Raw genomic sequence first — 72,089 nt, forward strand, 5'->3', positions numbered from 1 at the left:
GAAACATGTATATGCTATCATAATTTCTGCCTTTAAAATGTGTGAAGGGTTTTTTTAGTTTATAATTTTGGGGTGGCCACTCAACACATTTTTTTAAAATCAAAGAATACATTGATAGCCTTGAATAGGAACATATATGTATTATATAATGCATTTACAATTCTGTGCTTGCTACAGCTATTGTATTTGATCAACATTGTTTAAAATGTTTCTCTAAAAATGGAAGCATATGGCCTAATATCAGAATCAATAAAAAACATTAAGAAAATGCATTCCTACTGTGCTATACTTTTAGAAGTGGTCTTTAATGACTCAGGTCATCTTTGCATACAGTACTGCCTATGATTGTTCACATCAACTGGCCACTGACACATTTTACTTTGAGTAGAGGCCCTGGCTAAGATATGTATGCACTTCATTTAGGAGAGAATATCTCAACTGTTCTTGGCTAATATGACCGCCGCTAACAACTTGGGAACTATGACTAATTATCTATCCGGGACGAAATACCTGAAAATGACCACACCCTATTTAAAATGACCGCTAGTTGAAACATGGCTCTAACTTTAGTTACAGATTTTCTGAGATGCTCAAAATGTTCAGAATACTCATGTTTGAATACTCAATAGACCATATGCACACGGCGGTCATCTTTCCACAAGTTAATGGCAGGGTGGAAACTAGCCACAATCTGCCATTGACCGTTCATACATACCGACATAGTCCAATCTAATTTTATTAAATTATGTCAAACTCACCAATATTGCAGCTGTACGGAAAGCTTTAATTATCCTCTTTCTATCTGCAAAGTGTTTGTTTCATAAAAATCCACGTTAGAGATGTTATGAGCTACTTTATGTCAAGAAATTCCTTGCAGGTGAATTGGAGTTTGCAATGTTGTTGAGTTTGACATAATTTAATACAATTAGATAGGACTTTGTCTGTTTAGATGTATGGGCGATCAATAGCAAATTGTGGCTAGTTTCCATCCTGCCATTAACTTGTGGAAAGATGACTGCCATGTGCATATGGTCTATTGAGTATTCAAATTATGAGTATTCTGGAAATGTTGAGCATCTCAGAAAATCTGTAGCTCCAACGGTTTAGAAGTTAGAGCCATGTTTCAACTAGCGGTCATTTTAAATAGGGTGTGGTCATTTTCAGGTATTTCGTCCCGGATAGAGAATTAGTCATAGTTCCCAAGTTGTTAGCGGCGGTCATATTAGCCAAGAACAGTTGAGATATTCTCTCCTAAATGAAGTGCATACATATCTTGGCCAGATCCTAGACTATTTGCAAATTGTAGTCTGCTCCACCAATTAATACATGCTTCTGGTACTCTACACTTTTCCTATTCATTAATTGCCCCCTTTCAGCTAGAAACAGCCTTGCCATATAGGCTACCCTTTTAGTACCTTTCTGCTTCCTCCTGGTAGTGCATTTCGCTCCATTACCAATTTCCTATTGTCAAGAGCCGGTTTTCTCCAATGCTGTTGCTTGTGTGTCTGCCAAAGCCTCACCTATCCTGACTGTACATTAGTCTACTCTAGAGGGAAGAAGGGGGTATCATGTACCCCCAGGTATATTAAACATTAAATGCCATTGACAATGAATGGACAATTTTGAGTGTTTGTGTAAACACAAACATTGCGTAAGCGTAACACAAACATTGATGACTTCTGATAGGCCGGAATGAGATAATGTATGATGATGTACGATCATAAGCGCGCCTCTCACTTCATGTGACCAGGGCCGAATCAGTCACACAGTAATTGGACAAACAGAATATTATTCATCGTCATTACTTTGTAAGACATACAACAACCTTTAACTGGCAAAAGTCATGTTTGTAATAGAGACTCCACCTCTTCCGCTCCCACGTCTGACAGCTGTCAGTCAGGGCCTATCATTTATTAATCACCTATTGTATTGTACTGTACAGTACAATTCCCTAGCCAAATGGTTCTCAAAATGGGATCCAACGAACCTTGGGGTTCCTGGAAAAGCTTAAACTATATCTGTATTTCCCTGGCCATATATATCGTCATGCTGCACTGATGTTCAGGTGACGTATTGGTCTTACGTCACTGCTGCATATGTATGTGTTGTAGGTATATATGGTGACAGTTGGTGTAGCTTTTGCAAGTGAGCATACATGTAGGAAACACATAGATGTTGCAGTAAAACAAATCAACATATTTAGTGTACTGCAGATAGTAGAGAAGAGTACGGTGATTTTAGGCCTTACTCAGATTTTAAGTGGTGGTGTTAGACCATATTTAGTAGGTGTGGTAGAATCATTGAAGACTTGTAACTCTCGAGAGATAGGGTGATAGTGGAAAAGAACGTGTGTTTTAAGAGATTTGAATTATAGCCAACAGTCTAAAAAAAAGAATGTCCTCCTTGACGCCCCGCATGATGTATTTTGATGAGACATGGAACAAACTACAGCCGACAATCACAGCAATTCTGAAGCTTGACTGTGTGGACAGAGCTACATGGAATGAGTGTTTCTCTGCTATTTATGCCTTGTGTGTTGCAAAACCGGAAAACCTGGCTGAAAGGTTATACACAGAGACCATGGGTTTTCTGGAGAATCATGTCAAGCAGTTGTGCGAGGAGACAAAGGAGTCTAATGAGAAGGTTTTACTGATGTACCACAAATACTGGGAACAGTACAGCAAGGGCGCCCACTACATGAATTGCTTATACAGCTATCTCAACAATGCTCTTTTCACCAGCAAAGAAGAGATAAAAGAGGGAGACATCCAGAGCAGCATGGATAATACCAAGCAACTGTTGGAGATTAGAGAGCTGGCGATGGACATTTGGAGAGAGTTGATGATCAGGCCCCTTCTGGACAAGCTGATCCCCATGCTGTTTGACGAAAAAGAAAATGACCAGGACGTAATCCAGGGGGTTATCGACTCTTTTCTTCACGTTGGGAAGCACAAGAAGGCCCCACTGACGTTTTACCAGGAGATCCTTGAGCGTTTTGAGTATTACAAACGGGAAGCCTCCAGTCTACAGCAGGAGTCCAACTGTTCACGGTATATGGAAAAGGTCTTAGCACAGTTGAAAGAGGAGGAGCGGGTGGCCTTCAAGAACAGCCAAACGGTCGCCTACAAGGAGCCCCAGGACGGCACCCAGATGGACGAGACGGAGCTACAGAAGAACATGAAGTACCTGCTGGACATCAACATGCTCAACCAAGACTCGCAAAAGGAGGAAACAGACGCCAAGTCCACCTTTTCGTTAAATATGGGCTTCACCGGTGAAATGACGAATCTGAAGATCACAACGTCAATGCAGAAAGACATACCACAGGAGTTGGAGCAGATGAGGAGTACCGTAGATGAGGACCGCAAAATGTATTTGCAAGCTGCTATATTGACCATCATGAAGGACCGCAAGGTGCTGAGACACAACACCCTCATCCAAGAGGTTATCAACCAGTCCAAATCCAGATTCAAACCCAGCATCAGCATGATCAAGAAGTGCATCGAGATGCTCATCGGCCAAGAGTACATCGAACGCAGCAAGAGCTCGGCAGATGAGTACAGCTACGTGGCGCCGAAACAGGAAGGGCCAAGAGCGTCCACAGATGTCCACCCACCCACCACCCATTGATCAACTGGCTGGTCGGATGGCCCCCACAGGTTAAAAAAGACAAAAAAAAGAACAGACTCATCCATCCATTTCATTTTGACAGACGTCCTGTCTCCCCCAAAAGGAATAAACGTACATAAACAGAAGGGGGATGACAGGTCACTCACTATGAAGAATATAGAAGAGCTGAGTGAGCAGGCAAGATCATGACACAGTGGAAGAAGAGACTAGAGGGTAAAATGGCGCACAACATACAAGATACATGGTAGTGGCGTTTAGTTTTTATGTTTTATTTCACATTGTCGGCATAAGGTGAGCCGTATAGAAGAGGGGTGCGTGCGTTAGCGATCAGACTATCATCTACAATGACATTGACAGTACCTTTTTTGGTACATCATGTACATCCAGATGTACATTTTTATGCAATAGGTTTTATTTCGTTTGGACTTTTTGTTTTAAATTTTAGTTTAGTTGTTCAAGTTGGTTTTCTGATTTAATAAGAATTGTATTTTTTTAAAAGGCCTAATTTTAGTTTAGTCATTGAGTTTAAATCTAAGAGAACCCATTTATGTTATTGTCATCTATTTTGTTATTTACCTTTCTCCTCAAAACTACTTGCAGCTTCCTAGGTACCCATAGTTTTAATTATCTCCACCAGGCCTCCCTAGGCAATTATGTTGGTTTGTCAGAAGCTACCTGTACATAAGTATATACATTGTATTTTTGTTTTATATTCCATTTACTGTATAATGGAATCACACGTGATGTTGTAGATGCATATAGTGTATACTACTCTCTCTCGCCCTCCACCTTAGTCTATATCGTGACAAAATGGATTACTTGAATGTACCCTTGATCAGGGTTATGTATACATTGTGTGATATAAAATGTTGTTTATTATTTTGTTGTCGGCGTGTTGGCACAGGAATTATAATGTATTGTAAAGTGTGTCTGAATATTCTCATAAGGGAAGGGGCTGTGAAAGGCAGCCAGACATGGAAATAAGGAAATAAATTCATTCATTCATTCATTCATACAGCCTGACAAATTATGTCATATTATCAAACATTCATGTCAAACCCCACATCATCATCTTAACATGAATAAGTTGCATGTTTTCCCCACAAGTAGGCCTTTATTAGCAATACAATTAGAATGTATACTGCATACATAAACCACCATATCAAAATGCAATATGGAAAAAAATAAACCAGAATTATACAACAATAAGATAACTATCCCTCAACAATGTGAGCAAACCAATTAAACAGAAATAGTGGTGAGTAGTTAGCAAAAACTAAATCTGTCAGTCTTGTACAAGGCCAATAATGGGTATAGCATTTCAATATGAGGAGCGCTCTTATCATCATACATCATCTCATTCTGGCCAATTACAATTTGTGTCCTTACTTTTCCGTCCTCACTTTTGTCTTCAAGGAGAGGCTAACTTCCTAATGGGGGGTAACTTCCTAATGCGCACAATAGAGTTGGTACTGGGTTGGTCCAGAGGGTTTGTGACACGCAGCTTCTATCTTATATCTATCCATCCTGGTGTTGGTTCACTATGTTGTCGCCAAGAACGAGCTCAATATTTACAAAAACATACCACCGTCACTCTATTCTGAGTGATGTAGGCTGGAATTTAAAGCCCACAAGAATGGCGCCGCTAGCTTTTCAGATGCCGCCCCCCTCTTGGTGACGTATACGTTTTTACCCTATAAGTCATAGTCTGGATTGGCACCAGGATCGCGTGGAGAAGGCCTAGTGCGCTCTTTGTACACACCATAGGCTATCATTAGCAGCAGTAGCTCCTTACCAACTCCTGACACCTACATCAAAGAGACGTACAACATTTAATATCCAATCCCTCAATGGCATTAAGTATGCGCCATAAGCCAGCAGTAGCAGCAGCACTACTCTTCCTACAGTAGCAGCAATAGTACTATAGTATTCCCAGCTTGCATTGTTCCAGACTTTCATGTTCGATCTGACCGATATGTCCATATAGGCATACATGGAGATCTGGTTCTCCAGAACCGCATCTCGAACCGACACTTCACGCCACCATATATGGCCGTCTTCATATACAGTATGAAGACGACACTGACCATCAAAACCTGGAGACATACACGGAGAAGACTGGATCAGATCTGCATACTGTATATGGAGCTGGCCAGCAACATCTGACCTCAAACCTTTAGATCGCCATATATGGAGCTGACCTGTTCTGACATTCCATATGTTGACCCTTCCCCTGTCCTTCCTCTTCGATGTCTCCCTTTTGTCTGATACCTGTCCATTCAATCTCTAGATGGGCCCGTCCCAAAGTTAATAGTGCAGTTGCACTATTAAGTGCAATTCCTGGTTAAGTTGGGTTAGGGTTAGGGTTACAGTCCGTCCCTAACTATTAAAGGAGCTCAATCTCATATGGAGCTACTGAGGGGTTGGACCTGGCTAACGCGCTGATATTGTGTTTGGACTAATACCGTACCTTTCACAATATTGAGTTTTATTGGCCCTTTAAAGAGTGACATCCCATCAAACTTATGCTGTTTTCCTCCCAGTGTGGAAGAAGGTTTGGATGGATGTTTACTGTGATCTCACGCTCTTGAAATATATACCTTGGTTTATGTTGTGTCAACTTGTGTGTAAACAATAATAGCAATTCTCAAAGCATTTGTCTCCCAAACGCCACCTCCAGTTGCAGATGGAGCGCTTCCTACAGTATATGATCACGGCTTCTTGATCGCGCAGCTGTAGCCCCTCAAACCTAAATTATGCCCAGCCGTGCAATGGTGTTGAGCGCAGAGAACGGCCGAGAATAGCAGATCTCCAAGCTCACAGCGGCCGCATCCACAACGCAATGTGAGCTTGTGTATATATATCAGCTGTTCTCTGTGCACAGAACTGTTGGCCATATTCAGACCGCAGACATCTTGCCAGCAAGGTGCTATACCTAGGTGATACTTCCCATAGACAGCCCATTCATCCAAACAGAAAAGTCCTTTCTAATTATATTAAGTGCAGCAGGAGGTTGCTTTACTGATAACGAGCGCTTCCATACTAAAACCAGTAAGACGCGCAAACGCGGGAAGCGAACGCAGCTCGTACATATTTGGGTTTTGGACGTATAGCTGCTTTGGGGACTCCTTATATGGTTATGGCTGAGTCATGTTGACGTAATCACTCAGCTCCATATATGGGCACAAAAGCGGGACAGACACACACACAGACACACAGACAGACAGACATGATCTGCTAGGTCTCATAGTAAGTGCTCACTGCATTCGCAATCACTGCGTTCGCAATCACTGCGTTCGCAATAATACTAGAAAAGAATCATCTGCAAGGAATTTCTTGACAGGAAGTAGCTCTTAATATGTCTACGCCTACGGTGTATTTTTATTAAACAAAAACTTTACAGATTGAAAGAGGATAATTCAAGCTTTCCCTACAGCTGCAATGTTGGTGATTTCTGTTTGGATGGGCTGTCTATGGGAAGTGTCACCTATCACCTTGGTGGCAAGATGGCTGGGGTCTGAATATGGCCAATTGCCAGGGTATTATCTGTCTCACTAGGGTGCATACGTCTGCGTCTCACCAGCCAACACACAAGCCTTCGACAAGCCTGACCTAGAAAAAGTGCCCCTCGGGGCACAGGTCTCCACCAGGCCAGGTCAGGTTATTGTGGCCTCCTGGTGGCACTATAATAGGCCAATGGGAAAAGGGTGCCATTTCTTCTTATGCCTTTGATGGCAATTGGATGATTTGAGGCATAATTGTTCCAAAAATGTGTTTTGCCAAAATCCACCTGTTGGTGGCGCTATAACAGGCCAATGTGAAAAGGGTAGGATTTATTCCTCAGCCTAGTAGGAAAGTGCGTGAAAGATTTCATATTAATATATAAAAATCATTAATGTATCACAAATGCATCTTAATTTAAACTAACTGTTGAAAGAGAAGTACATGGTCAAAAGAACAATCTTTAACAGATGTATTCTTTTCAGAATTCAACAAACCACGTGCAACCCAGATTCGGCTCAAACAAGGATTTATATTAATTTCGCTCTGATGCCACTAAAACGGCATTCCACATTTTAGTGGCATCGGAGCGAAATTACATTAAGACGGACATTAAGAAATGTGAATCCCTAGAATCCTTCAAAACCGCTCTCAAACAGCACCCGGGTGGCTGCAATTCTAAACTGGCCCCTAAAAAAAGTCAGTCTTTTCCACACTGCACATGTGTTTTCCTTTTATTTTCTTAAAGCTGTACTGTATATATATGATTTTCTGTGTATAGCCTATTTGTACATCATTAATTAGTGCTTTCTCTGGTTCTATCCTCAAGTAACAGTTGTTGTATTGACCTGTACACCCGTATACATACTGTTCAATCAATCAATCCAAATTCCAATGGCATTTTCTATTTTGAAATCAAAACTTGTTGGCCAAAAATAACCTTTCCATTAGAAGAGTTGGCTGCTGCCCCGTGATACTGCAGGTTTAGTAGGCCTATATATCCATTTTACACAGAGTGAATGCATGGTTATGTAGGATGAATCACTATCTTATTAGTCTATTATGAATGTATTTATTTATCTATCAATAATTTTTCATTGTCAACTAATGGGAACAGTTTGAAATCCCCATTTATTTAGCATCATAGCCATGCACTTGCATATTGCATTATCTATAAACAGAATTGAACGTGATATCTTGACTTGGACATGTGATTATTAAAGTTGTTGGTTTCATATTTCTACCAAAACTTGAGAAAGTGGTTAAAAATAGGCTGTGCTATTAAAATGTTTTATTTTTTAGTGCCAGCGTAGGTTAAAAACCCTTTTATAGCTCTATGGTTAAAAACCTATATCCTATACAAAATATGTTTTGCAGGCAGTCTGCTCCTGGTTAATCTGATTCTGAGTTAAATTTCACAAACAAATGTTTTATGTCCAACAGACTTTCACTACCCCTGCGTAACGTTATGATCGCACAGCCCTTTTCTTTCCATAGCTGTCTATGGCCCCAGAGTTTTTTTTTCTTTTCCTTTTTTCTCTTTTTCCCCTGGCTGTCATGCAGACAGACTAATATAACTGGCCGGCGCTGCAATTTCGGAATCTGTCCTACAGTCCTTATATATGGCGGACGAAAATTTTCCACAAGAGGAACCGCAGCAACATACACACACACACACACACACACACACACACACACACACGCACAGGATTGTGTGTTGCGGGCTACAACGCAGACTGTACAAGGCAGAACAGCGCGGACCACTGGATTTTTTTTGTTTTTTTTTCGCGTCATGACGATTGAAATTGGAAAATGTCGCTCTGTTTGAGGCAATAAAGCATCTGCGTCTAAACATTTTTTTGGGGGGAAATTGTGAAACAAGTCAATTAGTGAATCTAGTGGAGTGAGTCGTCAGTTTTGTGTTGTGAATTTTGTGCAGTCACCTCTGCTCGAGGAAAAGAGAAGGTTTTTTAGTGCCTGACTCGCATATGAGCTTCATCGTTGCCACCGGAGGTACGTCAAACAAAACCACTATTATTGTTTCTGATTCTAGAAACAAAATGTTTAATTTTGCAGGCTCGCAATTGAAGCTTTCTGCATTGTTAATCATATATGAATGACGGGGCACTTACATGTATGAAATGCTGCTACTATAATATGTCATATAGTGCTGCTTTTTGAAGCCATCCTAAAACAGAACCAATAATCTGTTGATTTTGTTTTCTCTTTTTTTCCCCTCTTATTTTTAACAGTGATTTCCAAATAAAGTTTTTCAGCTAACTATACCCCGGTTATGCACCATAGTGTACTTTTATAAAGCACTTATGAGATGCTTTTGTTCATTCTGAAAGAGCGTGGGAACAAAACATGAAGGACAAGAAGGGGAGGAACAATCTGAAACACAAAAACCTCCTGCAGCCATGTTTTGTGAATTTTCCTGCGAATTTGACCAAATAAGCTTGTGCTCGTTCACAATCACGTCATACCTACATGCGCTGTTTTAATACTTTTGGCGACATGTGATATGCATATATATAACTCGCAGTAGAATGATTTCCAGGACAAAACGCAAAGCTCGTTCATTTACATTTTGACTTCTATTTTCCAAAAGGTTCGGGTTTTTAATTCCTTTATTTGTGGAATTGGCGCCACCTGTAGGTGGACAATTTGGGAAATAATTACGAAATTGTAAATTGGACTACTTTTGAAATTTGTTTTGTTTTATTGGAGACTTATCTGTTTGCACATGTGACATGTTGTCAACAATATGTAAAACTTAAATGTTTACATATTGCATGAAAGACTTGTTGCCAAGATGAAATTTACACTATTTATTTACTCAAAAATAATAATTAAGACAAGTGTATGTTTATTCTGTTCTTTCTGATGCTTCTATACCGTCTCCAGGGAAATGGGAATGTACAACTTGCATTTGTGTTGCTTATTGTTGGTGTGATACAGGCTGTGGTGTCTAGTAATTAAGCTGCAACAATCCACTCTGATTCCTGTAAAGCTATACTACTTTTGTGTGTGTGTGTGTGTGTGTGTGTGTGTGTGTGTGTGTGTGTGTGTGTGTGTGTCCATGGAAATAGGATTGTGATGCTGATGCGCAATTGTTAAACAATTAAACCCCAGCATGCCTATTCTGGGGATAACTTTAGCAGGAAATTGTGACGCGTTGTGAGCTTGTCGAGCAGCTATTTTCAGCGATGGTATTTAATGCAGGGCAAAAACGGACACTATAGTATAGAGCCCTGTGGAACTCCGCTAAACAACACTTGGGTTTTAAGGGGTTAAGCATAGGGGAGCAATGTGCACCAACTCTGTAAATGTGTAAGAGGGACAGCACAACTTAACACATAATAGTGAACTGAATGGTGGTGAAAGAATTCAGAGGAGGACTCAGGGAGACCGTGTCAGCACATTTTTAGGCAGGAAAAAACCTAAAAAACAATCAACCAATCTACTGTTTACACTAATCATGTGGATGCAAAAACAATTTCCCATCTTGCTTTTATTGTAAGGGAATCTGTGAAAGCCACTTTCCTGTGTGTAATTTTAGCATCGACCTTCAGCACTGTATAAATTTAAATAGTTGATGGAACATTTTAAGCTTTGCCTGATGAATCTGAGAATTAATTCCACTTCTATAGGCTTAGGTATCTAATCAAAAAAAGTACTAGGGACCGTTAATGATATTCTGAATTATACAGAAGCAACTTGTATGATTTAGGAGCGTTAGCATGAGTAAAGAGAAGGGATTTGTTTGAAATCAGAGCTCTCATATATGATAGTTTGATTTTTAATCATATACACCATTGTCTGATGTGCAACATATCAATTATGAAATAAAAAAGCTCTTCCTCTCAGGTAGAAGGTAGTAGACAAATGAGACGGAATGCATTTTCTGTATTTGTCGCTCAAATGATCAACTTATCATATTGGTAGTTTTTATTGTAAGATGTAGGCCTATATAAAGTCACTACCTAAATGCCATGTCAACTATCTGAATATGATTACAAATTTGCTATGCGAACGTCGCTGTGTCTTAAGGAAAACACAACCCCTGTGGGCGTAATAAATGTATTTGAACACCTTATGGCCCTGTAGTTTTAGTATTCTCAGAGGCATGTTGCAAATGTCTCAAAATGGCATCACTCAAATTAGACTCAAGGGAATGGCTTTTCAGGGTTTGGGGCTGCTGCATAAAAAAATTCTGTACATTCTGCACATATTTTTTTTTGCCTGCCTCTCCCTTTTTAAGAACGAACCTTATTGGTCTCATGAATAATGCATAAAGACTTTCAATTGCTGCAGTGGTTATGTACGCAGAACATTTTTGGTTGTTGATTATTTTCTGAAGGTATAGATGGAGCAATGGCTGTGCTGCATCTCTGAAAATACAAATTTTCAGCAAAGCAAATCTCATTTTCTGTGAGTGGAAATGGGAGGGGTGAAACTCCTATGGGTTTAATGAATCCATAAATCACAATGCTAGCAGGTTTGCTCTGGCTGCCTCAGTCTGCAGTGTAATTTTGATTTTCATCAAAAATTTAATCTGCCAGCCTACAAGGGGTTTAGCAGCAGACTGGATGCCGGCTTGAATTTCTAATTTTAGGGCCTGATCTTTCAGGATTTATTTTTGTATAATTCAAGGCTGCTTTTCAATATCTCTAGTTATTAAATTTTAATTCATGGCATTACCATATAGATTGAAAAAGGTTTTTATGGGGTTTTTGGAGTGCACAAGGATGGAATTCTATTCTCCTATATGACACACTTTCCTTTTTTCCCAGAGCAATCTTAGCGGGGGTGGGTGGAATTCTGTCATTTCTCTGCATTATTGCTTTTTGAAATTGTTTGTCGTGAGCCATCTTTGGTGACATTTATTAGTAGGCTAAAGAAAGGGTATTTGTTTAAGGGAAAAGGGGTAGCATAATAGCGAAGTATTTAGGCTAAAACAGGTTTTGGTCATCCTTTGCCACTGACCTTTTATTGCAAAGATATACAATGGAGCAGTACTTTTCTTTTCTTTTTTTTGACATTTCAGCAGATTATTTTCAATTTCCCTGCAACATCAAGTTTATGATGAGCCTTGTTTTTTTTTTTTTTTAACACTTAAACCCTATAAAGTTCCTTGACTGGAGTTCCCCAGGGATCTACTTAGTCCACTCCTTTTCCGCTCTACACCAAATCCCTTTGCTGATCTTTGCTGATAGCTGATCTACAAGCTCACTCCAGAATGTGGAAGGGTGCTGAGGTTCATGCATTTTAGATTGGCCTATTATTTTACATTGTTAGGTTAGCCTCGGAAAACCAGACGTTTCTACTGGGGGACGATGCAAGTTGGTTATGGCCGATCAAATAATTAGTAAGAAGACAAACAAAACTAAGTGTTGTGCCTTTCGTACAGGTCTGTCTGTGGCTCCTTTATGCCCATATATGGAGTTCTGTGTGTGGCTAGGCCAAATATAGTGTAGGGGTTCAGGCCATAGGCTTCACAAATCCCCTGCGGGCCAGTCTATGATGACTTATTTATAACATCAAATGTGATCCACGGATCCGACCAACTTCCCACTTGGCGCATCACTCCCTAGGGGTCCTTGGCAGCATACACCGCAGGGTTTGAAGTCAATCTGTCGGGTGGTTCTCTAGATGAGGAAGTTGTGACTCTTACTCACTGACTCCAATGACTTGTGAATGTGTAGATAGATGGACGCAGAACACACTGATGTGGATGTTGAAGCAAGTAGGAACACCAGGATTATCCTAGTAGTGTGCAGTGGTTGATTTGGTTCATTGTTGTGTAGGGACAGACACCGTAGTGCCCTGCCTGAAATTAGGCCAATTATTTTAAGTACCTACCAGTCACTACAGTGCAGGAATACTGAGTAAGTGTAAAAAAATCACACCCGTGTGAAGTGAGGGGCGCTTTACCAACCCTTATCTTACATCATCACGATAAAACATAACATCATATGCCGATTTGCTCTGTGACAGACAAAACAAACTAAAAAATAGAGAAATGGAAGTGCTGCAGGAATCAGTTAGTGGCTCTTAGATGGGTGCTCTTTGGTGATACAGGTAGGACCATAGACAAAAAAGGTATTTTTCCTTGAAGTTGTATTGCTTAATTAATAATTCCCAAAGGTGTAAATTGCTAAAAAGTGAAGATGTATATAATTTATTGATGAGCAAGGAAAATAAAAACAGGACCTATATGCATTTCGACCGATAAAGGTCTTTGTCAGGGTCTATCTAACATCTTGGCTAGATAGTCACCCTTAAATACAGCCAGGTGGTGGAGTTGATCCAATCATGCCATTTTGTTGTATTACATCATTATTATTTCATTGGCACATAAATTATTTCATTTTATAAGTGTATATAAGAGAGAGTATCAGAGACGCATTTCCCTGCATGTGTAGACTCTCAGACAACTCCAGCAACAAGGCAAATAATAGGCTTTGTGCAGTAGTCTCGCTAGCACATTGTGGTTAATATCCATGTGCTGACATTTAACAAAACAGCTGCCCCCAATAATGACCAGAACAGTCTATTGTAAATGTGCTTGCCTCCTGTAAAACCGGTTTCATAAATGGACATTATCCACACAGTCACGAACCCATTCACATTCCCTAAAGTTAAACTGTTAATCATATATATATATATACTGTGACACAACGTGTCGCAGCACGCCGTGTTCTGAGCTAAAGTACTATAGATCAGCTATTTTTTTTAAACTTTTTATTCATATTTTGTTGTTGAAATGTTACATTTTTGGAAATCTTCTAAAAGTGTTTAGCTATAATGATGATATGTCTAAAGTGGGGACGCCAGGAACGTGGTTAAGCTTTCTGGTGTGGTACTGCACTTGTGATAGATCTCTTTAAAGCTCAGGTGAAAATGAAATGTATGGAATACAATGACTATAATAGTCTTGTTTAATAATGATGGATGATCTGCAGCAGCAGTCAAACCAAACAGTAGTATAGTATGTCATCAAAAACAATGATAAACGACATACTATGTATTTTTTTTAATGGTTTTCATTAGGGATTAAAATGATCGATTAATTCATTAATTGATTAATTCAATTCATAACCTTATCGATCAATTAACCGGCTAGTTGATATGTGGTGTTTTTAGTTATCTGAGAATCTTAATTTCCCTCAATATGTTTTAACATAAAAATCTACATTTTGCTGATACAGAAAGAATACAAAAGGCATATTGTATTCCTTAATCAAATAGGCCTACTTATTTGACGCCAGGCAATGGCATCTTTTTATGAGGATGGATCGTTGGATCCTCTATCATTATTAAACAAGACTTAAGACTTACAGAGTGCAGATTTTATATTCCTTTCTACGTATTATGTGAATCTGCAGCCAGTATATTATATTCCTGAACTCTTCCAGACTGTCCTTGAGTTGAGCGAGCCTTTAATTCCCTTGAAGTGAGTGGAATACAATGACCCCATTTCATGGTTGATGTGGCGTGGAGCTCTGGGTTAATTCTATTGGCTTTTTGTTTTGGCTCATCAACTTGCGCTTTTAAATGTAGTTTAATGACCTCTGAGATATTATACGTTATATGGAGAGTGCACAGAGAATACGGTCCGCCCACTCACTTCAAGGAAGCTTGCTCACCCAGCGCAAACTTGAGACCGCAGAGACACTTTACTGTGAAGGACGACTTCACTCATTTTGATTGTGGGGGTCCCTGGAACATATTCTTTTCAGAAGGGGTCTGCGGTCCTTGACATGAAATAGTTACTGCTCTAAATTATTAGAAAGGGGAGAAGAAAAGGGTTGCATGACAAAGAGATCCATCATGTGCCTGGGTGTATTAGTAATATAAATAAATATAATTTACTACTAGCCATTTAAGATAGAAAGAGCAGTTACTGGAATGTGCTGCTAGTAGTAGTAGTAGTAGAAAGTACTCATTGTGCAGAATGTCTCGTTTCAAGTTGTTTCAGATGTATAAAAAATAGCAGATCTACAAGCCAACATGTATACTACTCTACAAAGTAACTAGTAACTAAAGTGTTCAAATAAGTACACATGTTGGACCTGGAATGTAGTGGAGTAGAATTTGTAAGTATTGGAAATACTCAAGTAAAGTACATACCTCAAAAGTGCAGTACTTCAGTAAATCTTCGTAAATCGTTTCTCCACAGCTTTGTCGAGCTCTGCTCTAATGCAGTGCTTCTCAACCTGTGGGTCGGGACCCCCGGGGGGGTCCCCACAAACAAATTATTTGTTTTTGGAGGGTCCCCAGATGACAGTAAAGTGACAATTTAAGGACTTAAGACATTTTACTGTATCACTGCATTTTAAAGACCATTACTGCATCAAAAGTAATACAACAAACTATACTATTAAAAACATGTCAGACATTTGCCAAATTGTCAAATAATATAAGAGGCAAAAAATCTACAAGGTTAGATCTGCTATTTTCACTATGTGACTGGCTGTGAGCCAATATAGTGATATACTGTATCTACGGTACACTCATATATCCTATAATGCAGTGGTTTTCAACCTTTTTCATATCAAGGCCCATTATTTATTTGGCATTTCAGCCACGTACATTTGATGAGATTTAGCCTCTCAGACCCAAAACTTTTAATATTTGCTGTCGTTGGATAAGATTTTGTTCACATTTCCATGCTTTATTGATGTTCGTACCATTTGGTGAGACAACAGGCAATCGTTGATCAAAATAACAATTATTCTACATTCTCTAATTGTGTAGACTTTTTGTAAATTAAGTAATGCAGATGTTTAACAATAATTTAACTTGAGAGCATAAAATGAAACCAAATCTCCATTTAGCTGGGGACCACCTGGATCCCCCTCAAGGACCACTGGTGGTCCCCGGACCACTGGTTGACAACCACTGCTCTAATGTGATTGACGAGAGACTCAATATAAAACCTTTTGGCCATCGATTGATCTGCAAGCGTTTCAGTCCCGTAGGAATCTCAAGGATCAATACATCTTTCTCATAATTGTTATTGTTCTCTCCTGAATGGGGGAGATGGCAGTGTGTAGTTTTCTATGGGTTGTATACAGGGTTTTTTTGTTTGTATTTTTCAGTGTTCATTTGGTTTGACATTTTACTGTTATGCTGACAAAGAGGCTATATATACACAGTATATGAGAGAGGTTGTGCACAGCACTGAACACATTCCAGGATGCTGTAGACACGGAGTGCTTCTTGGCAGATTTGAGACGTAGCTACGCTATTGTGAATGACATTGGCCTGCATGCACCAAAATGTGTCATTTTGACATTGGATGAAATAGACGTGTGCTCTTACCTGTCATTCTGCTCTCATGTAGGCTAGCTCAGTAGATGCATGTCTATTCTATAGTAGCCAATTCATGACTTACGAACATTGACAAAAAACAATGAATTCACTCATATTTATCGTGTAGTGCACAGTACACACGATTTGCCAGTGTTCACAAGTGGTTCTCAAACCTTTTCATGTGAAGGACCCCCAAATTAATATGTATTTGGCCGTGGGCCCCCCATCTTCAAATATTTTATGGCAGGGACCCCCGTTGCCACATACAAGATTTGTTTGTTGGCCCGGGCGGCGGCTGGCGTAGCTCTCTGGGCACATATTGCTTTGTGTCACCCCCCATCTCTCTCTCTCTCTCTCTCCATTTCCTGAGCCTATTATTAATCTATCAATATATATATATCTCCCAAAACATTTTTTTATTATAATGATACATTTATACACAATTGAAACATTTCACATCCATTCAGCACTACAGTCCTTGGCATGAACGCACACATGTGCCCCTGCAGGGCCACCACACACACACACACACACACACACACACACACACACACAGAGAGGTTCACACAGAGTTTGTTCCATTATTAAAGGCTTAAATCTCAAATTGGCTTTGAAATAGACTGCAAACTTGAATAGGCCCTGCATTTCAAAAGGCATTCATAGGGCTTTGTACATTACACATTGTCCAGTGCCTAAAAAAACTGATATCAATTAATGTTTGTTGAAAAATCTGCATTTAAATAATTGACAACTCTTAAGTATTTAATTTGAAAACTTTGTAAAATGATTGCTACACTAAATGAATAAATGTCAGCAGACACCCTTTCTAATTAGTGTTTCTAATCATTGCCTTTTGTTCCAGTGAATGGAAATCTTGATCAATGATATTCTAGACAATGTGTGTTTGCAATTTTATAGCAACAATTTGCAGAAAGGCTATCCTGCTTTCAGTATAACAATATCCCCAGTGTCATCCATGCTCTCTCGACTCCCACATAGAAACGGTTTGTTGCGATGAGTTGACCTGTCACAATCCTATATATTAAATTGCCTAGAGGGTTGACCAATGATGGTTGGAAGTCACAAACGTAACATGCAGACTTGCAAGGCGCACCGTTGCTCCGATCCGCAACAAACTTGGCACACGCATATGGCAGCCATGCCCATATCCAATAGTCACACACAAAATTAACCTTTCAAAAAAGCCCTTAGTTTTATCGTCAGAATTGTTTTCCATTCATGTACCGGTATATGAATTAATCTGACAGCCGGGGGTAGGGTTAACACAGGGCAGAGGGAACATAAACATGCTCCCACAAACACTGTAGCAATGTTCCAAACTAGTGAAAGATATCGTCTCTGTCGGGTTAGTGGTGCCCCATTAGATTTTTTTGCCAGGGACCCCCCAGAAGAGAAGAGTGTGTTAAAAAAATGTCTTAATTCTTTTTTTGCCCTTTAAAAAAATAAATAGTAGCTGTACATGCTCTGGCACACGTTTTTCAATACCATAGTATGTAATATTTCATGGTTTTCGATGACATACTACAGTATGTCGTTTTTCATGGTTTTCGATGGGGGAAAAAAAGATGAAAACCATGAAAGAAAAAAAAACATACATTATGGATAATATGATAGTGGATGGAAGGTGACGTTGAAAAGACTACCTATGCTCAACATACAGTAATTGTTGTACATAGACGATCTACAGGCTCACTAGGTATCCAGATGACATTTATCATCTATTTTCTTAATCTTCCCCTATAATGACATAGCCAATTATCATTACCAGATTGAAACAGCATGAAGGAGGTGTGATTCGTTCTGTCAAAGCAAGCAGGGTGGTGTGCTGGGCACAGTGGCACCTCCGACTAGAAAAGGTGCTTTTGGACGTGTGCCCAATGCAGTTATCCACAGCAAGGCAATTCCATTTTATGGTTGATTGGATGTTGCATTCATGACATATGGTGTTTTGCTGAGCTCAGTTCCTGTCCTGCCAACACACTTGAACAAACTAAGTGATATTGTTGCCTCATTCCATTAATCCATTGTTAAGCAACTGAATTTCCCACAGACAGACAGACGGAGCTGTCTGCCCGGCCCAAAGACCTTATTAACTGTTGGGTTGAAAAGGTGAAAGGTTAAGGTCTGTCTGTTAGCAGAATAACTTGGGACGATCACCTGTTTGTTTTTTCACGTGGAAATGATCAGTAGACTGCCCTGAAGAGATGTTTAACTTTTTGGTGGAATGGCATAATCTATGGTGGAAATGCCATATCTTGAGTTTCTTGACAGTTGCATAGTGTTGCAGGAGGTATGCACTCTATTTTCGTTGTGTTATCCCTTTAGCCTAAATGTCTTGGTGTACCTCTGTGCTGTTGACGTTTCTGACTAAAGCATTGGTGTGTATGTATTTGCCTGAAGAGATGATTTGTGTTAGAAAGTTTTGCTTAACACATTCTGTACAAAACACGTCTGGAAACGTCATAAGGATCAGAACCGAGTGGTACCTTAGACGTCTGTGGACGTCCTAGCGACGTCCAAACGACGTGGGGCGAGATAATAATATTCAGAATTATTCCTTCTTTTTTTTTTGGCATTTCGCTTTTCGCTTGCCGTATGCTAACGCTCTGTGCAAATATTAGCTTGTCATTGACTCCCATGTTAGCGCGGCGGAAAGAATGACTCGTATCTCCTCATCCAGGGCGCTCTCCGTGGTGATGAATGGATCGATATGCTGGCGCTGCATTTCTGCTCCTCATCCGTCTCTCCCGCAAAATATGAACGCTTTTTGGAGTTTATATAAATATAGTAAGATGATCGGGGATTATGAGCTCACTTTGTCAAGTCAATTTTTTTAAGAAAGTGTTTCCGGTTCATGGCTTTCAGAGTAAAAGCGATCACTACTCTGGCGACTACTCTGGCACCCCGGAGCGTCTATTTTGATGCACTTCCTGTACTAGATGTGTTAACAGGCCCTTCTTAAACTACCGGTAATTTAACTATTCATGATTGCATGATACTTACCCCTGCAAAACTTTTTAACTCAACAGTTTTTAGCAATGAACAACCCCTATACGTAACTCTACATTTCAATCCGTAACCAATTTTATAGTATATATAGCAACATAATTATTTTGTCATTTCTTATATATTTGGAGTTTTTCAGAAAACTTGGGTCGGGATTGGGTCAGGCGTTTTTAGAATGGCCAGATCTACATGGGTTAATAAGCAGAAGGCTAGGTGAGGCTAGAGTGTTTGCTAGCCACTTCTTAGGCAGACACCATCAAAATCATTGGAAAAACAGTCCTAAAACATCAGTCCAGACTTAAGCGTAATGAGAAAAAAGGGGTATTTTGTATTTATAGCCAAATAATATAAGAGCTTATTTATTGGCGACCAGCTAGTGACCACCTAGTGTAAAAGAAAGTATGTTTGGAAGTTGCACTTGCCAGGTACAGTACAGCCTAGGTACAGAAAACAAGACAAGCTAGCTTCTGAATGACATATTTTAATTTGTATGCATATTGGTCAGCCACCTGCAGTGAGCTTCATGTAAAAACAATCATGTCTTAGGTAAAATTATAATAATCTAAAATGGTACTTTATGAATAGTGTAAAAATGAGCTAATTATTGTGCCTGTTTGCTGAGGTGTGTTCATCAGTTCATTTCCAAGAAAAGGTCTGTTTGGTCCAATGAAAAGGCTCATTGTTGCTCTTTGGTGTTGCTATTATTAGGAGAGTAATTTCCCCTCTTTCCACTAAAATAAGTAATCCTGGCATTACTGTTTTTCTTGGTTGCATTCTGACCACATTCTGTTGACAAAGCCTGGCTACTTTATAGTCCTGTACTGCATAGAAAGTTGGCTAATTTGGATATTTCTGAAATTAGAGCACTTGGGTGCCAAGACACTCTATTTTATTGTCTTCGAAGGTCAAATATAAACAATGAAGCCACTGTACACCAGAGCTTATTTTTGTATCATCTTCATCTATTGTTTTCCTCTTTCCTCACACTCTAGCCCTGTTGTAGAAGTTGTTAGCAATGCTAGTACAAGTCCACTGCTTCTCAACCTATTTTCAAGAACCCCCAGTTTAATATGCATTAGTACAGACTACAGAGACCCCCATTTGATAAAATGTTCTATCTATGAGACTACCAACCTATACACTGTAAAATCATCAGTGTTAATTAACACTGAGAGACTATCTACAACTCATTGGAACCTCTTGGAATTACAGAACTGTAACAATCCATTTTTGGTTCTTAATGATCAAATCAGTGTAGCCGGGGAACCCTGCAGGCCCTCAATTAGCCCTGGGGGTCCATGGACCGCCCGTTGAGGACCAGTGCTATAGAGCGTCGCAGTGCTGCCCCCTTTCAGAACGATGAGTGGCCCAGGAAATAATTCCCCATTCATTTTCCCCATAGGCTTTTCAAAAAGTACGGTATTTATTTAAGACGTTTACGCCGTGGACAAAGCCAACTCGATTTGTGACAAATCATCACAATAAACACAATGTTTTGGCCCGATCAAATAATTAGTAAGAAGAAAAACAAAACAAAAAGTGTTGTACCCTGCCTTTATTTTCTTCTTTTTAATTACGGTATTTGATCGGCACAAAACATTGTGTTTATTGTCATGATTTGTCACAACTCAACGTCTCATGCACGCGCAAATAAAATTGCGTGGCCCGGGGTGGGGCTGCCCCCCTCGCCCCCCACCCCTAGAAACAACTATGCCTGTTTAGTACAGTCAAACCAAGCTTATACAAATCGGGTCCCAACCAACCAATACTGGGGTGCAGTCCAGAGTATGAAAAAAATCTTTTTCACCTCCAAAGATCCAATTTTCACATTCAGTTCATTCAACTGAATGTGTGAATGTGTCACTGCGACCCCAGCTAACGGCTAGTGAGCCAGTCAGCGCAACATTGTCATCATGACATGCCGGCCCATAATACACAGGCACAGAGTATTCAATTTGCGGTTGCAGTGTCTTTTTTTCCTTCTCTTTATCCTATCATTTCATTGTGCCACGGAGGACCCCTGCTCTATAGCTATCTATTTTAGTTTTAGTTTTTTATAGAATAGAAAGAGCGGTTGTCTCACTTTTCTGTCCTTTATTTTATGTGTGTGTTCTTCGTTTTGGAACAGATGGGGGTGGTCCGTGGCCAAATATATCAATTTAATGGTCCTCCTTGAGAACCACTGCTTTCGTCTCATTGACTGTCTCCTTCTACCCCCCCCCCCCTGTCTCCCTTGCAGTAGCACTGGCCCAGAGGAGGCTACTGAGGTATGAGTGCTCCAGAGGCAGCCAGTCCTGGGAAGGAGCTGGTGGATACAGAGGACAGAGATGGCCCCTCCTCGCCCGTCCCAGCCGTGGCCACCGCCTCGTCCATCGCTGCCACCGACGACGACGCCAGTCCGACCACCAGGCCCGTCACACTGGCCAGTCAGCCTGTCACACTGGCCAGTCAGCCTGTCCCACTGGCCAGTCAGCCTGTCACACTGGCCAGTCAGCCTGTCACACTGGCCAGTCCGACGCCCAGGCCCGTCACAATGGCCAGTCCGACGCCCAAGCCCGTCGGACTGGCCAGTGTGACGTCATACTGGCCCGTCATACTGGCCAGTCAGACGCCCAAGCCCGTCACACTGATGCCTGTCACGCTGAAGAAAGAGCCCGAGACTCCCGTGACTCCCGTAGCAGCCTTGGTTCCCGTGGCCAGCAACGGGAAAGTCGGGGATGCCAACCCTGCTGAGATCTGTGTGGTCATAGGAGGAAATGACCGCGGACCCCAGACCCAGGGTATGTTTGCCCTGCTTGGTTCTGCTCCCCCAACGAAGAACACAGATTCATGCATAGGTGTGTGACTGTGTGTGTGTGTGTGTGTGTGTGTGTGTGTGTGTGTGTGTGTGTGTGTGTGTGTGTGCGTGTGTGCGTGGGTGCGTGCATGCGTGCGTGTGAATACAGTCATTTGTCAGTCTTGTCCAAACACGACTGAGTTTTTGGAGGAGCACATTTTCTCTCCTTGGTTAACTCACACCTCAGTTTTTTTTCCTTTTCTTGCATTACGTCCTTATTTAGAACCAACTATCCTGTAACATTCCATGGTGACCTTCAAACTCTTCTGGCCACATGTGAACACTGGAAATGGATTCACACCCCAATGATAAAAGCTAAACCCAGGTCTCTTCACGAGGTGGTATTAGATTAGGTTTCTTTTTAAGTCTAGTTCATTTTTAGTTCATTGGAGGGTTCGTTTGTGCAGTATTTATATTGTACACACTTTCACAGGTGTGTGTGTGTGTGTGTGTGTGTGTGTGTGTGAGATATTTGTTGATAAGTGTTGCTGCAGAAGATTAATTGGCTGCAATTGCTATCAAATTAGTTTAAAGCATACACATTTTAAACGGCCGTCTATTTAAAATAGTCTAGTATGCTCTATCTACCTACACTATAAGATTTAGACCATGATCACATCCAATAAGGGCATATGTTTTATGTCATGATTTTAATAATAGCTTTATTTAGACCCGGACCGTCAGCCTCAATGGCTGCCTGCCAGTACATGGTGGACCAGTGCTGGCCTTGTCCATCCTAAGGCAAATCTGTCCATTTCAAAGTGTACTCAGTGATGTAGCTTTTTTATTAAAACAGTAATTATTTTTTATCTTAAGTGGAAAAGTTAGCTAAATCAACCTAAAAGATAATTTATCATTTGACATGGAGACGGTGCAATTGCAGATAAGCCTGATTTAGTTGTGTGCCGGGGTCGCACACTGAAACTAGCCCATCTGCAAGTGCACAATGTCGCAGCGAGACACATTGTGAGCTGGTGGTAGATTCGGCTCAATTCAGTGGCGCGGCAAGATGCACATCCAAGTATAACTCGGGCTTTTTACACATTTATCATAATACTTTCTGCAATGTGCTTTTGCCTTCTCACCCAGGTTCCTATGTGTGCGGGGTATGTGGGAAGAAATACAAGTACTACAACTGTTTTCAGACACATGTCAGGGCACACCGAGGTAAGACACTCTTCTCAGTGTATGGTGGTATCATGGGCTGTTTTTTAACAATCCTGTTCTAGTGGAATATAAAGTATGTGTCTAAAATTATATGCCACCTTTACATGACTCATGTATTTTGGACATAATTTGATTGATTTGTGCGGTGGTAAAACGCCTGTCCACCATGTTGGTGGGTGGGAAACTAGATGGGGAGGGTGGTCACTGTCGCTGCCCTCATGTCTCTCATGCCTGTTCAAACTAAAGGACATAGGAAATAAGATTACAAAGCATCAATCAAACTGCATGCGTTCCCCTCCTGCAATGTAACGGCACCTAAAAGGGCTGTCATCAGAAATGGATGTCGCATGACATGACACTTCAGAGGAACGTCGCACTTCTCTAAAGCCAAATTCCAATACCTCAAATCTCGGGCCACTTGCTCACTCACACTCGGCCACTCCAGCATGGCGCTGTTACGGTGAAATTGGTGACCTGACCAACATGGAGGTCTTCAAATACGTGGCCTAACTTCCACTAGGTTGAATGGGAGGGACTAATATACAAGGAAAGAGTGCAAGTGTAGGAAATGAGGATGTAATTTAAGGACCTGATTTGCAGCCCTACACCTTCCCTAACAAACCAACCAGTAAGGTTGCCAAATAGCTATACATAATAATTTTGGTTAGTTTTTCCCCATGGTTTTAATGTTTAAACTGAATCATCGTAATGTGAGAGTTGGGTTTGTTTGCTGTTAACACAAACCGTAGCATTCATCTTATCACATTGTTCTGTGTCTCCTCCTCCTCACTGCAGAGTCAGAAATCATGGTTGGAGATGGAGCACCCCCAACACCTAACAGTGAGTTTTCTTTTTTTTTATTCTTTTTTTTACTTTATTCAGTATTTACAATTTTCAATACTTTAATTCTACGCTAATACATGTTAGATGAAAATATAGTGCTTTTTACTCTACTACTTCAGCCCTACTGTGTATAGAATTCGACCAGATGTACAAGTGTTGTAGAGTCCGCTGTTTTCAAAGGATTTAAAAATATATATATATTTGTGAAATGGGACATTCTGCACAATGAGTATTTACTTTTGAGTAATACCTCTTTCACTGCCAGAGTAATTACATAAATAATCCACCCACTGCCAGATTTTTTTTGGTTTCTGTTTCTTCTTACATTTCCAGTAGTCACAGAATATTTATATCCAGTACAATTCTTTTGGGTGAAATTAATGCTCTACTACTCCGTCCGTGCAATTGTGGCATGCCAAAGTAGCGAAAGTAGCCCTTCTACGAGTTTTGAGCTTGAAGACATGCCATTTAGAGAAATACTCCCTCCACCTGCTCCATGACAAGCTTGTCAGTGTCATGATGCTTTGTTTTTCTTTTTTCTTCAGTCAGTCGGTCGTCATTTGTGCCGACTGGCTGCCAATGTTGTGGGCATAATTATATACAATACCTCCCTGACGTCATACCGTTTGCTTTATATAGCAGCAGTGGATGTTGAGAACTCTTTTATGTTGAGATAATCTACCTCCCTTTCTCAACCCTCTACAAACCTCTAGCAAGCCAGAGTGGCTGAACTCTGTCTGCAGATAAGGTGGTAGTTACTATGGGAAAAATGTTAATGTGAAGTCAAATTAGCTTCATAACCCCAATTTATTTTCTAGGGATTGATACAGTAGAACGTCTGTGGCAATGGTGGCATGTCTCAATCTTATCTTATACATTCTATTATTGTATGCCATCTTATGCCGTTAATATGACATAGTGCCCTCTATTTGATCTATTCTATCTAATCGTGCTATATGCGTCTCTCTTCTTGCACCCAGTTGGAAACAGCTGAAAACCATATTTAACTGCGCTCACGAACGCGTTTTGAAAGAGTGAAATCTATTATAAGAGCAAAGTACTTTAACACTAATAGATAGATCGTCTCAGACAGAGACACTCTTTTTAGAGCTTGCAGATCTGCTACTTTTGATACTTTTGTGTGACGCTGTAGTGTGATCAAGTAGTGTTAATTTATGAAAAAACACAAATAGTTATAATTTGGAGATACAAGTTTTGTGCCCGACAGTAACGATGTTAACTTTTAGCTTCTCTGACCTCATTTCTATATACCTACCCAGCAGTGTTGCCATGTTCGCTTCTTAAAATTGGCTTTGGGCTTGTTTTTCTGTGGTTTGTTATGTTTCAGAAATCTTCCAAATATCCCACGTAGATTGCCTATTTTCAAATAATCGACAATGAATAGTTGTAACAACTTTATGTTGTGTTGCAATATATACTTCAACGTTCAATATTAAGACAACAAATATTTATATAATATTATATAATACGAGTAAGACGCGCGAACGCGGGAAGCGAACGCAGATCGTAAATTGCAATAACAATTAGAATAAATTACGAATTAGTGAGAACTGTGTAGTACTGTGAAATTAGTGAAAACAGTCCCTTTTGTGCCCATATATGGAGCTGAGTGGACCTGGCCCCTTTTGTGCCCATATATGGAGCTGAGTGATTGCTGATGCAACACACTCCATATTTGGATAGCGGGACAGACACACGGACAGACAGACAGACAGACAGACAGACATGATCTGCTAGGTCTCATAGTAAGTGCTCACTGCGTTCGCAATAATATTTTAGTGCAACTCATGGAATTGATGGGTGGGCTCGTGAACACTTTCAGGAGAAACGGTTGATAACCACTGTGTGGTCAAATATTGGTAAAACGGAAACAAACTGTCTCTGTGTGTCAAACTGTAGATAACTTCCGCTACTCCTGTGACATCTGTGGCAAGAAGTACAAGTACTACAGCTGTTTCCAGGAACACCGAGATCTGCATGCAGTTGATGGTAATTAGTCTTTTTTTTGCTACCGAACGTCTCGTTTACCACCTTATATGGTTGCCAATGCATCATACCTTGTGACACGTGACATCATGGATACCCTTAACGCCTATACTGTATGGTCACGCCTCATGATACGTCACGCTACCATATATGGCCATCTCCATATATGAAGATCACGACACTGACCTCATCTAACCCTGGATAACCACCATACATGGAGAGGAATGGATCATCACCTAGATCTGCATATATGGAGCCGGCCAGCAACTCTCTCTGACCTCATCAAACTTTTGTGTACTGGCAAACAATTATGTACTGGTATATGGCCAGTACATAATTCATTCCATATGTTGTCATGCCCAGCAGCCTGCCGTCTGCTGTCACCCAGGCGGATGCATGCGACCTCGCCCATTAGGGTGTCTTACTGGTAATCTAGTAGCAAAGTCCTGACGTCACTCCCACTACCCGTGGGTCGTAGCAGTGTTTTCTTTCTATTGGAATGCCCATAGGCAGATCTAGATTAAGATCTAGACTTCTGTGCTTTATTGATGCCCAGATTTGTTACATTTTAGCTACTTTTTAAGGTGAGGTTGCTTTATTGGTCATTTGATTGCACTTAACCACTTTAACCCAAAAATGGCACAAATAACATGCCACTACGAGTTTGTATCTTAGCTATTTTTTTTAAGTAGGGCTTAAGTGTTTTAAAATAGTAAATGGTTAACTTTATGGTATATCTGCATAAATATGGTTTAGTTTTGAATTAAATTATGGTCTTTCTCATTCTCTCCTCAGACCCATATGAACACCAACAGGTTATTTTACCTGTGGATGACCTTAAAGAAGAAGCACCAGTTGAACCCTATAAGAAAATTGGACCAAGTAAGTCACCTCTGTTTTGTTATCTCCGCCAGGACAGAATGGCAGGAGGCAGAGGCAGATGTGAGTCTGTTTGTACTGTACGTCCGTCTGTATGTCATTCTGTCTTAGATCATCTCAGGCCCCGCTGTACCAATCGATGTGAAAACGGCCAGACACAAATACAGGACTAGAATGGGTCCAAGGGCAGATCAGTTAAGAGTCAGATATACGAACACGTGAGGAGATCTCACTCATATCTACAAACCCCATTCTGTACCTCGTCCTCCCCACATAACTAGGCATTAGTAGAAGCCTCGGTTACAGAATGTTATGGTCAAAGAAAGATTAGAAAATATATCACTTCTATGCAAATGTGTAGTGGTAGTTTCAGTCGGAATCGTTAAAAAAGTAGCCTGCAATATCCTGAGAGAGTTTGACTACATGTCAAGATGCTGTTAAAACTGCTGTAGTATGTCAGTCCCAAAACATTTCACATGCCCAAACTTTCTTTAGTGCGATATTTTTGCTTTTCTGTCTTTATTGATTGATTTGAACAAAGTAGACTAGAGAGAGAGACAGGACATGGGGAGAGAGAGGCGGGGAGTGACATGCAGGTCGTCCATCTCAGAATTCTGGTCTCTATACCAGTATACTGCCTCCCCCTGGTCAGCATGCTCTGTTGAAGGCTGCATTGCTGAAATGCGTTAGCGTTCCATTTTGGTGTGTAACAATAAAGAAATGGAAATGTGAGTACTATGTCCGCCATTTATAATTTTTTTGGATGTGCTACCTTTTTGGAATTTCTTTAAGTCCTATTTTTTGATTTGTTATTGATAGTTAGCTGACATTAGACCCTGCTTTTCATCTTCTGCCAATGATCCGTCTCTCATGCTGCTGTCTTTATGTCAGTCTAAGCCTCGGTCTCGCCCTTGTTTACTGCAAATACTGTAATTTCCCATATGAAACCCACAGACTTGTGTGATATTGTTACTGTATCCCACGCCTCCTTAAAGAGAGACCTTTGACAGTTTGGGTCCTAGCATCTTGCCAGTGATCAACAGCTCAGATCAACAGTTCCTGAAGGTCAATTATTGACCCCACAGTCCTCACAAATTGTAACAATCAACCTTTCTTTTGCCAAATTAAACGGAACATTCTATTCTGCTCCCCTGACAACACGAATGATTTACTGTATGCCTACTGTATGTTCCTCCCTTGGACCACTGTCTTAATTCACCAAACCACATGTAAAAACAAATCTTGGTGTGTTGTGAAAATCAATCTGTTGTAAAAGGGAAGCGTCTTTTAACTCGCTGTCAGACAGACAGACAGACAGACAGACAGACAAAACCAAGTGTTTTCTCTCTCTGATATGAAGAAAGTGATTCATGCTTTCATTTCCTCCCGGGCTGGACTATTGCAACTCATTGCCTGCATAGCAGTTGCTAGTTCCTCCCACTCCCGTCTGTGGCTTGTTCAGAAGTTTGCTTCCAAAACTCCTGTAGGTTATACAATCAAGCGGCTGTGCCCATTTCTGTCCAACAGTATTTTGGACATTTTCACACATTGAGCGTCCTCTACACAATATGCAGAGAACAAAAGCAATTTGTAGTTTGGACATTTTTACACAATGAGCGTCCTCTACACAATATGCAGAGAACCCACAACCTCCGTGGCGGGAGGCAGTCACCTTACCACTGTGCCACCCGAGCGCCAAAAAATGAAAAGCAGTTTCACTTCTGCCCATGAGAGCCACCACAGATGTGAAAAGTTGAACCGTGTCGTAGATACCGCAGCTTCCTTGGCGGCTCCACCCCAAAACTTACATAAGCCTGGGTAGCTAGGGCACCTGGCTTATAGCATAGATATGCACTCTTATTGTCTGCATGGATTGTTGATTTCAGTCATTTTTATCACATTAAAGAGCATCAGCATCAGTGTCAAACTAGCAATACATACGTATATTCAGAATCATCTTCCATAAAACAAAAGGTAAACCCTCAATCTGCCAATTTCTTCAACTGGTTGTATGTTGAACACTAAGAACAGCATAATTCTAGATCAGTGCTCAAAGTGCATCAGTCCTCAAACATTTTAATTTCAACGACTGCTCATATCTCTCAGATACAGACCTGCAAGGGTGCATTTGCAACCCCCCTTAAGGAACCCAGAGAGTGCAGTATATTACTAATTATTAAAAGTTGTATTTGACAAGATATTAATAATAAATGTCTTTGCTTTTATTTGTCCAGAATCGGGGAGCTATTTATGTGCGATCTGCGGGAAGCAGTACAAGTATTTCAACCCATACCAGGAACATGTGGCTCTTCATCACATAGGCCTACCAACGGCAGGTGAGTGGCTTTTCTACGAAAGTATTAACCTGAAACATTACAGGCAGGCAGGCAGGTTTCTGCCCGACAATGCAATGATATAATTGTAAATGATGTAAGTGATCTGTTGCTGTTTCTGAATTTGAATCCTGAAAAGTTACAATTTTGGACATGAGGTTTCTACCCGACAGACGGTATGCTATGCACAGGATAATGAACAGTGAGCTAGTCATTATTGAGAAATAAACGCTGTCATTATGATCAGACTGTGGCGCCAAGCACAGCCTGCCATACCTGCCACACTAGGGCTTTTATATGTCTACTTTAGCATTTTTTATTATTTAAATCTTAAGACAATAATATTGTAATTGTTTGAGTGCAACGTACAGCATTTCAAGGTCCTCCTGAAGCAGTATTTGGCTTAAAATGTCCTGAGATGGATGTCAAATCTAGGTTTCTGTCAACAATCTAGGCCATTAGTGAACGTAAAAGATGAGTGTTATTTTTGTTCATTTACTGCTTTCTTTTGTTTTGTGATCTAGTAGTAATATAGTAAATAATAATAAAGAAATTGCAGTAAAAAATATACATATTTAGCCACTTGTTCGAATTGTATTTAGCCATATTTAGCCCCCTAAATCATGAAAATCGCATCTTTTACTTTCTCTAATAACAACCTAAAACATGAAAAACTGTAAACAGTAATATAAAGAGTAGCAGATCTATAAACTCGGGGAAAAAAAAATATATATATATATATAAAATATGGAGATAGAAGTTTTCTGCCTATATATCATGGAAGGACCTCTATTAATTTAAATAAATTCAGTAACTCTAATTGATATCCTCTCAAGATCTAGGTGGCGCTTTTGAGTGGAAGTCATCGCCGGTGCAGAAGCGTGCTAATATGGACATCATCAGTAAATATGGGCCCAGCCAAACCGGTAAGGCAAGTAAGTAACCATAAGCCCTTGATGGTGTCTCTATCATTGACATGAATTGGCTCTACTATGCTGGCCATTCACACACCCATGTCTACAACCAAAATCTTTGTTTTCGCCATTCATCAAAATCAAACATTTTAACCCATTCTGACCTGAGATCAGATTCATACGAGGTTTTCCACTGGACACACACTGGTCTGATCAACCCATTCTGACCTGAGATCAGATTTTAAAAATGTCAGTCGTTCTTCGATTTTTCAAAAATAGCAGACCTACAAGCTCGTAGCGCGCCACTCGGTGGCGCGCTATGAGCTTGTAGATCTGCTGTTTTTCAATAGCTAAAGCATAACATGATGCTAACACCAAAATGGGTTCCCGTTCAGAATGGGTTAACCCAGTTGATGTGTATCTGGGGAAGGATTTTGTTAATATAAGATTTAGCGAATATTAAAATCCCACTAGACATTTGAATTCTATTTGAACTATTTGTCATTTTTGAAAATATTTAAAAAAGATATATCTACAGAAAGGTCCTCTTAGGAGCGCACGGTCACACCACACTTTTAAAGTGTGGTACGTGTGACCGTGCCCTCTGCCTTCAAGCCACCAGGTGGGTGTGGCCCACCATGTTTGAGTCGAGCAGGGATAGTCTGCTCCATTTAATTACAGAGATTTAGCGAAATCTGCAAAATAAATGCTTACCACTAGCCTGCTTTCCTCACAAATGTGGTCTACTATCACCTCTCAATTTGTTCCAAGCCAACTCCCCTGGGAGACTTTGTGACAGCTGCTGAGTACCGTTAACAACGAACCTTATGCAGGCAACATTTACAAAATGTAATTCTGCTTTAAGTAGCATGTGACGGATTAAACTAGGCCCGGTTTTCATGATTCTGAATCCATCAAGTTTCCCAAGGGTGTTGGCTTGGAACAAATTGAGAGGTGATAGTAGACACCTTTATGAACACTTTTGAACACTTTTCTTCTTGCTATATTTTAACTATTTATTTTAATTGTTTGTCTTTGTGATGCGAAATGCAAGGAATTGTTTCTGTTTTGTTGGCATATTCGAAATAAACATGACAAACCAACAGAACAAACAAAGCTAGTGGTAAGCATTTATTTTGTAGTTTGCCACACATTTTTCTAACTTTCCCTAACTATATTGGTGCTCTCTCTCTCTCTCTCTCTCTCTGGAAAGAGATAAATGCTCATTTGAATTTGATGTTTCTTAATTGAAAGAGACAAGATTGGACCAATTTCTTAACATGCAATTCAAAAATGGATGTTTTGGGTCAAAGTATTTTTATTTTATTGTTGAGGGTTGCGTAACATTGCTGCTAAGGACCAACACACTGCTGTATTTTTTTTTTCCTCTTTTTTTTCTTTTTACAGAAATGCTCCCAGGCCAGCTAGGGCCTATAATTAGGACTTCTGTTTTTTCAGGGCTGAGCTGAAGGAAGTCATAGTACTGTATGTGAACATCCAGTCCTTGATAGCTGAAAGCCACTTAAACCCTATTTACTTCACTGACGGGGGGTCCTTCGGGGGGTCAATCATTTTTTCCCTCTACACCGAATCCCTTTGCCCATTATGACATGTCTGGAATAGGGACACTCAAGGCGCTGCGAGTGTGTACATCGCTATTTTGGAAAAGCTTTGAAAAGTAAAATTGGATTATTATTTTCTTCTGGGGGTCCGGGTGGAGGCGGCTAAATACACTACACATCCATTACAGGGTCCTTGACTTTGAGAACTGGTGTTGTAGATCAGCTATCGGTGTTCACCTGTATTATAGCTATCGGTGAACATTCTCGAAGATTCCTGAAAATGTTCACCTATATTATAATGACATGCCAGAAATAGGCACGCCAGGTTGAAAGTGGTTCATATATCACTGCCTCTCTGCGGCATCTGATCTGAGTTTACTGTGACCTAAATGTAAGTCTGTCTGCGGGTCAGGCTCGCTGTCGAGCAGAAAACTTGTATAATATTTTTGGACAGAATGCTAGTAAGAATGTATGTTAATTTTCGTCACTGTCTGGGTGGAAATCTCCAAAGCTCCAAAAAACTGTGAATTGACATTGATTTGACAATTGCTCTATTTACAGACGGTACCAACGGAAGGGCTTTTGTGTAAAGGATTTCCAGTCGCTAATGATATAGAACCAGTAAGACGCGCAAACGCGGGAAGCGAACGCAGCTGAGACCCTGCAGATCATGTCTGTCTGTCTGTCTGTCTGTCCCGCTGTTACTGTATATGTGGACCTGGCCCCTTTTGTGCCCATATATGGAGCTGAGTGATTGCTGATGCAACACACTCCATATTTGGATAAGGGAACAGACACACGGACACATGGACACACAGACAGACAGACAGACATGATCTGCTAGGTCTCATAGTAAGTGCTCACTGCGTTCGCAATAACCTGTCGGGCAGAAACCTTGATGCGACACTTGTGAGCTTGTAGATCGGCTATTTTCACATTATAATGAAAACGTTTTTTACATACAAGGTTTTCTCCTCCACAGCAGCGCAATGAGAAGTTGGAACAGAGATATTTTGTTGCTTGCAGATCATGTATTGAGGTCAACATTTCCCCATAACTTTTCTTAGTTAACCCAATAACTTTACGAATTCCTTCAAAATCAGCAGTTTCCACTTTCATTAAAGGTTAAATGTCGGCTTCATTTTAATTTGTCAATACATGCCATTGTCTGTCTACTCCCATCTTTGGCAATAGTGTGTATATAAATAGATCACTCCGTTAATGGGTTTTATTCGTGTGTATATATACATTGTCCATATAGTCTTTAAACTGATTTTTAAAGTATCTGAATAATTTTGGTCATGTTGGCTTATTTGTGAATCAATCTTACCAGGAACTATTCTGTTAGGCTAGTCTTTTCAAATCAATCCATCCTTATCCCATTCAAACCGGGATAAGCATCTGTGTCATTTAGATTCTGATTTAGAAGGCATTTGTAGAATTGGCCTCAGGTCAAATGGGTTTAAAAAGAAAGAAATAAGTAAACAAATACCGGTAGATTGATTTTCAAAGAGATTCAAAATTACATGCACATTTTTACCGTATATCTTACGACCTACTGTATATTAACCATATACTGTAAAAACTATGGACAAAGCGTTCCCTGGGTCTGATATGGACGTAAAATGAAGCCTTTAATGAAGCCTTGCACTGTAAGTTGCCATATTTCTAGATCCGTTTGGGCCCAGCTGGCCATTGGCTGGCCCAGACAACGAGGGGGGACTTCCCCCCTTACTTTCCGTTGGTTTTTATTTTGACTGAACGGGGGGTGGCTCCCGTTCATAGACTGTAACAGTAGCCACGCCCCTCAGAACATACGCAACTTTATGGTCATTTTTTAAATAAATGGGACCATAATTTTCCAAAAATAATATTATGAGAAATGAGGCTTTAAACTAGTGACTGGAAGCAGAAAGTATTCATAACCATGTTTATTAAGGTAATACAGTCTGGGTGAAGTTGGGCACAAATACATGGGCCTCTATGGAGCTATGGGTTTTTTTGGGCCCAATGACAGCGCCACAACAGGCCATTATATGAACTTTCAGGAAGTCCCGATTTCCTTAGTGGCTTCACGAAATATCTGTCTGACTGCCCCCCTGATATTAAAATGGGACGATGGACGTCATTGTAAAAATAGTGTAATTACTCCAAAGCACTTTATTCATCACCTCATCACCGCCTACCTCTAATTTAAGCTCCAATCTGTGTGAATGATTACGTTTTGTGCTATTGACATATACTGGCATTTGTGTATATTGAGGTTTGACACATTATTATTACTAGTCCTTACCCGTTCTGAATATATGAACAGCAAATATATATATATATATATATAGAATATTAGTGGTCCATGACATGAAAATGATGTTTGACAGTCAGCAATATTGTTGCTTATTCTAGATGTATTTTCGGATTGTCTGACTTTATCTGGCCTGTTAACATTTTCATAGACCTGGTTGCTTGTTTCCCTCTCAGTCAATGTGGCAACCCTGGTCATTGCCGTGTTGATGATGTAGCTTGGCACACAACAGCTAGGACGATGTAGCAGCCTGCTGGCGTCATGTTTAAAAGTATTTTGCGCAATTTATGTCACCCGAATGTATGGATATGGACTTATGGCTCCATCGCTGCCTCTTTCTTTAGTAGAAGTAGAAATTTAACGTGTTGCTGAGTGTTTACCGTCCGCGCACACACACACACACCGCCTCCTGGCCTGAGGGGGTTGGAGTGATGTAAAAACAATATTTGTACAGTGAAATACATCGGTAAAATCGGTAAAATGTATATGGATTCGGGGAGCGTGCAGATATTTTTTTGCCATGGAGAGATGTGTGCTAATAGTGTGGCTCGGTCGGAGATAGACCACGGATAAACGGCTGTGCTGTCTATTAGGAGACACACACACACACACACACGCGGCGCCAAATTGTATAGGGCACATTTTGTTGTGTTGCAGCGGTAGCTAGAGGAAGCATGCCAGTGGGGTAACGGTGATAACGGTGGCCTGTGATGCAGGTGTCGCTAAGGGACGGAGGTGCGAGGTTAATTACTTGCGCAAGCAGAGCGCGCAAGTAATAATTTCGCTTGGTCTCTTCAAAGTGACAGCCAAGTTTTTTTCAACCACATTACGTCATCACATACGTATACACACCATGTACTCTCGTCCCAGTTCTCAACGATGACGTAATGTGGTATCTGGTCCCAGAAAACCAGGCACAGACTTACGGTTGAAAAAAACTTGGCTGTCACTTTTTGGAACCAAGTAACCACAGTATACTGCTAATCAAATTACAACTACATACTCTGTATGTAGTTGTAATGTGATTTGTAATTTGTAAATATGTGCCTGGTCTGCTGGGACCAGACTACACAGATGACCATATCTCTTACGTCATCACTGAGAGCTAGTCATACATATACACACCATGTACTCTGGTCCCAGCTCTCAACGATGACTTAATGTGGTATCTGGTGGGACCAGATTACACAGATGACCATTTCTCTTACGTCATCACTGAGAGCTAGTCATACATATACACACCATGTACTCTGGTCCCAGCTCTCAACGATGACGTAATGTGGTATCTGGTCCCAGCAAACCAGGCACAGACTTGCATACATAAAAACGGTTGGAAAAAACTTGGCTGTCACTTTTTGGAACCAAGTAACCACAGTATACTGCTAATCAAATTACAAATGTGATTTGTAATTTGTAAATCTGTGCCTAGCAAATAGTTACACGTAATGATTATACATTTCAAACGTTCCTTCACAGAGATACTGAGATGTGATAGTTTCCAGCGGTCGAAAGTACTTGCGCGCTCTGCTTGCGCACTAGTGTGCCATTTATGGCCTACTAGTGTGCAACAAGCAAGTATGCACTCGGCAGAGTGCAGTTCTAGTTCACTAATAAATTCATTATTAATCATTAATGTGTCAAATGGGGAAAAGGGCTCCGTTAAGACCTCCATATAATTATGGTCCATGCCTGTGTGAAAAGTGGGAGTGATTCGTGCAGTTAATGATGAGATAACGCGCTGTCAGTGACATTCAGAGAGACAGACAGACAGACAGACAGACATTGTTAGAACTATTAGATAGATTATTATTACATCTATTATAAATCTAGAAACCTGCATGTTTTTTATTAACAGAAATAAAAATTATGTCAATGGTTGACAACTTCTATTGCTAGAGAATATGTTCGTTTAGACGCTATGGCAGGAGGGGATTTTGACGAAATGAAGTAAATGAAGATAGTGCAAGCAGATGTGTGGTGCTTGTCAGCAGCGTACATTGAGGCCAGAGGCAGAGCACAGGACAATGTTGAGCGAGATGTGCCGAGCTCCGTTGCGTTTAGAGATGGATCCATAATAGCGAGCAGCAGTCTTGCTACGGAAGTGACATACAGATTCACAGATAGACATCTCTAGAATGAATAGTTAGATAACATAATTCTACAAGCATGCTGTGCTGTGAGCTTTTTGTCAAAGGAAATTGGTGGAAAGGAAGGAAGTAATCGTCACACTTTCAAAATGGTGCTTGGGCTCATTTTCACATTTCTTCTTAATAATATGCATCATTTCCACTGCTACACCGTTTCATTCTCAACCTATAATGTCAAAGCAATGGTTTCTCTCTCTTTTCTGTTATCTCTGGTATCTTTCATTTGATCAGTCCCCCTCCTTTTCCCTCTTTGTGCTGAAGAGCAGTTTGCCATAAATAACTATTTAAAGCACGGCACACACTAAAACACCCACAAAATTGGGTCAAAAAGATAGAGTGGAGAGGACGAGTTAGACCTATATTCAAATGCATTATGATCATTTCAATTTAATATTATGGCTGGTTACGCTCAGGGATGTGTAATGATGCAACAAATTGTAATGGACAAAACAACAAAACACTGGTGTTTGGCATTGCTCCATCTTGATATTGTACTATTTGCTGTCAAATACATGAAAATAATAGACATTGTTATTTAAGTTATCTTTGTTATTTAGAGCAGTGGTTCACCCTTTTCAGGTCATGACCCTCAAAAAAGCATTATTTGAACTTGTGACCTCTCCACCCTGACTATATTTGACCTGGTGACCTCTCCACCCTGCCTATATTTGAACTGGTGACCTCTCCACCCTGACTATATTTGACCTGGTGACCTCTCCACCTGACTATATTTGAACTGGTGACCCCTCCACCTGACTATATTTGACCTGTTGACCTCTCCACCCTGACTATATTTGACCTGGTGACCTCTCCACCCTGACTATATTTGAACTGGTGACCTCTCCACCTGACTATATTTGACCTGGTGACCTCTCCACCTGACTATATTTGACCTGGTGACCCCTCCACCTGACTATATGTTGAACTGGTGACCCCTCCACTCTGACTATATTTGACCTGGTGACCTCTGACCCCTCCACCCTGACAACGACTAGGAGTTGAGTCATTGCAGCACATTCTGTTTGACTTCGTTTGAAAATAACAATGTTTTCCCTTCCTCATATTATTGTCTGATGTTTTTATTGTATAGGTTGTTGATTAGCTTTCTTTCTTCTTCTTTCTTTTTTGGGGGTATTAAAAAGTCAGCCTGCTCAGCGCAATTCCGCCCAGCCTGGTCGACACGAACAGCTCACAGAACTCAAGCGGTGAGCACCCATTTTATCTCACCTTATTGTGTGTGCTTTTATTATTCTTGCTTCCACAGTGAAACATCCTATGACATATCGTTCCTGTCGGGTGGAAACCTCATTTGTCCAAAACTGGACAGGATTCAAAATGACAAATGTAGCAGATCTACAAGCTCAAAACGCGTCGCTTTGCGCTTTGTTTCGAGCTTGTAGATTGATTGATTGATTTAAGTATTTACAGTGTATTAACAGTTTGCAGAATTACAGTACATTTCAAGCACAACTCAGTACAAAAAACGTGAGTGGACGACGCCAAAAAGCATTACACTTGTTTACAAGAGGGTCCACCGTTTTCGATTCATCATAACATTTAGAGACGTACAAACATACGCTTCTATAATAGCCAAAAACAGGAAATCATCAGAAAGGAGGTAAAAAGGGGGAAAAAACATATCCAGTGAGGGGGTTGGTGGGGGATTCAGATTTTACAGGGGCCCGTTTCGAATTGCAGCCGTCCGTAGGTGCCCTTTGAGATCAGTCAAGGGTTTCACATGTCTATAATGACAGTTGGTAGGGCGTTCCACATTTGTGTGGCTCATCAGTTACTTTTGATGATTTTGTGTTTGTGCTTTAAGTTAAAATATGGAGATAAGAGGTTTCTGCCCGACACCAATGGTATTGAAGCAAATGATTTGGATCAAGGGAGACGAGCAGTGGTGGACTAAGTACAAGCTCCTGACATTCACTCTGCTACGTACATTTCAAACACAGATATTGTACTTTTGGCTCCACTACATTTCAAGGAAGGGAAAAGGTACAACATTTAACCACTTTATCCCTATTTAAAGGTATGGTACACTACCTTAGGCTACACAGTGTGTGTTCAGTAACAGGGGTGTCCATGTCTCTCCAGCTCTCCAACAGAAAATGCATTTTCAGGTCGGGATACCTATTTTATATTTTTTGGATATCAATGATTGCTATCAATACTAACCTAAAAAACAATCAATTACCCTACCTTTTAAAATATAGTGAAAATAGCCTATGTACAAGCTCACAAGGTGTCACGTTGGGAGCTTGCAGATCTATATTATCACTATTTTCGAAGATTAAAAATAAATAAAAATAAAAATCATTTGTTTGGAAATATTCCACATTTCGTCTCGAAAATTTGCCACAGGAAAAGTACACCTGGGGGAGCATTAATTGGTGTGCCGAATCTTTTTATTTCTTATAGTAGGTTTTTAGATGTGCGTGTCTTTTGTAACGTCTTTCTTCAACCACGTTTCAATAAATACAGCAATGCATTGAAAATGTTCTTGGTAATTTTGTACTGCTAAAGTGTTTCATGTATGTTTTGTAATAATAATCAAAGTAACTAGTAACTAAAGTTTCCAAATAAATGTAGTGGAGTTAAAGTACAATATTTATTGTAGTGGAGTAGAAGTAAAAATATTGGAAATGGTAAAGTACTAGTAAAGTACAAGTACCTCAACATTCTACAAGTACAGTACTTTAGTAAATGTACTTGGTTACTTTCCACCACTGCTTTTAGACCTTGTGCTTCCAAGCAGCCTCACTTGTTCTCTCATCCTTCACCCACAGGAACTCAGAGCCCCCTGGTGGCCAGTTCCTTCTCTACATCCCAGAGTAAGTCCAACCACCACACCCACCTTGCTCGAAACAAAACGTTTGCCCTGCTACCTCTTTTTCCATGTCAACTTTTATTTCATTGTTTGTTTTTTTCTCTCTGCCTTATTATTTTGTTAGTTGGCGTGCATTTTCTTTCTTTTTTTCCCTGTCCGCGATCATTTTAATTTGGTGCCTCTTTCTTGCTCAGTTAGTGCAGGGACAATTCAGGAGGAGAAGCTTATATTGTCTGGTTTTATGTTTCCAGAGGTGCATTAGATATGGCAAAAAAATGATACATAGTGCTGTCGCGACTCACATACTCCTGGAGGGTTCTTTGTGTGCTTCAAGAAAACAAGATTATGTGGAGGTGTTTTTCAAACATAGACTGCAAAATGTGCAGATGAAAAGCATCTTATAAATACCTCTCAGAAAAAAGCCCAAATCCAGTATTTGAATGCCATACTGTATTTCCTTTTTAAAACGAGGCTGGCTTCATTTAATAGGTTTTAAAATTCCCCTTCAACCTGAAATAGGGCCTGTATTTTTCATCTTCGTCGGATGTTTAAAATAAAATATATAACGGGCAGCTGGATATAGCAACAGCTCACGCTTGATTTATACATAGAAGCACGCTGGCGTTGCATGCCTGTAAATGGCAGATCTACAAGCTCACAACATGTCACGTTCGTGACGCATTGTGAGTTTGTAGATCTGCTATTTATACCGAGCAAACGACACTGGCATGCAGGCAACCACGTCTAAATCAGGCTTCATGGGCATATTGGGGGCGAGAGTGCTCCGCAGACATTCCCGATAGGCATTTTGGATGCAGTAGTTTGACCTTTGACCCCCAGAGGCCATACATATACCCCCTCCTCTTCTGGGTCTTTCTGTTGTCTCTAGAACCCTTCACATGTGGCGCCTGTGGCATCCAGTTCCAGTTCTACAACAACCTGCTGGAGCATATGCAGTCCCATGCTGGTGAGTCCACCACTATAGGGCTGCGCTTCTCCAAACCTTTTCGCGCCAAGGAAGCATTTGGCCGCGGCCGCGGACCCCTCCCACGTCTGAAAATAGATTTGTGCCAGGGACCCCCCCTAGAAGAGGAGATTTATGTAAAAAAATGTTTTTAAAAAACGAATAAACAAAACGGGTGTACAAGCTCGCAGCGCGACAAAATAGCAGATGTACGTACAAGCTTGCGACGCGTCACAAAGTGTCATGCTGTGAGCTTATAGATCTTATAGATCTTGTGTGAGCTTATAGATATTTTTGAATAGTACAAACATACAAATGGATAAAGTGGTTAAAATGATAACTACTTTTGCTGGGCAGGAGTTGGAGCTAGTTAAAGAGTTGGGAGGTTGTGCATTCGGTGGCAAATGCTTAAAATGCATTGGAGAAAGGGAAAGTCAGCAGACATTTGTTTTATTCCAAATTTATTTTTTGTTTATTTTCCCTCCACTCATATTCTGACCTAGATGACTGTAATGTCACACAAGACATCATGTCACAGTTACGGTTACGTTCATGTTTGTTCTCTATTGTGTTTTCTGTGTCCCTACAGCAGACAACGAGAACCACACCAAAGGGGATTCTCCAAAGATCTCTCCGGCCTCTGGTCACCAGGAGCACCTGTGGAGAGGCTCGCAGGCCCTGGCCCTGCCCACACTCGCACAGCAGGTTCAGTCTCATGCCCATCCCCCAGTGCGCAATCACACTCTCAACCGTAAGTATTACTGGAGGAAATTAAATTACTGGGATCCATATTATTAGACCTGTCTTGTTTTTTCTTCACTTGTTTATCCCGTATAAGTTCCCTCTCCTGATTGGTTATCAATTAATTGGTATCCTGAGTTGACCTGAAAATGTATTTTCTATTTACTCACGTACGCTCAGCGTAGGGACCGATGATAGCCAAGGTTTTTAGGCCAGAGTTCTCTTTGACCGAATCAAATGGTGCTTCATGCCTCACTGTTGTATAACCAGAGAAATGTTACCGACGTAGGCTTCTCTCAGGACAGTGGCTCCCCCTAGTGACACCATCATAAATATTTGCCACATAGGTGCAGAGGCATAGCTTAACTATTCTCAATTTTGACACAATGAATTGCATTGATCAAAGCATTGAACCCTCGCCTCTTTTCTCAGAACTCAATCCCAAATACCACAGCTGTGTGTAATTGAATTCAACGCGAATGTATGCGTGTGTATATGCCTGATATATCCTGTGTGCATCGATTAGCTCTCAGTACAATTACTGTAGTTGGACTCAGGCCAGGTTTGACTGCTTAAATCAGTCATCACCCACCCCACAGATTGTTATTGGAATATACGATGAGCTATTTGAATCTTAGTTTTAACAAAAGTATATCACTAACACAGCTTTTAATAAGTTATGTACCACAAAGTGTCATTCTTGACCTTTGACCACAGAAATGCACAATGTGCCAAATATTGAGTTAGCTATTGTGATTTAATAATGAAAATGAATGGGCTTGTGTTGTGACTTGAAGATGATACAGTGTGTCATTGCGGACCGTCACATTTACTCTTTACAGCAGTTTTGCCATCGCTTTGCAGTTCTACTAATGATATTTCCCTTGCCAGAATACTATCACTATTTCACTACAACTATTTTTCTTCAGAATGCTGTTTCCAACGTGTCTTAATCATGTAACTTTTGGAAAATGTATTAACAATGTTATATATAAACCTGCCCAAAATGGCAACACCAGGTTTATGTGACGTAAAAGAAAATAATCATCATGGATGGTACATTAAATAATCATCATGGATGGTACATTAAATAATAATAAATAAGTTGAGACGAAAAACCATCTTAAGTCCATAATTTGTTCTGACCCCTCCACAAAAAGGCCTAACTGTCCTGAACCCTTATCCGTAATGTATACATTATGGATAATTAGTGTGGACTTAGATCGTTATTCGTCTCAACTCGTTCCTTTTTAGAGAAAATGTGTGATTACATCGGCAGATACGAACCGATTTTAACCAATAATATGATTGTTGCAAGCGGCCTGGGCCGTGGCTCAGCGGTCCAGGCACCTTGGCTGGCAATCCAGCCTGGCAGTGTTGCGGGTTCGACTCCCGATCCCGACGGCCTTCACTGCATGTCTTCTCCCCATCTCTCTCCCCATTTCCTGTCAGCCTACTGTCTGTCCCCCCATAAAAATATATAAAATAAAGGCGAAAGCCAAAAAACCCATGAAGGTCCCTGGACCTCACTTACAGAACCTCTACAATAACATGTATGCACTGCTGTAGTGTAGCCTATGAGTGATTGGATTTGTACACAAATTATAATGAAGACCAAAATGATATAGATTTTTCTCCCCCAAACATCAGACTGTTAAGGTACAGTATACATAAACATCCTGAAGGATCATTATAATGATGGAGCAGGCAGTTCACCTGTAGTAATGTGCTCTTGTATTTTGTCCTGCTTTCCCCATCCACCCATCATCCACCCACCCATCCATCCATCATCTCCATTCTCCACCCACCATCCATCCACCCACCCACCCACCACCACCACCACCATCCATCCACCCACCCACCCACCCACCACCACCACCATCCACCCACCATCCATCCACCCACCCACCCACCACCACCACCATCCATCCATCCGTCCACCCACCCACCCACCACCACCACCATCCATCCATCCGTCCACCCACCCACCCACCACCACCACCATCCATCCATCCGTCCACCCACCCACCCACCACCACCACCATCCATCCATCCGTCCACCCACCCACCCACCACCACCACCATCCATCCATCCGTCCACCCACCCACCCACCACCACCACCATCCATCCATCCGTCCACCCACCCACCCACCACCACCACCATCCATCCATCCGTCCACCCACCCACCCACCACCACCATCCATCCATCCGTCCATCTCCACCCACAGAGAACAACGGACTGCCAGAGAAGGAGCGGCAGCAGGTGGCCGACCGCCTCCTGCGTCTCATGTGCTCGGACCCGAGCGTGCTCGGCGTGCTCAACAGCAAGGACTTCCTTAAGCTGGCGCAGACCCTGGTGGACACGGGCGCGCGCCATGGTGCCTACTCCACCCGCGACGCCCTGGGTGGCAACATGAGTGCCTTGGCACTGCGCCAGCTGCCGCGCATGTACAACCAGGTCAAGGTGAAGGTGACGTGCGCACTGGGCTCCAACGCGTCGCTGGGCATCGCGGTCGCCTGCCACTCCTCGCAGACGTCGGGCCCGGACGCGTGCCACGTGCTCACAGCCCACCAGGTGGAGGGCTCCCGGCTGAGGCGCTACGTCCTGGGCGTCCGAGAAGCCGAGCTGAGGGAGGGCCCCGAGCAGGTGCACCAGTGGGTGCAGAACGTGCTGTCGGAGTTTGTGATGTCGGACATCCGCACGGTGTACGTGTCGGAGCCCCGACACGCGTGGGCACCGGGACTCGGAGGGTCGCCGCTGGGGGGCGGGGGCGGCAGCGGGAGGGGACGGCTGTGCTTGCGTTGCGCGGGCTGTTCGCTCTCCGCCGTCGTCCAGGCCGTCCTCGGGAAGCGCAGCCTCCAGGCGCGGGGCCTCCACGAGCTGGCCGAGCTCCTCTCTGCGTGCCGCGACATCGCCTCGTCCACCAGCCTGTCTCTGGAGCCGCCGCCGTCGTATTCCAACGCCACCGAGGAGGGCGGCGGCCCGGCGCAGTGCCCCGTCACACCGCCATGCTGGGACGGCACGGCCGAGGCCCTCTTGCAGGTCAGTGTCAATTACCATCGACTAAATACCGCCATGAAAAATGTTCGTCGACTGCATTTTTTCATCTGACGAAAACTAAACGGAAACTAAATAAAAAAACAAGCTATGATGACTAAAACATAGACTAAATATATTGACAATTTCGTCAACCAATAAAAACCAGACTAAAATGTCAGGAAGGCACTACTGTACAACATCCTGTAGAACTTAAAGACATGTCATTTTACGCTTGGTTGCACGCTGGAAATAGCAGATTTACAAGCTCACAACGCATCACGCTGCGACGGGTTGTGAGCTTGTAGATCTGCTATTTTCAGCAAGTGTAAAATCAGTCATTACAACTGCAACAGGGCCCGCCAAAATTCTAAATCAGCTGTAGGTTTAGTCAACTAAAATCTTAAGACATGTATAGTCGACTAACATTAAAACATTCCAGGTGACTAAAACATCACCAAAAGTAATTGAAAACCACTCAAGGGACTTTGACCAAAACTAAAATCAAAATTTGCTGCATGTCAAATCAACACTGCTGCCGCAGGTTCACGCCCACTTCGAGCACGTGTGTGAGGCGTACGGGCGCCGCAAGGACACGGCGCCGCTCCTGCAGGGCCTCAACAAGCACCTGCTGGGCACGCTGGCCTTCCTGCTGGCGCCGCTGCGGCTGGCCGCCCTGGAGCTGAGCCGCCAGCGAGGGAGGCCCACCATGCAGCAGGTAGTGCCCGTCTACCTGCGCCTGGAGAAGCTGTTCACCGCCAAGGCGGGCGAGGCTGGCACCGGCACCGCCAGCAAGCTCTGCCACTACTTCCTGGAAGCGCTCAAGGAGAACTTCAAGGTAAGGAAAGGGGTGTTAAAGGCTATAGACAGGGTTCCATATATATATTCAGTACACTTCATTGTATGATAAATAATGAAAATAGCTAGGGATATCCTGATCGCGTTTTCTTTTTACCAGCTGCTTGCATAGCTGGTCACTGTTCTCTCTGCCGTGCTTCCACGCCCACTTGCTGTAGTTGAGACCTATATTGCTCATTGGCTGTAATGACAACCTATCGTCCTTATTGGCTGCCGCGTCTCTAGGCAACCACACACTTTTTTCCTCTAGCCAACCTCTCAGCCATGGGATATAAGGCAGCAGCTGGTAATTAATTGATGTCATCAATTCTTGTTGTTTTTTTTTGCTTTTGAGCCGATACCGTTTTTTCCTGATCCGATATTTATATTTTTATGCCATATCACTATATGACAATATCCAAAATCACAGACAATATCCAGTCTAACAGGATAAATGCCATACTGCTAGTTGGCCAGCAGATGGGGTCGTTGCCTGTGCCAGCCGTATTTGTATGACATGTCCCAAAAAGTAGCTCATGTTTACATCAGTTTGACCCGGAAGTGAAAGTCGGCCAGGTCACAGTAGTGAAATGGGGCCTGTCTGTCAGAGCGATATATAAAGATGACTTGTGCCATGTGATTTTTGGCTGTTTTTACGTGATCGCGGCCTGGTGCTAGCTGCTAAATTTGATGCGAATCGATCGCGATTAACGTGGATTAAACAAAACTCGCCTTATGACTACAGCATGCTGGACAGAGTAAAGGTAAGCTCGTCTTTACGCTGATGGCACGGAAACTGTTCTAATATGGATATTGATACTAGTGATGTCCCGATCAAATTTGTTTGTTCCCGAACTTATTCCGATCATTTGGAAATGATGTGATCGGCTCCGATTTCCGATCTCGGGATCACGTGACCATACGTGGGATATCAAAAGCAGATGCATGGATCCCCACCCCCAGCAAATGGAACTCTGGGTAATACTGTAATGTTTAGTACTCTTTCCTTGTACCCCTTCCTGTCACATATGCTGATAGATGCTATACTTACTGTACACTAAGCAGATCATGTTGTAGGTTACTTGTTCACACATATTTTGTTATTTATTTGTTTTTCGTACGTGACCACAGTGCTAAGAATGTCGTTTCAGATGTTAGGTTTAATGTTTCATATTTACCTCGTATCCTAGTTTCTTTGAAGCACTAAATATTTTGCACTACAGTATGTAACTATTTCCCCTGTTGTTTTTTATTGACTAGAGCCTTTTACTCCAATTTCACACTTTAGCTCTGATGAAGAGCATCTGCTAAATGCCTACATTGTCAATTGGGTTTAGCCTCACAACAGGCCGCATGAATAATGATGCCGTTTGCCTGAGATTTCACATTTACATACTGTATGTATTTAATTTAAGTGACACAGAGGCATTTTTGCGCAAGTGAATGTCTACCCAGCATCAGTCTTTTAACCCATTTAAAACTGGGAAAGCACCGGATGGCATTGTAGATGATTCTGCGTTGGCGTGAGATGTGCGAGAGCTAGCGATCAACGCCTTTTGATTTTTGACTCTTTTTGACGCAGGTGGAGCGAGCCCACCAAGTGGCCATGGTGCTGGACCCCCAGCTGAAGCTGCGCCCGGTGCCCGCCTACCAACATGAGGACATCATCTCCCGGGCGTGCGAAATGGCCACCGAGAGCCAGGACGGAGGATTAAGCGCCGGCGGCGGCGGGGTATCGGGAGGCGACGAGCGGGGTGACCCTTCGGACGGCTCCCCGGCCCCGAAGAGAGGCCGCGTGGACGGGAGCAACGGCGGAGGAAACTCCCTGGGCACCTGCTCCATGTCCGGCAGCAGCAGCGACGACAGCCAGAGTCTGGTCCGTCAGGAGATGTTTCAGTACCTGGCCGAGCCCCTCCTCCAGGGAACACCCGACCTCGTTCAGTACTGGAGCTCGGCGGCGGCGGTGGAGAGGTTCCCCCGGCTGGCGCGCCTGGCCCTGTGGCTGCTGGCGGTGCCCGCTGTGGGCATACGCAGCGAATGCGTCGCCATGTGCGAGCAGAGCCTCGCCATGAAGAGGAGGCAGCAGGTAACCGCCGAGGAGATGAACAAACTTATCTTTCTCCGCTCCAACATGGGCTAGGGACAGGAAGGAAAAAGAAAGGAAGAAAGAGACCAGACTTTATATTTATATTGTGTTTTAGAAAAGATTGTAAAGATAAATGCATTTGGGACACGGACACCACACACACACACACACACACACACACACACACACACACACACACACACACACACAGTACACAGTACTTCTTAAGATGAGTATTTACAGGAAATAGCAAGTTCTAGGTTAGAAACGTCCATAATAAGGCAAGGTTTAATTTATGTGGGGGAAGCGAATCACAAAGTACTGTTGATAATTTGTACCATTTCCAACAAAAGACATTTCATTTTAATATAAACATTTTATTTTAACAAAACGTACACATTAGTTTGTTGACATCTGGTACTAGTTTGCCATCTCAGAGTTTGGGCCTTAATGTCTCTCTTGTGCGATTCCCTTGAAACCCTCGAGGTAAATAGAATTAATAATCACGCCTTTACATTTGTTACTCAAAGGCCTTTTTTCACCATTTCAGACGGCTTTCGGGTGTTTGAACAATAGTAGGTTTTCGTAATAATTTAAGTGGCTTGGGGTTTGCGGTCCGAAACAATGTGCTCTTGTGGTTGTGTACTTATTCCAGTCCTTAAACCACTGTGCTGTTGGACTATTGCTTTCTAGCCCACGTATACGAATTGAAGTTTCATGTGAGCCTGTTTTTTGCATGAGCCACGTACGTATAGTTGAAGACAACCAGAAAACGTAACATTCTTCAGATTTTTTGTTAATCATTCTAATTTTGTTAAAACATTTCATTTGTGCACTCTTAAAACATTTCATTTGTGCACTCTTAAAACCAGGTTTGAATATTCTACAGTACATGAATCTACCACTAAATGTCATTCCAAGTAAACTTATTAAAGGGATAGTTTCCGTTGTTAAGAAGCCTGCATGGTCGTTTGATGATAAAGTCTGCCTTTCTTTTCAATGCAAACCAAATTGATCCTCACTGAAAAATAATAATAATTCTTAAAACGGGATAAGAAACGTAGTTGCCTCAGTGTTTCATTGTAATAATATTGGACACGTAATATTCTCTCTGTCGGGTGGAAACCTCATTATGTCAAACTGTTACTTTTCCGAACTGAAATTCAAAAGTAGCAAAAGTAGCAAATCTAGAACCTCAAATGCGGCGCTTTGCTCCGCGTTTCAACCTTGTATATCTGCTGCTTTTGATACTTTTGTGTGACGCTGTAGGGCATTCATTTATGAAAAGATAATCACACAAAAAGTTAGAATATGGAGATAAGAGTTTTATGCCCGACAGCAACGATTTGGCAACAACTGTTAACGCTGTAAAGAAACAGGGACACATTCAAAGTGCTGCATTTTACCATTTAGTAATTCAATTTTAGACTAGGGAATTTAGATTATTTTATACTTTTATTTTTCTGAGAAAATGCTTTCACTCTCCTTGAATGGAGTTGCCATTGCAAAGCAATGGCCTCAACCTCAGCTTCCAATACCTCATACTCAAAATGTGCATGTGCTTTTTTTTAATATACTCAAGTTTCTACTCTATTCTAATTATCAACCATCAAATATTATATCTTCTTAAAAGCATGAACTGTGCTTTTTAGGAATGCTATTCAAATTTATATTCAGACTATATATACATTTTTTATGTATCGTTTCATGTTTCTATCTATCTTCCTTTTTTGCACAAAATGTCTTTAAAATGTCAAGTCAAATGAACAAGTTAGTTTAAGCTGTTTCAGCACTGATTTTCCTTTTTTTATTCTCAATTTGGTTGGTTTCATTTTTATTTCACACGAGTTTCATGTTTTGTCCATTTTGTATTCTTATTCTATTTAAACTATTTCAACATCAAATCCTGAAGTCCAGAAAGATGTACACTAATATTCATCTGACATAAGTGATATTCTACGGGGGCTCTATATATAATTGTTGATTGTAAATGATCCATTTGCTTTAAGCCTTTGTTTTTTTTTATGTATGGAATCAGATACCTAAAGATAAGAGGAAAATTATAGTTCAAGTGAACTCATTGTCGAAATGCTAAACACTACTGTTTGGTTTTAAGTACAGGCTATCGGCAGTGGGGACAATTTAAGTTAATTGTTTCTTTCATTGTTGTTTTTTTGTTTTTTTTCTTCTTATATATATTTTTAATAGGCCTAAAGGTTTTACAAGAGTTTCAGATACAAATTGCTCTGGGAGAAAGTTCCATAGTTGACACGATGTCGACTCATGTTTTGTGGCTGACAAGATATGCATGCATACATTATTACGAGTACTTCTATATACTGTAAGGATAAGAGCAAGAGTGTTTTCTTGTAAAGAATGATTCACACTTCCTGCTACAGTGTAGGCAAGCTGAAAATAGCTCATCTACTAGCTTACGTACATCCCTGCTGTCGGGTCGTATCCTCATATCTCCATACATCAACTTTTGTCTATTTTCACTATTTTAAAATGTTTTAAATAATATCGCCACCAAGCTGTCCAAAACTGTTACTTCGCAGGATTCTAATTGAAAAATGTCAAAGTAGCAGATCTACAAGCTTTGCGCTACATTTCAGGTACAAAGTAGAAGATCTACAAGCTCTGCAAGATCTGCTACTTTAACTCTTTTTGTAGGGTTCCGTAGTCAGTGGTGTAAAGTAACTAAGTACATTTACTTAAGTACTGTACTTAAGTAAAAATACCTCAACATTGTACAAAATGTACTTCTACTCCACTACAACTCAGATCTAAATATTGTACTTTTACTCCACTACATTTATTTGAAAACTTTAGTTACTAATTACTTTGTAGATTTTGATGTTACAAAAAATACATTAACTTTTGGTACTTTTAAGTACCAAAAGTAAATACAAGTAAAAGTCCGGAATTCTGTAAGAGTATTTCTACATTGCAGTATTGATGTTTTTACTTACTTTTTCCACCACTGGCTGCGGTATGGTTAAGTAGGCGTTAATTTACAGAGGTTTCTACCACTCTGCGGTTAGAGTGACCCGCTTTGAGATTGGGAGGTCGAGGTTCAATCCCCAGCCGGGTCATACCAAAGACTCTAAAACATGGGAACCCAACCAATGTCTGTCTGCTTGGCACTCAGCATCAAGGGTTGGAACTTGGAGGTTGCAATTACAGTAAGACCCATGTGACATACAGTACCAGCGTCAATGAGCGTCATGTCCAGGGGCTGTACTTGCACATCAAGCTGCCTCACGCTATACAGAGATGGAAGAAAGGTGCCTGCCCTATGGGCCTCGTAGCTGGTCAAGGCGCCTGCCCTATGGGCCTTAGCTGGTCAAGGTGCCTGCCCTATGGGCCTTGTGGCTGGGCAAGGCTCCTGCCCTATGGGCCTTGTGGCTGGTCAAGTTGCCTGCCCTATGGGCCTCGTGGCTGTGCAAGGCCCTGCCCTATGGGCCTTGTGGCTGGGCAAGGTGCCTGCCCTATGGGCCTTGTGGCTGGGCAAGGCGCCTGCCCTATGGGCCTTGTGGCTGGGCAAGGTGCCTGCCCTATGGGCCTTGTGGCTGGGCAAGGCGCCTGCCCTATGGGCCTCGTGGCTGGGCAAGGTGCCTGCCCTATGGGCCTTGTGGCTGGGCAAGGTGCCTGCCCTATGGGCCTTGTGGCTGGGCAAGGTGCCTGCCCTATGGGCCTTGTGGCTGGGCAAGGTGCCTGCCCTATGGGCCTTGTAGCTGGTCAAGGCGCCTGCCCTATGGGCCTTAGCTGGTCAAGGTGCCTGCCCTATGGGCCTTGTGGCTGGGCAAGGCGCCTGCCCTATGGGCCTTGTGGCTGGTCAAGGTGCCTGCCCTATGGGCCTTGTGGCTGGGCAAGGCTCCTGCCCTATGGGCCTCGTGGCTGGGCAAGGCTTAATCCTAAATGAGGCTTCTGCCCCTACACAGAGGCGTTACAATAAGGAATGCTTTTGGACTTACAAGGTTTCACCCGACAGTGACGACGTCGATGATGTGCTATTTTCAGTGCGTGCTGCCGGCATGCAACTAAGAATAAGCCAGGCTTGAGATAGAAGTGATAACATGTGGATCCTTTGAGTACAGGTTTAACCCCCATGACACTGATGTGGGATCAGATACGTGTCCCCAATGGGCTCTATGGACACACATGGAAAGAACTTGGGCCCCTTTCCCTAATCCCTACTTCCTTCACAGGTGTTACTTACCGGTGATACTAATTAAGGCTCTGTTCCATTCTGGTCGTGGTCAAGCAGAGTCGGGGTGCTGCTATTGTGCATGTTGGCTCATTGGAAACACTGCTACACCAGTGGGTCTCAAAGTGTCCTTGAGTGGTTCCAAATGGCTCTGTACTGGTGTGTAACTCTGAGTGTGTACACTCTCAGAGTTACAGGGATGAGGGGATCCTTGAAATTAAAAGGTTTGAGAACCACTGCACATTAAATGGAACAGAGCCTTAAAGATGGAGTGCCACAATTTTTGTATTTTTCCAGTTTTTCATGTGTCAATGAGGTGACAGTACTTCATTAGACACCCTGGAGTATTTTTTATGTGCAATGGTGTATTAACTTTGTATTTAGGGTTTATTAATATAGTGACATCACATTCTCAGCCCCTCCCCTAACCCCTCCCCCTTTATCATACAACTACAGCTGTGGGTGCGGCTTCAGTTCAGGTGGATCACCACCCACCAGGCATACTTAATGAACTGGTGGGCGTGCCCACATAAAAACCACATTTTAACACATACTGTACACTTTTTTTAAGACCTGATAATGTTTTAGGGTGGGAAAAAAATCACGGCACTCCATCTTTAATTAGTAGCATTGCTAATACCAATGAGGAAGTAGAGTTATTCTGTTATATAGCCCAATTAGACCTAAAGACTAGACCTTATAATCCTAGGGGGCGGGGGGGGGCGGGGGGACACTGATCACATAGACACTGGTCTGTGCCTGTGGGGTGACATCATCCTTTTTCAGAGGATGCTGTGTACTGTAAATAAAAGACAAAACTGCTGTTTTAAGCCCACAAGAGGGCGCCATCATCGCAGACATAGGAAGCACCAATAACATCATACCTCTTTTTTCTATACTGGACTTTAAAAGAAAAGGTTTTAATATAGAAACTCAAGCTAGATACTGTCGTTAGGGGAAAAAACTGATTCTAATTGAAGTTTTATTTAGTTTTTTTTTAATTTTTTTTTTCATGATTTTAACTTATTCATAATTATGATAAAGTTAACCGTGTAGAAATGGTTTTAAGATGGCTTAGGTTACGTGGACTTGGATTTTATTTTATTTTTATGGATTTTTGTCTTTTAAAATCAGGTTGCGATTATCAGCGTTGTGTTCACAGATTGCTTTTTTATACTCTGCTAGGTTGCAAATAAACTTATTTGATCCTGTTCATTTAGTCTTTTTTAGTCACACTTTGGCAGATAGTTGTGTAGATTCAGATCTGAGTTGTTTATTGGTAGGCGTAATTTATACTTTTGTAGCGACACTATTTTTATATAAGATGGAAGAGAGGATTCTGTGTCTTCGTTTTTTATTTTCTGTGTCATACGTATTATGGCAACTGTTCAGTGTTCTTGGATACATTACCCATGTTTGTGATGTGTGTGAATAAACCCTGCTCGAATTGACCTATTTGACGTTCCACTCATGACAAATGAAATGCTTAATTTACTGAAAATAACAGATCTACAACAGTACAGGCTATCAACGTGCTGTGATGCTTCATGGAACGCATTGTGAGCTTGTTAGTAGATCTGCTATTATGTGGGTCAATGACTCCCAACGCACTACGAATATAAATCAGGCTTTAAAGATAGGGGAAGTGTCAAATACCCCTTATAGCATTAAGGGTTTTCAACTGGTGGTCCGCGGGGTATTGCAGGTGGTCCATGAATTATTATTATTATTTTAATTTTCAACATTGACCATCATCTTCAGTTTAAAAGTGCTTATTTTTTTTTTAATATATATTTTTTATCCCACGATTTTGTAACCCATTTTTCACCCCTGTGTCAATCATCTAATGTGATCCTGGGCTCTACACACCCTCCGCCAACCTGGGGAGAGCAACGGACTTAACTCATGCTTCCTTCATGCTTGAGTGTCCAAGTTGCTCCTTTACACCTGACAGGGGGGAGTTTCCCTGGTTGGACGTAGCGCGTGGAAGGAACACGTTATTCCAAACAGTTCCTTTCCCCTCCATCAGGCACCCCGGCTGGCCAGGGGGAGGCAGTTTAGAGACCAGGATTACTGCATGTTTTTTGTGAGGGTACCTACCCTAGGGGACACGGGGAGAACATGCAAACTCCACACAGAAAGGCCCTTTCGCCAACCCCGCCTTCGGGTATGGGCACTGATGACGCGGAGGAGGAAACACGCCGCCAGCACCCACAGCGCCCCGAGCGGGAATCGAACCCAGGACCTTCTAGCTGTGAGTAAAAGTGCTTATTTATAAAATACACAAGTGTTTCATACACAACCAACCAAATAGCCTATAGTTATTAACAGCTTGAACAAAAGACAGATGTATAGGCCTATTCACAGTGCACTGCAGAAACAATTGCCTTGAATCCTTGATGCATAACGAGCATCAATGAGAATCAGCTGAATACAGACACACACACACACCTGCCCTCTGAGGCCTCATACACACATTTCAGACGAACATCTTGTGTTCCGTCTGTGATTCATGGCCACCTCAATGCTTTTCCAATGGAAGTCACGTGGTTTGACCAAACACTGGTGTTTGATGGGGGGAGGGGGGCAATTAAACATAAGTGTTTGGTCAAACCACGTGACTTTCATTGGAAAAGCACTGAGGCGACCATGATGAAACACAGAAGAAACAAGAATGTTAGTCCGATATGTGTGTACGAGGCCTGAGAGTCTGGCTCATTTCTCTCCGAAAGCCATTGAATATGATGGAATATGATTAAAGATTACTTTGATTATTATGGTAGGCTCACATGCTCCCTTTTTTGGTTTGACTTCTGTTTGTGTGGTTGTGTGGACAGACGGTGCAATTCTCTCTGACATCTTGTCACCAACAGCAGTGTTCTGTTTCTAAAAGAGCTGGATAGACGGGAGAGACTCCTGTTACTGAACAAACGCTGTATTATTGCAACGAGTACTACAAGAACATGGGGCTCTATTTTCGACCCGTTATCCCTAAACTACTTTCCCTTTTTTTCCCCACAATTTTGAAAAACATTTTTCAAAATTGAATACCGGTAGTTCAAATAGCCTAGATTGGCTATTTTAACTATTCAAAAATGTAGAGATAAGGGGTTTAGCATGGACGAAATTAGAGCCCATAGTTCTTTAAGCTTTTTAACAAAACCCTTTTTTGTTTTAAGCAAAATCGAATCACTTACCCTACCATTAACATTGCTGTCCATCTATAGTATCTACACAGTCAGAGGAAAGTACAGCAGCAGAATGTGTCCATGTGAGTCAGAGGCAGCATGGGGGGTGGACCTGGAAAGAATGTCAATGGCATGAATTTTGATTCATTTTTTTATTATTTTTTAGTTTGTTCATGGACTGGTCTTCATTCCCATGCAGGGGTGCATGTGTGCTCTCAAGGAGCACCGTCACGTCAGTCAAGCATCCACATATGTCAGGCCAGAAACCTCATATCTCCATATAGCCTACCAGTGGTTTTTCATGTCAAGGACCCCCGAATTGAGACTTATCAGCCCACAGACCCCCATTTGAAAAGATATCTGTGCCGGGGACCCCTGTAATAAAGGTTTTTAGGGCAGTGATCTTCAACCATTTTACTTCCATGGACCACCAGTTTGACATGCATTAGGCTACGTAAACTCATGCAATGGCATTTCTATCTCTGGGACCCCAATTTATATATTGTAAAATCAATGTTAATTATTTTACAATCATATATGGAATATGGTTCCTAACTATCATTTGGCTGGGGAGTGGGGACCCCCTGGAACTCCCTCAAAGTCAAAGGTAAAAGATTCAGGGCAATTCAAAGTGCTTTGCACAAAGCATTAAAGTGAAAGTAACGCAAAAAAATTATATAATATATAAATAATATATATATATATACACTGAGGGGTGCTCTTATCATCGTACATTATCATGGCGTAATGTCGATTTGCTCAGACACATGACGTATAACTTCTCCATTATCAATGGCATTTTTACACATTTGTTTGTGTTTTTGAGGGGCTAGCGCTAGACTTCATCTCACATGAGTTGCACAAGAGTCAAATGGTTGTTTTGGTTGCGCAGCATTGTACCAGCAATAACAAAATGAGGATAAGCCCACCCCCTTTATATAGTGTGATACATTGTGATATTGTACACATTTCACTCACAAATCACAATGAGAGAAGCGGGAAACGTTAACCATTGAACCCGATCATGGTTGACCGGAGTCCCCCAAGGATCTATACTAGTGACCTTTTCTGTGGGGAAGGAGCGTCACAACTGCGACGCGCTGTGAGCTTGTCGATCTGCTATTTTCACTGAGCTCTTTCCCCACAATAAGGATGCTGGGGCTTAAGTGGTTAATAATAATAAAAAACAAAAAAGCTTTTGTTATTTAGCAACGGAGGGAAAAACTTGAAAGAAACCCGAGAAGAGATTTGAATGCTTTCCATGAGCATGAAACATGGCTGGCTTTCAGCGGTGCTGTGCAGTGCGTGAGGAGAGAGGAGAGGACTCCCACATAGAGAGAAAGAGGAAGCTGGGCCTTCCACAGTGGCGGAGAGAGAAAGATTGAGGGCCTCAAACATATGCAGAGGAGGGGGAGAGAGGCCTTATATAAGGTCGGGGGGGGGGGGGGGGGGGGGGGTGACGACGGGTGGAAAAACGTACTCTGTTTTACTTAAGTAAAAGTAGAATCACCGTACTGTAAGAAATACCGGTATACTCTTGTTGCAAGCAAAAGTCCTGTGTTCAGAATTTTACTACAAAAACCTGTGCATAAAACATACATTGCGGTAGAAAAATAAAAGTACTTGATTTTCTTTTGAAACGTGCCCAACCTCTTTTTTTAATGGCAGATCTTACAAGCTGAGCTTGTAGTGTTAGATCAGCTATTTTCAAATAGACCAACCAATCAATCAATCAATCAATCAATCAATAGGGCCTAATTGGTTGAGTAAAAGCAAAAGTAAAAATGTAACCTGAGATGTGCAAAGTGCAAAAAAAAAAAGTAATAATGTAAATACTCTAAATTATATGCACGTCCAGTAGCTACTTGAGTAAATGCACTTGGTTACTTTCCACCACTTTGACTCCTCACACATGGAGAGAGAGAGAGAGAGAGAGTATACAGAAGGCTGGTTGGAGAGGTGCGTGCGAGGGCTCCCCGGGGGCTACTGGTGGGGTGAAAGAGCGAGGGGGAGTGAGAGAGACACAGAGAGAGAGAGGGAGAGAGAAGGGAAAAAAGAGCACAAAAAAAGTGTTGGGTCTCTCAGCCCTGCTTGTCTTTTCCTTCCTCCTCCTCCCCCCTCCCCCCCCCCCCCCTCGCACCCGGGTCAGTGAGCCCCTGAGGCGCAGCAGCGGTGCGGCGGTCTGCAGCCATGCAGAAACACCCTCCTGCTCCTTCAGTCTCCTTGGTTACTAGCACCACCACAAGGAAGCTGCATGCCCGCGAAAACCCTTAATTCGCAGCACATGCGTTTGTCTCCCAGCTCCTCCTAGTCCCCTTGCCCCCCCCCCCCCTCCTTAAAAACGTGATTTATAATTTGTCGTCGCATGCGGCAAATAGCCGATCTATAAGCTAGAAAATAGCCGATCTATAAGCTTGACAAACAGCCGATCGCTATACGAGCTCAAAACGCGTACCACTTAACGCGTTCCGCACTTTCAGCTTTCGATTGGCTGTTTTCCCCGCGCCACCACACAGTCTTACGAGGGGAGCTTACATTGTGCATTGGCAATGCTCTCCCTCCAAATTGGGCAATTCCCCCCCCCCCCCCCCCCCCCGCTCACTGCTGAAGGTGAGTTTTTCCACAATTTAAACCACAGAACGGGATGCTGAAGTTTATTTTAGCTTACAACACCAAAGTGTTGAGGGGGGAGGGGGGGGGGCCTCATTTGCAGTCATTTAGAAAAGTGAAATGGCGGTAGGGAGGAAAAACAACAACCCACTGGTTGAACAATTGCTTCCGTTACGCGTGCTGCTGGGTTATGGAAAAGTCGCAACAAGCTTTTCTGCGTTCGTACACAGAGCGCTGTGCAAGCTGCTCTAGAATGTGTGTGAGTAGAACAGAAGACTCATGTTTGGGGGGGTTTATTTAATCTTTATTGTTTATTTTATTTTATTTTTGCATTGTGATCTTAAAAGTAAATAGAGAAGCAGTGGGAATGTGAGGGGGGTTCCCTCTAATATGTCAACAGTTCACTTTATGAACACTAGGTGGCAGTGTCCGGCTTCACTTTCACCATGACCGTTAAGCAGAGGTGAATAGGAACACTGACAGATTGGCCAGCCAGCCGGCTGGCTCCTGGTAAAACCTGTGATTTATACTTTCATGCTGGTGTCGTGCACCGAAAATAGCTGATCCACAGGCTCACAACGCGTCAAAATATAACGCGTTGGGAACATGTAGATCGTCTATTTTTGGTACTCAACAGAGTGTCGGCCGTAAACTGGAGGTGGGCTGTATGAAGTGCTGTGCCATTTGTTCCACCCTGCCTTTTATAGTGTGATTTTGGCTTTATTTTTGGCCCCATTGTCTATAGGCCTACCAAAGATTGCCATGTGAGCTTCTGTAAAGTTACTTGTTGTAAATTGGTAGTTGCGGGTTGTTATTAATTTGAGTGTCCGTGACATGAAAATGTTTCTGTAATCCCCATCTGTCTGAATATGTTTAGTGCTAGGGATAGATTTGCATTGTTAGAATGTTTCAATATTCTATTTTAAAATGTTTTGAAAATAGCCGATGTGTACAGTATATACAGTATGGATGGGGCTTGTTTTCCTATAGACCTGGCTGCTTGTTTGTTTATCTGTCACAAAACCTGGCAACACTGGTGTGCATGTTTATCCTATAATATGCCATACACACTGAGTCTATATACTGTACGTGTGCATGTTTATCCTATAAGACGCGCTGAAGGCCAGCCCATGTGGGCCCTTATAGGCCCAGGTAGGGCCCTTATAGCCCCAGGTAGGGCCCTTATAGGCCCAGGTAGGGCTGGGCCTTAATATTCGGGCCTGTTGAGAACTCTAGTCTTCGCCAGCTGCCCGGGCGCAGCTGCGCTATAGTGACTTTGGGGCGGCCCCGTCTAGAGTTTGAATGGACAGGTATCGGTCGAAAGGGAGACATCGAAGAGGAAGGATGGATGGGGAAGGATCAATATATGGAATGTCAGAACAGGTCGGCTCCATATATGGAGATCTAAGGGTTTGATCAACATGGTGTCCTTGAGGTCAGATGTAGTTTCTGGCCGGCTCCATATATGCAGATCTAGGTGATGATCCAGTCTTCTCCATGGCTATCCAGGGTTTGATGAGGTCAGTGTTGTGATCTTCATATAATGAGATGGTTATATATGGAGCGTGTCACGAGGCGTGACGGACTGACTGACATGAAAGCATGACTGGGGTTTTCATAGTAAATTGCGACCTATATGGTCGCAATCATACACACTGAGTCTATATACGTGTGCATGTTTATCCTATATGCCATACACACTGAGGCAGTAAAGTAACTTACTTTCCAGAATGAGGGAAGTGAGAGGAGTTTTGGCAGCCTCTTGTGTTACGTCTGTTTGGGTTTAGTGCAATATTAGCTTTCCTTTCCCTGGGACATTTTATGTATGCTCGTGTTGATATGTAAGGTGCGTGTGTGTGTGTGTGTGTGTGTGTGTGTGTGTGTGTGTGTGTGTGTGTGTGTGTGTGTGTGTGTGTGTGTGTGTGTGTGTGTGTGTGTGCGCGTGCGAGTATGTGTGTCCATGCCTGAGGAAGGATTCCAAGTGCATTGTAAGTTTTACTGAGGCAAATTGCTCCAGGACCCAGGCAGACTGCCATACACTCTCTTACACTAAAGCCTATTTTGTACTTTGTCATGCGACTACAGTATGTCACTCACTGAAAATAAGTAATTCTCGCATCTCCTGTCACCTTTTTATTTATTTCTTTATGAGTCATATCCGGTGAGTGGCACTGGCACTGCAAAGTAAAAAATTGCCGTACCTGGATTTTCTTTCTCATTGAGGACTACAGCCCCTACCTTTCTTGTCTACTACCTAACGTTTATGTAACGGCTTAATTAGTTAACTTACACCTACCATGCCAAATAAAAACTAAAAACGTGGAAATTTGTTTGAAAGTTTTGACTTATTTTTCTTATTTTCTGTAATTTAGAGTAGTCAATTAGTTTTACCCCTTTTCCTCCTCAGTCTCAATCTTTAAGCAAATTGATTACACCCCACATGCACATTTTGGTGTGTCGTCACTGCTGCTGTACCCCACTGGCTCACCTGTGAGTGAGGACCCCCGCCGGGAGCATTTGTAGAGCCTTTGGGCTACTCCTCCTGCTCAACACTGCCTGCTGACGAGCGCTGCCCCAGCCTGTAGAAGCACAGCGCGTTCAGTGACAAAGATCGCCCGCCTCACCCGCCCGGCTTTCCTCCTCTCAAACATTGCAAAAGCCGGTGGTAGGCTTATACTTTACCACTGACACAGGACAGTGGCCTTGTGGTTAGTGTCCGCCCGGAAATTGAACCCCCGGCCTCTTGAAATGGGTCCCAATGCCTCCCTGCTTGGCACTCAGCGTCAAGGGTTGGATTGGGGGTTAGTCCCTGATGTGACATACTGACGTCATGACTCATGTCCATCAAGCCGCCTCACACTACAGAAACAGGAGACAGGCTCCATGCCCTATGGGCCACACACAACTCAATGCCCTATGGGCCTGCACACACAGCTCCATGCCCTATGGGCCACACACAACTCAATGCCCTATATGGGCCTGCACACACAGCTCCATGCCCTATGGGCCACACACAACTCAATGCCCTATGGGCCTGCACAGTGCACACACAGCTCCATGCCCTATGGGCCACACACAACTCAATGCCCTATGGGCCTGCACAGTGCACACACAGCTCCATGCCCTATGTGCCACACACAACTCAATGCCCTATGGGCCTGCACACACAGCTCCATGCCCTATGGGCCACACACAACTCAATGCCCTATATGGGCCTGCACACACAGCATGCCCTATGGGCCACACGGCTGCATGCCCTATTCACTGGATCTCTTGTCCACTAGTACCTTCCTAACATTTTAGTCTAGTTTTTATTTGTTGATGAAATTGTCAATATATTTTGTCAATCTATTTAGTTTTAGTCGACAAACATTTTTCGTCATAGTATAGAGGGTATGCGTGTGACATCATCAAACCTGGAAGTTATGCAGGAACGCCTACTGTTAAACTCACTTTGCCACTCGATTTGCCATTCACTTTATGCATGCGCATACCCTCAGTCGACGAAATCAACACTGCTCCCACAGTGACGAGGCTACCGCCTCCTCCACCGCTCTGCCTGGCTGATGCACTCAGTCTGCCCAACTCTGAGCGCTGTAGCGACGACAAAGAGCATTATGGAGGGAAGTGTCGTCATCCTCCACCTCTGCTCCGTCCCACAATGCACCGAGGCCTCGGTGCCACCCGCGCTGTACCAGCCGGTGGTGCAGAAAGTAGATTTACTGGTGACCACCTGGAACCCCCCTCGCAAAGGACCCCTTGGGGTCCCCGGACCACACTTTCAGAAAGTGGTGGACCAGATTAAACCTTTTGTCCCAGTGCTGGACGGGGCATTACGGTATATAGGCCAAAAAAGATGGGCGTGTGAGTACCTTTCTCACTGCATCCCCCCCCCCCCCCCCCCCCAAAAAAAGATAAAGCCTGCTGTAAAATAAACCAACAAAGCCACCCTCGTCACGCCACAAAGTACAGTAGGTAGGTATGTTTTGTTTACTTGAGTATTTCCAATTTTTCTACTCCACTCAGAGGTAAATATTATACTTTTACTCCACTACAATTATTTGAACACTTTGTAGATTTAGATTTCAAACCAGTATATACTCAACTCGTTGTGGACTTTCTGAACTTTATTTGAAAAAAGCCGATCTACAATGTTGTGAGCTGCTATTTTCAAAAGATTTGAATACATTTTATACATTTGAAAACATGTGAAATGGGACATTCTGCAAAAGGACTACTTGTACGTTTACATTAAGTATATATTTTGATGCCAATACTTTTGTAAGTACATTTTGGATACAGGACTTTTACTTGCGTAACTGTAGAACAGATAGACCCTGACGAAGACCTTTTGGTCGAAACGCGTAGGTCCTGTTATTTATTTGCCTTGCTCATCATCAAATAAACGATTACATTTTTCACCAAAGACGGAGTGCCTTGGACTCTTTTCTGTCTGCAATTCACATTTTGACAAGCAGTACTTGGAGGAAGGATACCTTTTGTCTATATGCCTAAATTGTCTATGGTTTTACCTGTATCACCAAAGAGCACCCATCTAAGAGCCACTAACAGATCCCTGCAGCGCTTCCATTCCTCTATTTCTATTCGTAACTGTAGAACATTTTGAGCATCTCAGAACATCTGTAGATCGGTTTAGAAGTTAGAGCCATGTTTCAACTAGCGGTCATTTTAAATAGGGTGTGGTCATTTTCAGGTATTTCGTCCCGGATAGAGAATTAGTCGTAGTTCCCAAGTTGGCAGTCATATTAGCCAAGAACAGTTGAGATATTCTCTCCTAAATGAAGTGCATACATATCTTAGCCAGGTCCTCTACTACAGAGCAGTATTTGAATATTTCATGCCGCGGTCAGAGTTATGAGATGACAGTGACATGAGAAAAGACATCCAAAGCATTGGCTTGAGGAAGGCGTGTGTGGTTACTGTGCAAAAAGGAGGTCAAGGCTGAATCTATTCCTGAGCTCCGAATGGCCTTTTCAGTGACATCAGTGACATTTCAGTGACAACGTTTCGATCACTGGGATCTTCTTCAGGAATATTGTGACATTCCCTGTCACACTATTCCTGAAGAAGATCCCAGTGATCGAAACGTTGAATTAATAAACCAGTGGAGCTGAGTTATTCCTTACCAGTGTTGCGGACTCTATGGCCCTCATTTATCAATTGAGTGTAAAGCACCTCAAGGCTACATGACACATCGCATCGCCATGAATGGAATAAGTTTGTAGCCTGGCCTATATTAATTTTACCCATTCGTGGATTTCGTGCGCAGTGCAAGGTGAAGGCGATCAGTGAGACTGCATGCGCACTGCTGTGATAAGTCCTGTGAGTTATGCCTGCATGAGAGATAGGCTACCATATGTCGTCAAGGCAGTCATAATCAACGTTTATGGAGTTATTTGATCATTGATGAACGAATCATAAACATATGGATGAAGGCTTGCATGTGCGCTGGTATGTGTTGGCGACGCACGCCGCGGTCCCGTCCTCCCGACCCCCGAAAATGATCTCGCTTTTATCTGAACTGTAAATAATATAAGTGATTATCACGCTCATGCCGCATGCGCTCCCAAATCATCTCACAAGTGCGCTCGCATAACAAGGCCAGTAAAGCACAAACTTATACATTGTAAACATGTTATATTGTTTTTAATTGCGCGGTTTTAATTACATGTAAAGTTGGAAAGTTGTATATACATACAGTTTTATACAGCTCCGGACCAGACGTGATTTTTGTCCTGGCACAAGTTCAATTTCAAGCTTTGGTGGAAATGGTAAATGCAGACAATTGCGGTAATTTCGGCGTGCACCCATATTTTCTAGAGCCTGGCCATTAAAGTCATCATCTAATAAATCGGCTCCTATCACATTCATTTTATACTTTTGGCGTCACTGGCCAGTGGCCACTACATACTTTCAAGTTTTGTCTTTTGTGGAGATATGCATAGGAACCTATGTGTGCAGGTACAGGGAACACATTAGGTGACACACCCAGCTATTCAGGTGTTACATTAATAAGGGTTGTCAATAAAGCCACACATAAGGATACACGCCAGTCTCGTCTAGATTATTATATTACACTTGAATATGCGTCTTTCCCACGCACGGTTTTGAGAATGTTCCTTCGCATTGTGGACTCTGCCTCTGCACAACTGACACTTCTCATTCATGTTCACGTGTCCAGCTGTCTCTCATTTTAATCAGTGGGTACCTAGCCCTGACAATAATATGCAACAGCCGTCTGTTTCAGACGTTATGTAGTACTACCGCGGAGCTTCGCGCTATAGTTTAGTCTCTATCCTTTTAATACTCTATGAGTACTGCTCACCACCAAGCATTATGTCAGTCTGTCCAATACAGTTTGTAGCCTGCAGCATTATGTCAGTCGATCTGTCCAATACAGTTTGTAGCCTGCAGCATTATGTCAGTCTGTCCAATACAGTTTGTTGCTTGCAGCATTATGTCAGTCTGTCCAATACAGTTTGTAGCCTACAGCATTATGTCAGTCTGTCCAATACAGTTTGTAGCCTGCAGCATTATGTCAGTCTGTCCAATACAGTTTGTAGCCTGCAGCATATGTCAGTCTGTCCAACACAGTTTGTAGCCTGCAGCATTATGTCAGTCTGTCCAACACAGTTTGTAGCCTGCAGCATTATGTCAGTCTGTCCAATATAGTTTGTAGCCTGCAGTTCATCCCAACCAAGCATTATGTCGGTCTGTCCAACACAGTTTGTAGCCTGCAGTTCATCCCTAATCAAGATGGCTCAAAAACTGCTGGCTGGATGCCATGGAATTGCTGAAGGAATGACATCATGCTCCCTGGAGAATGAACCCTGCTGTTGTTGGTGAGTAACCCCCTGACCTTTCCTGGCTCTAGTACAGTGATTCTCAAACGTTTTGATTCTGAGGCCCCCCTTAACTGCACAACCATGAAACCACAAAGGGTCGATTTGGCTCCATTTGTACACCGTCAGAGTTACGAATCTGTAAGGGTCCATTTGGAAGTGGAACCCCCTGAAGGAATCCTGAGGGTCCCTGGATCGGGGACTGCCCATAAGTCTGTCCTCCCGTTAGTCTGACCTACGTGGCCGGTTAAGACTGTGGTTAGGGTTAGCGACTTATGTGGCCGGTTAAGACTGAGGTTAGGGTTAGCGACTTATGTGGCCGGTTAAGACTGATGTTAGGGTTAGCGACTTACCGTATGTGGCCGGTTAAGACTGAGACGTGGCCGGTTAAGACTATCCCAGTCAGTACAGTAGCCTATGTATTTTATTTAACCTTTTCCTTTCCATGTCTCTTAATGTGAATGTATAGGCCTACATCAAGCTGATGGCATGGACATTCACTCTGGTGAAATTATCCCAATACTTAAAATCAATGCTAAAAAGCCCTATTTTATACTTTGTTGTATATGGTGTTGTGCAGCGACAATAGGCGATCTACAAGTTCCAATATAATCCAAATTCCAAATATAAATTCTAGAGTTAGTGTTGTTGATGAAAGTATAGGTTAATATATCACCAAATTCTATTTAACCACGTTAACCCTATACATTAGCTATTTGAAAATACTAGTCAATGATCAATCAGCCTGTCTTTTCAGGCAATTTGAAAATGGCCAATCTGCAAGCTCACAGCATATTGCATTTTGCAGCAACACAAATCTTGCATGCGGGACACAAAATATTTTCAAATTTGGGGAGTCCCCGACTATATAGCCCATCAAAATCATGACATTTTAGATTTTAGCGTTGCCTATTAAAGAACCAGCTCAGTGGCCTTGTGGTTACAGTGTCTGCCCTGAGACTGGGAGGTCAGGGTTCAATCCCCGGCCAAGTCATACCAAGTGCCTCCCTGCTTGACACTCAGCATCAAGGGTTGGATTGGGGGTAAGTCCCTGCAACATACTAGCGTCATGTCCAGGAGTTGTACTTGTACATCAAGCTGCCTCACGCTACAGAAACAGGAGATGGGCTCCTGCCCTATGGGCCTCATTAAAGAAAACAACATATCTAGCTCATACACTTGTACTTCTGCTATTTTGGAACCTTTTTTGCATGTATTGCAAAAATACACTCGCAGCGCGTCACTTCGTGCCGCACTGCCAGCTTGCACATCTGCATTTTTTAGTTTAGTTTTTTTTTGGGGGGGGGGGGGGGGGGGGGGTCTTGAAAGTGTGAAAATGTCTTGAAACTACTGGTTTAGAAGGCATTTTGCAGAATGGGCCCCGTAGGTCTTAATGAACTATAGGAGCGAAACGACTCCGGGCGTTTCTATGAGTGGGTGTCGGCAGGCAGCGAGGAGGAGGTGATCGCCACAGCCAGAGCCATAGAGTATAGACAGAGATGCGACATTGAGGGGACAGAAAACGGAGCGGTCACGTGGTTCATGTACTCGCGCGAGCCCGTAGACTCCAATGCATTCCGTAAACCTCCGGTGTCCCTATTCGCCGATTAGAAGTCTATACAGAAGAGCCGCCATTGGACTGGCCCCATGAAGTGAACAGAGTTGTCGTAACTCTGTCTTATACTCTATAGCTCTGACCACAGCCAGGCAGTATAAAGGAGGTGATCACCACAGCCAGGCAGTAAGGAGGTGATCACCACAGCCAGGCAGTATAAAGGAGGTGATCACCACAGCCAGGCAGTATAAAGGAGGTGATCACCACAGCCAAGGCAGCAGGCACTGAGCTAATTGTCCCACAAGGCTCCCTCAGATGTGGAGGCGTGGCGGAGGCTCCCCCAGGGCATCGCAGGTGCATCACGGTGACGCACTCCTCTCATCAATGTTCCAGTCCTTGACAATGTCAAGCTAGACGCTGTTGGAAAAAAAGAAAACGCAAAGCTTCAGGGATCCGCTCGCTGAGTGAGGCCAGCTTGTTTACTTTCTCTCTCTCTCTCTCGCTCTCCTCCCCCTCTTCATCCTTTGTTTTGATGTAGGGCTGGTATCTTATTGGTGCAGATGAAAAGACAGGCTGATTGATCAGGCGCGTGGGGGGGGGGGGGTGGTATTGATCAGACTTCATCCTCTGCCGCGACCCTTGACCTTCCAATTGACAGCGGCTCCTATAATGAGGCCTTGGAACATAGAGGAAAGGATGGGTGGGGGAGTTTTCTTTTCTTGTTTTCCTTTCTTTTTTTTTTGGAAAGAAAGACCCCCAGAGAGGGGATGGGTAACAAACACACCAGGGCCAGCTCAATCAACTTGGTGCCATTGTTGCATTGCAATGCCCTCGATAACCCCAATTTGCATAATCGGCTTGCGCCACATTGTTTGGCCCAGACACATTAAGGTGCGGGTGTCGCAGGCAGCGACACGTGGCTCATTGTTTACTCGCATCAACAACATATACTGTTTACTGCAACCACCGAGAGCTGCAGCATTCGCATTCTGCTTTAAGCACTTTTAACCAGAATAAAGCCCATCTACAAGCTCACAACATGTCGTAAGCCGCTGTGGATGCTTGTAGATCTGCTATTTTTGCAACAAAAATATAGATTATTTAACCCTTTTAATCGTGAAAGCATCTGTGTCATTTTGATGCTGTTTTTGAACATTTTTTAAAGTGTTTGAAAAATGTTGAATAATTTAGAACACAAATCTTTTCTTTTGGGGGTCCCTGGCACAAAACATTTTCAGATGGGGATTCCTGGCACCAAAATGTTTGAGAACTACTGATTTAGAAGGCATTTGTAGAATCGGCCTTTTTGGGTTAAACATTTTATATATTTACAATTTTTGTTTAGACAATTCCGCCTAAAATAAGTATAACAAGCCCAAAATAGGAACACCACCTTGCACCACAGAGACACTGTGTGTGTATATATATATATATATATATATATATATATATATATATAATTGACTCAAATGTACTCAACGTGCCTATTACTTTAGGAAGCATTATTATTTACGATATACATAAAGTGTTTATAGTGTATATAGATTTTGTTTACATAGCCCCATGCGGTTTTGTTGACATTGTTTACAACCACATTCCATGGACATTCCATCCGTGTTTCTGCCGACACACCTCTGTGTACACTGTGTGGCCTGTCTGTCGATCCCCACTTTGAAACCTCTTAACCGTTGAGAATGCAAAGTTACATAATATGATAACAGCCCCTGGGCTCAAGCGAAATGGCATTCGGGTTATTCAGATCTGGGGATGGATGGCCGATTGTTATTGTTTTTAAATCATGTTTCTGGGAACATTTGAAGCTTCGAATATCCCTGACTCATCACATTGTTTCATCACAATGGATTCTCAGTTTCTCCCAACTTGATAACAAAACCTTTTATGTCAATAAAGGCCATGCATACTATGCCAAGACAAGTACATTTTATTTGCATAGCACGATTCGTACAAAGTAAAGTCGGTGTGCTTCACATTGAAGTACAACCGACAAATATGTATAAACAAACACAGTACGGCAACCCCCCTGAAAGTAGTTGTCCTCAAACATTTCCATGTCAAGGACCCCCGAATTTATGTGTTTGGCAGTGGATCTGAAAGGATTTCCTGACAAGGACCCCAGCATTGAGGAGATTTGTGTGGTTCAAAGTGTTTCAAAAATGATTCCAAATTTGTAGCATATTTTTCCAAATTGATGCAACGCATTGTGAGCTTGAAGATCGGCTAGTTTTGAAAAGCCAACTGATTGTGATGCTACAATGAACTAATTTAGCTGGGCAGCCCTGGAACACTCAGTGACCCATGGGGGCCCCCACCGGGAGGACGTACAGTATGGCCTCCGTACTCCCCCCACCCAACGCTCCTTTGCTGCTGTATTTGCGCATTTTTGTATTTCTCCCAATAGGTATGGGAGTTTTTTGTCGTTGGTCATAGTTTCAAACTCACGTCGGTTGTGTGTGTAATCTGTGGGAAGTATGTGTCTCTGATGTCTTGGTATAGTGGGCAGGTGGTTAGAAAGTGTAGCTCTGTTTCCACCACATTGTGTGTGCAGTGGGTGCATAGTCTGTCTGTCGGTGTCTGTCTGTGGCCTTTCTCTATTGCATGCTGTGTTCACTGAGTCTGTAACTATACTAGTCAATGCTTTCCTAAGTTTTGGGTCGTTTACCGTATTCAGCCAATATATATTCTCTTTTTAGTGTTAGTGTTAGATATCAAGGCCTATTATATCTTTGGCATTTGAGCCACGGACCACCATTTGATGAGATTTAGTCTCTCAATATTTTGTTGTCATTGGATACGATTTTGTCCACAGTTCCATGCTGTATTGACGTTGGTACCATAGGAGAGATAACAGGCAAACATTGCTCAAAATAACAATATTTCTACATTCTCTAATTGCATAGACTTCTTGTAAATTAAGTAATGCAGATGTTTAACAACAATTTAACTTTTCATGAAAAATGAAACCAAATGGAACCATAAGGGTCCATCTCAAGAGTTAAATATCTATAAGGGTCCATTTGGTTACCAACACCTTGGAACTCCCTCAAGGACCACTGGTGGTCCCCGGCCGGACCACTGGTTGAAAACCACTGCTGAGTTAAGTCAACGGGTGGGATTGGCCAATTAGGGACTTATATCGGCTAATGCTGATGGGTTTGCTTGGCCAAAGAGGGAAGCACGATGCATCACTTCCCCAAACACACAGACAATTGTGTCAGACAGATACAGACATTTGCGTTTTCCTCAAACCATTGATCCAATTGAATTGCCACTCGTCATTATACACGCCCTGGACACACACGGCACACTTGAGACCGCTCAGCTATACCTGAAATACACACACACACACACACACACGTGCGCGCACACGCATAAGCATAAACAGCACCTTTCTTGAATTAATAGATGTAGAAATGTAAAAATCTAAAACATATGCAAAAGAATAAGCATGGATAATCCCTTGGACCCGCTGGCAGCACACGAAATGTGGCGCTGATTGGTCCAGCACTTTGCAATATTGGCTCTGGACAAACGCTGTACAGACAAGACATGCAGACACACACACACACACACACACACACACACACCATAAAAACATATTATGGAAAAGCCCATCTTTGACTCTTGACACAAACGCTATGTGACGTGTGTTTACGTGCTCGACTCCATTTGACAACATGTCAAAAACAAGCAGGGGGGAAAGTGTGCGTCTTAGGGAGTTGCTCGGGCAAAGACACAAGGAGAAATATTGCATTCCACATCTAGGTGTTGTCACTTTTAATTAACACACTCATACGGACGTGTGTGTACAATAACACACACACACACACACGCACACGCACACACACGCACGTAACCACCTGTGTGGGTATTTCCATTTCTGCTTACAGGTAAAACACTCACTGTACAATGTGTTCAATCAGCCATACACACAATACTCTCACTCTCAAATTGCTCTCTCTCTCTCTCTCTCTCTCTCTCTCTCTCTCTCTCTCTCTCTCTCTCTCGCACGTGTGCTTCATTACTATACTTGGACATCAACATTATAGGATGGCAATTTTATTAGCTTTTATTTTTTTAACCGTCACTCTAGCCACTTAAAAATATCTGATCTACAAGCTCACAATGTGTCGCGATGTGACGCATTGTGAGATTGTAGAACTTGTAAAAGATTTGAAAATGAATTCTGGACTTTTTCCTAAGGCTGCATTCATATGGGCAGATGCAATGATACAGTCTACCATTCATTTTCAATGGAAGCCAGCGACATGAGGATACAAAGATTCATCCAACATTTGTAGCTAAAAGTAGCTAAATAGGTAAAAGTTTACCTATTTTAGCTACAAAGATACAAATACACTGTGTAGCTTTGCATCTTTGTATATTTTGCATCGGCCAGTGTGCATGCAGCATAATCGCTCTTTTTAAAATTGTAAACTTAAATCTAAAATGTTCTTATTAACCATGAAACAAAGAATGGTCTCATCCTCATTGACTATTTCTCAAGGTCTACTAGTGGGGACATTTGGCACAAGCATAGTAATGCACACGTCTCACACACACGTCACACTCGCATGCACCAAGCCTGGCAGCACCACTCGTCGTATGAATCTAAATTGTGCACATTTGGCACACAATTTATCTTTTAATTGTTCAGATAAGTGTAAATATGCCCTGCCAATCGCACGTACGCCCTCAAAGATATTGTGCAATAAACTCTCTGCTATGTGACTAAAAGGAACACTTTGGTTGGGCTCAGGGCTTTTAGAGGTGCTCACAATGGACATTTCAGGTACTGTTGACTCATTCAGACAGATGGTTGTGTTGGAGCGGGTCTCAAACATTTGACAGGCATTGATTTATTTTATTGATTCATGACCCAATCTCAGCGGAGCATATACAGACAGTCCTGTGTTTTACGAGTGAGTCTTTAAATGCTTGCCGTAAGTTATTGCAGTATATGTCCGTAGTCCATGGTACTTTGTCTCAACTTTTCATTCTGTAATACTATGTCGTTTTAATAACGTAAAATAAAGATGTGTGGTATGCGCATGTCCACCCGCCCCACACACAGACTTCATGTAACGTAACCAGGCAGTCTATGACATGATGTCATTCATCAATGACATGACTTGATGACAACACATTTGCTTCTGACCGCCGTTGACGTCCACTTTGAATGTTACGTTAAATATTTCCAGAAATAAACGAACAATATATGTGATTTATTTATGATTTTTTTATAATGTGCATTTAGTTAATTCCTTAGCCTAGAGGCACAGCGTCCACAGCGTTGAGACCACTACATGCTACCATTTCATACTAGTTCAGCCCTTAAAACCCCCTTTAAAACCGGGAACGCATCTGTGTCGTTTTAGGTTGGGGTTTTTTTTACGTTGGCTATTCAAAAGTTGAAAAGCGTATGTGCTATTTTTGAATGTTTTTGACCTCTCAAAAATGAGATGGGTATTTGTTGTATCTGCCTCAGGTCTGGAGAAGGGTCCATTTGGACCTCTGGTGGTCTCCGAACCAGGCGTTGAGAAACAGTTTGTCATAAAACAGATACAAAAAAACCCAAACAATCCTCATGAAACCTGCATGAGATCAATAATTAGACCTTCTCTCAGAAGATATATAAAACATACTGAAGACAACTGTCTGTTTGCAACCGTATTGCAGCCTTTAACTCGACTGTCTGTGACCCCATGCAGTTGCAAAGCGTAAATTGCAGTAAATAAATTGTATTGGTGATAACCACATCTCTTACCTGTATGCCTGTGGGGTTTTTTCCACCCCCACCGTGCTAAACGCTATTAGCCTACCGCTCTCTCAGTCACCGGTGCCAATTCTGATTCACCCAAACACACAATTCCAGTCAGTGCACTCGTGTTGCAAACCTTAACCGCTTAAGACCTCATGTCTATTCTGTCGACGCCATGTGACTGTGCGTCTTGTAGGACCGGCAATTCTTTGGCGAAGAGTGTTCTATTTTCGTCCATGCTAAGCACCTTATCCCTAAACTATACTATGCCTTTTTAAACTATTTTGGAAATTAAATTTTGGAAGTTAAAATGGCCAATCTACAAGCTCACAACACAGCAAAAAGTTTTGGTTTGATGTCTGTTCTGTTCCGTTATGTCCATATGTTATGCCCATATGTGTTTCAAACCTTTATGATCTGCTGTAAACCATTTCCCCCCCGGGGAAACCTTGAACCTTGAACAAAGTGTCGATTTTAACTATTCAAAAATGTTTTTCAAAATAGTAAAAAAGGCAAAGTAGTTTAGGGATAAGGCCGGGGCTTAGCATGGACGAAAACGGAGCGCCTAGTGTAGACCAGGGGAATTGATTGATTGAAATATTTATTAACAGTTTGCAGAATTACAGTACATTTCAAGCACAAACTCAATACAAAGACAAATTAAGCATTACACTTGTTTACCTTGTTCAATTCATCAAAACATTTAGAGACGTACAAATAGTAGTCTCTGAATGAGAGAGATACTATTTAAGAGTTTTAACTTGACTTCAGTTCTGTAGAATTTCAGCTTATAGATGGCGCTCTTATCATCATACATCACATTCCGTGCTCAATCAATCAAATCATCACAAATGTCATTCCAGCCAATCACAATTTGTGTCTTCACTTATCTGTCCTCACATTTGTCCAACACAA

At 42.2% G+C, this 72,089-nt stretch overlaps 1 protein-coding gene across 5 annotated transcripts; it reads left to right on the plus strand.

The window, feature by feature from the left end:
• Nucleotides 1-8,709: 8,709 nt before the first annotated feature.
• znf618 (zinc finger protein 618) lies at nt 8,710-50,743 on the plus strand. 5 transcript variants are annotated; one of them, XM_080755314.1, is made up of 15 exons: nt 8,710-9,144; nt 21,719-22,316; nt 23,405-23,482; nt 24,278-24,322; nt 26,246-26,335; nt 27,128-27,214; nt 29,446-29,547; nt 30,381-30,479; nt 37,612-37,674; nt 39,262-39,306; nt 40,192-40,269; nt 40,856-41,017; nt 43,238-44,052; nt 44,591-44,884; nt 46,466-50,743. In XM_080755314.1, the coding sequence occupies exons 2-15, from the start codon at nt 21,749-21,751 to the stop codon at nt 47,021-47,023; spliced, it is 3,084 nt and encodes a 1,027-aa protein (XP_080611440.1). In that variant the 5' UTR covers nt 8,710-9,144; nt 21,719-21,748; the 3' UTR covers nt 47,024-50,743. The 5 variants fall into 5 exon arrangements, with proteins under 5 accessions (XP_080611440.1, XP_080611442.1, XP_080611443.1 ...); XM_080755316.1 differs by having other exon boundaries at nt 30,381-30,470; XM_080755317.1 differs by having other exon boundaries at nt 21,719-22,259.
• The last annotated feature ends 21,346 nt before the right edge of the window (nt 50,744-72,089 follow it).

This window comes from Protomyctophum bolini (genome assembly GCF_963924005.1).
Source record: "Protomyctophum bolini genome assembly, chromosome: 22".
NCBI classification, from domain to species: domain Eukaryota; kingdom Metazoa; phylum Chordata; class Actinopteri; order Myctophiformes; family Myctophidae; genus Protomyctophum; species Protomyctophum bolini.

Bases quoted from the DNA above. Each gene is read 5' to 3' on its own strand.
- znf618 (XM_080755314.1), top strand. From the start codon at position 21,749: ATGAGTGCTCCAGAGGCAGCCAGTCCTGGGAAGGAGCTGGTGGATACA. The intron at 37,675-39,261 runs GTGAGCACCCAT...CTTCACCCACAG, and splicing joins CAGCTCACAGAACTCAAGCG to GAACTCAGAGCCCCCTGGTG. The intron at 41,018-43,237 runs GTAAGTATTACT...CTCCACCCACAG, and splicing joins GCGCAATCACACTCTCAACC to AGAACAACGGACTGCCAGAG.